Raw genomic sequence first — 53,090 nt, 5'->3', positions numbered from 1 at the left:
CAATCTGCTTCTTCTTCACCGAAGCGCACGACTACGTTGGGGTGAGCTACCCCAACTCTACCTCCGCTACGCTGCGCGTCTAGTAGTAACGATCCATGATCATCTGCTTACCTGAGATCCTTGTTGAACGCAGTAGAATTATGAATTTGCACTAGCGTAGCGTTCCCGTTCCCAACACTATGTTCATCTGAGATATGGGTGTTAGGGTAAGAACATTAGTGTGGCCTTTTCGGTGGCCTCATGCAATATTCTTCTTATCAGATAACCCCTACAATGAATTATTCCTTTTGTTATCTCGCAGTAATCCAATATTCCTTCATTTATGGACGGAATAAAGAAATATAGTGAGTTGCATTTTACTAGCAACTTATATAACGGGAGCAGAATACTCTCATACACCTAAATTTTATTGGAACGTCGTCAATGCTGACACCAGCGGGCAAGGGGTATGTGGTGTTGACACCAGCAGGCAAGGGGTATTTGGTGCTGACACCAGCGGGCCTTATACGTGGTTGTTTCCCGAAACCATTTCTTTCTCGATCTTATCTCACTCTCTGTCTTCCAAATCATCAAAAATTACTATGGGTTTCTTCCTCCTGAACGTTTCAGGTTAACCGGCTTAAACCACCATGTGATCTTCCAAGGATTCCTGTACTTAATTACCTATTTGCACTTGCAAATGTCATAGCATGGACCATCACGGCCTCTCTTACAGTATAAAACACACACACGAACCTTCGGTTGTAACCGCAGTTCATACGGATACACCTCGCCGGCAAGCCTATTCCGATAGTGCTCACGCTCCACCTGCATGGTTCCGAGCTCGATGGAGAACAGCCATGTCTCCTCTGCTGGTGCCAGCACCACATACCCCTTGTCCGCTGTGACGATCTTTGCGCCTCGGCTGAAGAAGCTCTCCTTGTACCATTGGAGCCCAAGGGTGGCCTCAGCTCAGGCAGGTGCAGGCTCCGCACAAGCACCCAATCGCTGCCACCGTTGTTGGGCTCTTCCTTGACAAACACCCTGAGATCGTCGCCGATCAGGCTGACGACACGCACCAAGTCGTCGGCGCCGTCGTCGATGAACCGGAAGGTCGATCTGTGGTACGATCCCCGGACGTTCTCCGGTAGACGGAAGTGTGAGAGCGCTTCGGTGCCCTCACTTGCAGCGAGCACGGAGCCGTCGTCCTCGATGGCCCAGAAGATGTATCCCTTCGAGCGCCCAGCGTAGTGCGCGGACTCGGCGCCCCGGATGTGGATGCCGCCCGGCATCGCGTGGCGCGACGTGCTCCATCCGTGTCGCCATCGTCGGCGCCATGATGATCGAGCAGGAGGTGCCGCAGCCGTCGACGAGCTCCCAAGGGCGGCCGCTGTGCAGGAAATCGAGGGTGAAGTGGCGGGCGTCGATCGACGGCGAGGCGGGGATGAACACCACACGGCGGCGGCGCCTCTGTGCCTGCGATGATGACCTCGGCCCCGGCGACAAAGATGGGTCGGCGACGTGGTAGTGGCCCAGGATGGTAAGGAAATGATGGTGGTTCCAATCACGGTACTTGGTGCCGCGGGTGGAGGCGATGCGGGGCCAACTCGTGCACACGGCCGCCGCGCGGAGATAGGACACATGTGAGTCCAGGCGGCGGAAGATGAGCTTGAGAAGGTGATCGGGGATGTCGTTCACGGTGGTCGGCAACTTTGTCGCCGGCGTCCGTTCCTTGGTCTGCTGCATTGGCTCCTTCGCCGTTTCGGATTTAATTTGGGATGAGTTAACTCTACACAGGTGTGTTGCGTTGCGTGGAGAACTTGGTCTTCCGAATTTATTTGGGCAAAATTATTGCAGATGCTTGAGTGGAGCGCCCTCCAAGTAGGTGTTTGTCAACGCTCGGTGATTCGATGGATCGTGGTATCCACGTAAACTCAAGCTGTATTACATCGTCCAAATGATCAACTCTCTTCACAACTATATTCATTTTAATTTGCAAATAAATTATGTATTACAGTTTCTCTGTTCTCTACCAAATTTCTATAGTGACTGAGAAATAAATATTTAGAATTTAAAAATACTCTCTCTTTTCCAAATTATTAGTCTAGATACATAGTTTTGGTTACGTATCTAGATATATATTATATCTAGGTGCATAGTAAAATTTACCTATCTAGAAAAATCAAAATGATTAATAATTTAGGACGGTGAGAGTATGATATTTAACTGGGACACCTTTTATAAAAATTATAAGAAACTTATTTCTGTTTTCCTCGCAATCTGTCAAACCGATCTGCACTTAGCCACTAGACCTCACGTGTGGCCAGAACGTACTAGTGAAACAAACCCAAGAGACAGCATCTCGTGGCGCCCTCATGAGATGCTGCACTTGACGATCAAGATGCCTCGTGAATTGATTCAGGAAAATGCCTATAGGCATTAGCATATCCTTAATTGCTTCCCACCATATGGTTGATCCATCTGCATTGGTGAATTTGTAATTCCCAAAGCCTAGCTCTGCTAACAAGCAAAACATAGCTGTACATCTCTCATTCATTATCTCCGTCCTTGGGACTGTCCTACTATTTAGCACCAGAACGCCTGGTGCTACCAAGCCGTATATCTAGCTATTAGCTTTTGGCATGACTGTCACTGCAAGACTCACCACTATCTATTACCTGCTAGACTTATATTCAAATGGACGAGTGACTATTCATTTTATCCATTGGTCATCTTCTCGTCACTAGTTTTCGTCGCTTTTGAATTTTCTATGGTGATCAATATTTTCTCTCTCCGCAAAGGCTACCATGAGGCTTAATCAACATTCGGCCATTAGAGAAAAGAAGTAGTACTGAACGAATCCCCATCCGCCACTTACTATGTCTTTGGGTTTAGGATGAGATGGCTCCGTTGACGATGGGTGTGGAAAGAACTCATCATGTGTCTCCAAACCGATGTATCTTGTACTTTGGGGGATGTTTTCAAAGACCTTGACAAATATCTAGTATGTGGCATTGTGGCACAAGTCGTTACAAAAAGAATGTTAGTTATTGTGGGGATGATAAGCACCGTCCTACCATTGGGAATAAAAGGAAGAGAAATGGTGGAAAAAAGGTGGTGCTCCACATGTCCAAGATGACATTTCATTAGGCATTAATGACAAGCAAAGAAAAATTCTTACCTTGGTTATGTGGTATCTTCCGATTAGCGATTGCTTGAGGTGTTTGTTCTCAAGCTAAGGACACAGAACCGATGTGCTGGTTGAAATCTAATAAATGGAAGAAAGGCGATGGAAAGCTGCAACATCCAGCCAATGCTCGCCACCGGATAAATTTCGATAAGCAGTATCCGAACTTCGGAGATGATCCAATAAATGTATGTTTTGTATTGAGTACAGATGTAATGAATTGGTTTGGTGAAAGAGTCAGCTCTCGTTGCACGTGGCTAGTGATCTTTATGATATACAATTTTCCTACGTGGCTGTGTTAGAAAGGATAGTACCTTTTGCTATGCATCCTTGTATAGGGACCAAAGTAAGCTGGTATTGATAAAGATATTTTCCTTGAGCCTTTGATGTAAGAGATGGAAACATTAGGGCGGAGGCAACGCCATGACTACCACATCTGCCTCCTCCATCCGTGCCATCTCAATCATGGTAAGATGGTAGCTTCCGTGCGGACACCACGACCAAGTAGCCCCCATGGTTGGTGAAAAGAATCGGTGCTTGTAGTCTAAGAGGGGAGGAGGTGAATTAGGCAAACTAAAAACCTAGGCCTATGGCTCAAACTAGTTTGCACAAAATATAATCTAGAACATGCTATCGAGATGTGCAACTATGGTTTCTCTAGTGCGAAACTCTCATCCCAAAATAAGTTTTGCAACCTATAGTCAATCCTAACAAGATACTACATTAAGAAAGTAAAGGCACACAAGTTGCTAGTATGAAATGCGGAAACGTAAAGGAGGGGATGAGAGGAAGCAAACTCTTAACACAATAATATATCCTGTGGTATCGGTAGGCACTAAACCACCCATAATCCATGTTGTGGAAGTGAGAGTATTGCTTCCCGATCACCAAGTCTCTTCCGGGACTCTCCTTGACTTGCCACAAAGGCTCGGCCACTAAGGCTCACGCTAAATCCTCCAGTCACCTTGATGCCGTCTTCACTACGGAGCTTTCCACGATGGAGGGGTCTTCTCGTCTGCCGCACAAAGCTGTCGTTACCGCTCCACACCAAGCCGGAGGGTCGAAGACTTGCCAACGAGCCACAAAGACACCAAGGGGCCGGCATACTGAGGTACAAGCTTGAGGTTCACTCAAGAACCATCACAATATCACAACACCTTGCTCTCACACTCTTTCTAGAGCTAGCCTAACACTAAACCTCACAAAGCTTGTGCTAAATCTAAGGATTTGATCAATGAGCTCTTTGGTTGTCTTGGAGAATTTCAGCAGAGTTTCTGTAGCTTCTCACAAACTCCAGCAGTCTCAAATGACCTAGGGTGAGACCTTATATAGTCTAGAGATCCACTCCTAGCCATTGCATGCTTTTCTGCTAAAAAGCCTAAAGCATCAATTTAACCTATCACTCTGAATCTGCATGCGAGCTGTTGAACGTCTCTCTGCGACGCCTAAGCTTACTTGCATCAATGCACCGACGCACCGCCGGTTGAACCGGTGCTGATGATTTTTACTGAAGTAGCCATCTCCAACTCCAAAAACCATTCTGCAACATTGAAGTACCAATGCACTGATGCCTTGATTTTCACCGTCGGTTCAACTGGTGCCTCTGTGTTTCTTCACTTGATCGTCATTGCAGCTGATAGATGCACTGATGCATACTGTCAGTTAAACCGGTGCTACTGACTATATCATAGTAGCAATTCTCCAATGCACCGATGAGTTCATTGTCCAGACCGTCGGTTTAATCGGTCGACTAATTCTTGCTGCTCCTTGTCCAAAACGTCAGTCATTTGGACACCCTATATATATTCTATCTTATTTTTCACTTCAACTTGGACACCTTGATAGCAATTTGGATACCTTGACTATGGATTGGACTTCATCCATAGGACTAGAAGTCGTACAAATTTGGAACTCACTTACTTATTAGTCCATTGACTGTGGTGTCACACAATCACCAAAATCATAATTATGGTCTAATGGGGTTATGTTTCTTACAGTCGGCTCTAGGGTTGGAGAGGGAGTCAGTTCCCCGGTCGCATGCTTCTTGTTGAGGAGACGAGAGGGACGGGGAGTAGCGATGGAGGCACACAAAGCAGCGAGTTGCGGCGGCGGCGGTGAAGAGAGGAGAGGAAGGAGAAAGGAACTATGGAGGCGGTCAGGCTAGGGCTGCAGGTGTGAAGGGGTTTATGAAATATTGCTGGACGTGTTTTGGAAAAAATAAAGTAATTCAAGAATTTCTCTTCATCATGTACAAATAAAATTTACATTAGCATTCTACATGAAAATAACTGAACGCGTTTTCTGTGGGGTATGGATAAAGTGGACTGCCGGTTGATTATGGAAAAATCAAATAGCCTATTTGAGAAACATACAGGGGACACTGGGTGACGCGCAGGAGGCGCCGATGGGCACTTTCATTCTTTGGAGTTGTGCAGCAGATATATGTATTATTTGCTAGTTCTACCAAGGGATGGAGTGTTTTGCTTGAACATGTCAAAGCAATACTCTTTGGGAGAGTTGAATTAAAATGTCAAAGCAATCAGATATCAAGCACCTGATCTAAGGTCAAGGATAGGAGTGAAGATAGTGACACTGAAGCCATGGATAGGAGTGATGCAATTTTTTCCTGATATCCTTAGCATCTTTGAGTCAGACTTGGTATGGTTATTTGGCATGATATTTTGTTTGTTGTAAATACTGTCAGCGAGAAGCTACAATCACCATCCATGTGCATTGATTCGTCCTTACAATAGGTAGAAAGTTTGGGGAGTTTTGACACCTATAGAAATGAAGGGTTTGCTTCAAGACTATGATCATTACCATTGAAATTGCATCTGAAATGGGTGTAGAGCTAACATTTCCAGTAAAGCATCGTGCTCTTAGGAAAAAACAATTTGATGAAATGACTACAATGAAGCAATTTTCCAAGCTGACAAGGACTTTGAAGTTAATTACTTTTTTTACGGTCGATAGTGCAATCACTTCATCAAAAAGTAGATTTGAGGAACTCCAATCATTTAAAGGTATATTTGGGTTTTTAATGTGTTCAACAACCTTGAAGTCACTGGATTGTGTTGAACTAAAAGTGTGTTGGCCTAAATTTGCAGAAACATTCTGTCTAGATGGTTCATCTGATGTTGAGATAAATGATCTAATTTCTGAGTTAAAAGTTATACGGTTTACTTTGCCAGATAGATCAGTATCTGCTATGGAGATTTTTGAATTTGTCCACGAAGCGGGTACGCCCCGGCTCCTCCGCATAGACCCTGAGCTCGTCGCCGATCAGGCAGACGAGTCGCACAACCTGCGGGTACACTACCTCCCAGTCGTCGTCGACGAACCGGTTGTTAGAACGGTTCTGCGGACCCCGGACCTGTCCCGGGACACGTAAGCTCCCGAAGATGCCACCGCTCGTTCTGGCGGGGAGAACGGTGCCTTCGTCGTCGATGCTCCAGCAGATTAACCCCGCGGAGCGCCCAGCATACATGGCGGACTCGGCGCCATGGATGTGACGGTAGGAGCTCGCCTTGTTGTGCAGTCCCAGACTCTCCTGTATCGGTGGGAGTAGATGCAGGCTGTGATGGAACCAACGTCTTGTGCCATCCCGTCCGAGCGATCGTAGACGACGCAGATCACCTTCAAGTCCGACTCTGATATGCTCACCCGATTAGAGTCCTCGTATATTTTATTTAGTTCAAACTGAAAGTTCTGTCACGTTAAGACCAGGATAAAACATGACATGATCCCTCCTCTCCTGCCAGGTCTGGCGGCGCAGGCCTGTTACCCCACGCTTTGGGGGGCAGAGTTAGCGGGATGGGACCTCTTCGGGCCTTTGCTCTGAATGTTGGTGTCATCCGTACCTAAATTTGGATTTGGATCTGTTCTCAGCGCGGGTATAATGAGATGGGAAGGGTTACGTTGGTGTCATCCGTGCCTTGCCGAAGCCCCTCACTCCCAATTTTGTTGATCAGCGACGACTATGTTTGTGTGCACGAGGAGAGATCTTTAATCATCACCTCTTGCCAAGATATATACGGCAGTATTATTCATCCAGAATTCCTCTAGAATAATACACATATGTCCAGTTTGATGATGCGCCTACGTATGCTGGCGGCTCTATTCGTTCATCTAGGGGCTTTGGAGAAGAATTCCTGTTTAATACTTCAATATATGAGATAAAACTAATTAATTATTATACTCTTTTAAATGGTGCAGTGTCTACACAAAGTTCGTATATACCAGATTATTACGCTTCTATCTCCATTGTAGTGAAAGGTGAAAGAATGGTGAAAGGGCATCTAGCCTAATTAATGGTTGGAGCACCTAAGTAGCACCCAGTAGGTATGGAGATTGGATTCAATTCCTCATGGGGTTCGTTTAAAAAAATCCCTCGCCGGCAAAGTCGTGGTGCGAGGACTTCCTAGGCCGGGAGAAGGTTGCTTATTCCTAATGAAAAGCGTGGAGTGCTCTTAACCCACCAGTTTAGTTTTTATTAAAAAGAACATAAAGTCTTGAAATTTCTTTTTTAGATAAAGAAATATTTTAATATTCCAGCCTCTATACCACAGTATGAAATATACGGCCATTATTACAAAAGGAGAACCATATATGGAAGAAAAAACAATAAATTTAGTAAATAGCTTATTATAAATAAAGCCTATTACTAAATTGCATCCCATTTTTTGCGAAGATCTCCATAGCCATGGACTCCAAAGCCTGACAAGTCTCTGATATAGTATTCTTGTCCTCCTCCTTCTGAAGCAAAGCCCAAAATCTTATCCAGTATGTCGCCCTAAAAAGGATCTACAAATAAGGTTGTGGGTTCACTTTATCAAAAATGATATCATTTCTGCTTAGCCTCATGGCCCAACAAACAACACTTACGCCTATAAGTATTAAATTCTTTTCCTTCCACACAATCCCTTGTAACCAAGTCCCAAACATATGAATGACATTGTTAGGTTTTTGTAAACCAAAGGTAGTATGAATTATTCTCCAAATTAATCTAGTCATATGACACTCAAAAAAGAGATGTTGTATAGTTTCATTATTACTACAATAGCAACATTTCTCATTCACGTGCCAATTTCATCTAACTAGATTATCTTTGGTTAGAATAACCCCTCGGTGAAGGTACCATAGAAAGACTTTTACTTTTAAGGGGAGTTTTAGTTTCCACAAAGGTTTGTTAATTGGAATGACTCCCCCATTTAGGATCTCTCTATACATTGATTAAACAGAGAAGATTCCATTTTTTTGCAGGGACCATGAACATGTCAGGTTGATCCACAAGTTGAACACCTGATATCTTTGTTACAAACTTATACCAATTCACAAGATTGTTTTTCCCTTAGAACCCTCCTAAAAGAAACATTAAGAGGAGTCGAAGACTATTGTTTCCTAGCCATCTTCCTAGAATCTAATTTGTTCCCCATTTTGATATTTAAATGTTCCACGGCTAAAGAAATCATTTTTGACCTGCATTGACCCAAACTAGAAATGTGAATCCCCTGATTTTTTTAACGTGTGCAAACATTTTGGAGCCTAGGTATTTCCTTTTAAGCATTTGTTGCCAATTCCGTTTTTATTAATAAGCTTGAAAAGCCATTTACTTAAGAGACTTCTATTCTGCACTTCTAAATCCAAAATTCCTAGACCTCCTTGATTCTCTCGGTCTACACATAATATTCTATTTTGTTAATAAGTATTTTCTTTTGTGTCCATCCCCTTGCCAAAAGAACTTTTTTGGGGATTGTAAAAGGGAGATCATGTACATAGAAAGACTGCTTAGAACTGAGTTGATTAGAACTGAGTTGATTAGGGTTAGTCTGCCTCCATAGGAGAGCATCTTGCTTTTCCATGTACTCAGTTTGCTTTCAAATCTTTCTTCTATTAGTTTCCAATATTTGTTGAGTAGTCTAGTATGGTGCATTGGGATACCAAGTATCAAAAAGGGACCTCCCCAACAGGACACCCAAAAACATTCATGTATTCTTGTTGGGCCTCCTTCGCCTCTCCATAGCAGAATAATTCACTCTTATGGAAATTTATCTTAAGACTAGAAAGACGCTCAAAAGATGTAAGCATGAGTTTCATATTCTTAGCCTCTTCGAAGTTATGTTCCATAAAAAGAATTGTATTATGTGATATTGGAGTATGAAAAGACCATCATCAACAAGATGTGGAATTGAGCCTGAGATTTGCCCATCCTATTTTGCTCTTTCTATCAAAGTTGCCAACATATCCGCAACTAGATTAAAGAGTAATGGGGATAGTGGGTCTCCTTTTCTCAAACCTTTCTTTGTTTTGAAGAATCTTCCAACATCATCATTTACCTTAACGCCCACACTACCTTTTCAAATGAACGGCTCAATCCACTTACACCATTTTCCTGTAAAACCTTTCATTCTTAAGGTTTTTTGAAGGAAAGACCAATTAACCTTGTCATATGCCTTCTAAAAATCAAGCTATAGAATAACCCCATTCATTTTTTTCTTATGAAGTTCATGTAAGGTCTCATGCAAAATGACCACACCTCTTCCAAAATGTATCTTCCAAGCATGAAAGCAGATTGAATAGGCCGGACTATCTTGTTCGTGATGCCCGTCAATCTATTAGCTATGACCTTTGTGAAGATTTAAAACTAACATTAAGAAGGCATATTGGTCTATAATTTTGAATTTGTGTTGCATCTAACTTTATTTTGGATGGGAATGTTATGATTCCAAAGTTGAGGCAGTGGAGGGGCAAAATACCTTTACGGAAGTCAACAAATAATGCTATTAGATCATCCTTGATGACCTCCCAAAATGCTTGGTAAAATTCAGCTGGAAAGCCATCTGGGCTTGGCGCTTTGTTGTGTTCCATTTGGGAAATAGCCTCTTTAACCTCATTATAGGAGAACTCGGTGGTTAAAATTTCATTTTCATTTTGTGATACTTGTGATATGTTATCCCTTCGACTTTCATCTAGAATTAAAAGACTAGTCTTAGAAGGTCCGAACAACCCATGATAATAATAAGTGATATATTTTTTTAACTCCTCATCTCCTTTAATAATTCTTCCCTCTTCTTCCAACTGGAAAATCCTTGTTTTTCTATATTTTTCGTTGGCTATTAGTTGAAAGTATTTTGTATTGCTATCTCCATGCAAGAGATTTGTGGTTTTTTATCTTTGGTACCATTTTATCTCCTCTTCTCTAAGAAGTTGGATCAACCTTGTTTTGAGCAATTGTTTGAGATCTATCTCCCAAGGTTGTAGAATTTCTTTATCTGCTTTTTTTGTCTAACAAATCTAACTTTGTAGTAAGCTGCTTTTTTCTTTTTTATAATGACAAATTTTAGTTTTAGCCCAACCTCTTAAGAATTGACAAAATCTCCTGATCTTATTTTGCCATGTTTCCATTGAGGTTTTGCCTTTTCTTTGTTCCATCCGGACCTTAGCCACCTCTTCATAAAAATCATCCCTAGTCAACTAACTCAATTCAAATATGAACATAGGTTGTACTGCACTTAGAGAATGAACTCCAAAGGATAAAAGTAGTAGTGTTTAGTCTGACGAGATTTCTCTTATTAGAGCTTGGACTATGGCATGAGGAAATTTTAATTCCCAATCCGTAGAAACCAAGACCCTATCCAACCTTTCGAAAGTAGATTCAGGTAGTGAATTAGCCGATGTGAATTGCCGACCTGTTAGCTCTATCTCTTTTAAATCCAGATTGTTTATAACAGCGTTGAAGAGGAAAGATCATTTATCGTTATAGTGATCATTATTTTTTTCAGTAGGACTTCTGATAATGTTAAAATCCCCTCCAACCAGAAGGGGCAAGGAATCATTTTGGCAACATTGGACCAGTTCAGTTAAAAAGCTCTCTTTTTCTCAGGTTGAGCAGCTCCACAAACTGCAATTAGGTTCCACTAAAAGCCTGCTTTATTCCTTAAACGAAATTTAATATAGAAATTCCCTTGGGAGATGAACCTATGTCAAAAATTGTTGGATTGATTCCCAAAAGGATTCCACCAGAATGTCCCTTGGGTCCCGTCCAACTCCATGGGAATTGTTTTCCCCCACAAATATTGTTGAGTTCTATATCTGTGTATTCAGATCTACGAGTTTCTAAAAACGCAATGAAGTCAAGTTGTTGTTCCTTTGTTATATCCGATAAAAACCGAAATTTAGCCAAGTCTTGAAAACATCTGCTATTCCAGGAAATGTCTTTCATTTTTCACTAATACATGCACATGACTAATCCAAATAGTTACAGAATATATGGTCAAAGTTAGTAAGCTTTGACTCGACGCTTCATACCTTTATGACCATGTATAATGCAATAATGTTCCAAGATCAGGAGTCGCTGTACGACGTACTTGCATGTCCATGCCGGCGCCTCCATGCACACGGAACACCTGCCTTCCTATATGGTTTAATTTGTGTGACTTCGAGAGTCATGACCGACATGAACCAAAGAGTTTCAATGTTTGCTTCCGTTTTGCTCCTGTGAGCTTCTTAAATCTTTCAAACGGACTTTTTTTCAGGGAAATTCAAACGGGCCTTCCGGTTACAAAAGAAAAGGAGTGGCCCTTTCCAAGCCCGGGGGGACTTTTTTAACCTTGTCAACCTGGGCACCTGGTACACATAATTAAACTGGTTTAGTCCGAGACCGAGAATTCCGATCAAACGAAGCCTAAATAAAATATAACGTTGTTGGCGCCAAAAATCGCACAGCCGATGATAATCCTCGCGCACAACACTCTGGCCTGGGAGATCTGCTTAGCTCCAAAGCAGGTTCTGAATCTTGAGGTTCGTGGCGTGCTAGTTAGTTTGATCCTGCAACTAACAAGATAGATAAAAAGAGTCGATCAGCTGATAGGCTGATGTAACAATATCAGCCGATGTCGATAGGATTTTAAACAATCGGCTATTCGTTTGATGTAGGTCCTGACAGATAAATAATGATATGAACCAATCGGCCGATATTGATAAAAGAATATTAAATTCAGGCTCGATGATTACAACATAAATCGGCTGTGAATCTGACGTAAAAATAACTTATCGGCTAGTTTCCCGATAAAAGTCATTGGCCAGCAGTCCGATGAGGATGGAGTGATTACTGAACATCCACCTTATCGCAAAAGAACCACCAAGCCAATAACAATTAATCTACTGTCACCACAAATCATATCGGACCTAATCGAGATAGCGTTGGCAGCAGAGTGATAAAACTAAAGGCTATAAACCGATGAATCTAATTACGACAAGACATAGGTCCAATAAAAGCTTTAAATAAGGCCAAGGCAAGAAACTATCGGCTAGTAAGAACAAATCTGATGCTTTCAATAATGAAATCAATCTTCTGCTAGCAGCTAACGAACAGATTCAATAGATATAAGCCGATAGATCTAAACAAGGCTAAGATAATTGTGGTTCTATCAGATCTAGCAAGAGACCGAACGATGCAGTCTTACCAGACTTGATAGGAATCGATAACTGGTAGGCAAATATATAAACCGAACGAGAGCAATCAAGAGATCAAAACAATGCAGCCTTAAACAACTCCAATATAGCCGATACAATTACTAGCACCGGCGAAACTTAGGACTTACCCCTTCGTCGGAGATCGAAGCGATGCAGGCCCGCGTCAGGTGCCAAGTTCCGCCGGTGATCAAAACCTTGGAAAAGAGGGTGGCGATGCGTCCAAAGTTGTGTTGTATTGATTGAGAGATAAATTACAATAACCCTAGATGTGCATATTTATACCCATGGGTGTATATACTAATCCTCGTTAGACACGACATAAACTCTCCTAAAGATAAAAGGAAAATTAAATGACTTCGCCTAATTAATAGATAAATCTAAACTGACATGATGTGGTTTTCACGATTCATTCTTTAACTCGGTCTCTTTTGGATAACTTCTATTGGTTGATTGACTCTTTCCTTGACCAAATTATGTAAGAATCTTACCAAATTTTAATATCAACAGACATATTGACCTCTGCCTTTGCCAAGTCCATTGGCGCGGGCCTATCACCCTATGCTTCGGGGGGCAAGAGTTTGACATGCGGCGCGGTTGCTGCGATAGAGCTCCATGCCGAGATGAGCAGCCAGGGCACCTGTGCCTGCCTAATCCTCACACATGAGGATGAACCCGGGCACTCATTTGAAGTGTTTGTGCCCCCCCCCCCCCCCCATCTCTTGTTGAACTCTTTTTTCTTCCTTGGGCATTCCATAATGATCTCTTAAAGTTTATTCCTTTGGATTTTGGATTTCTGTATTAATCTTACATCTCCTTAGGCCGTCCAAGATGATCTGTTAAAGTTTATTCCTTTGGATTTCTATATTAATCTTACATCACGATTATTGCGCCCAATGTAGCGAATTTCCAAGAGGATTTCAGAGCAGACAAGGTTCTTTTCGGCACATCTTCCAAGCATTAATCTGCCTGTGCAAGGAACCAAGCGTAGCTCAGCTGATAAGGCTTCTTATGGTGGAACCTACCCATCCGGATTCGAGTACTCGACTCGGCATAAGCTCGTATTTTTCTAGATTTATTTTAGAATTTAACTAACGTTATTCTTTCAGTGGTGAGTGACGTGCTCATCAACAACGAAACTTCATCAATATTAAGGATCTACCAGCTTAGTCCCTCGGAGATGCTCATACGAGTAGGGTTGCGTGCATGTATTCGTAGGGATGAGTGTGTGTATCTAAGCTTCTGCATCTGTACTGTATTTCAGAAAAAAATTATCTACCTCTGCACCTATATGAAGCATACAAGAAAACAAATTAGTGTTTGCTCATCAACTAGAAACAATGTAATCTAGTGATCGATATGTTAAAGAAGACATAAATGATCGGTTAGTCACAACAACACAATATATAACCTTTAGTACCGGATGGTGTTTTAGCCCGGTACTAAAATAGCTCCGGGGGATTTTAAATTTGGACCCAGTACTAAAATGGCACCGTGGCACCTTTAGTACCGGCTAAAGAGTGACCAGTACTAACCTTGTGCGATTAAATGTTGTTTTTCTAGCTGTGTAACTATCAGTTTGGGATTCCCAACCGGGAGAAATCAACTCAACACTTTTAAAGAACTATATAGTTTTCTACTCCCTCCATCATGAAATGTAAAGCATTTTGCTTTGTCCTAAGTCAAAATAGTCTAAATTTGACAAACTTTATAGAAAAGAGTAATAATATTTTGAAAGACAAATGAGAATAAGTAGATATATTATGAAATATATTTTCATAATTTACATTATGAAATATATACATTATGAGAATAACCATTTACATTATGAAAGACAAGCTTGTTGCCTGATCACCATCATCTCCTCCTTGATCAGCAGAACGACCTGGGCTGGTTGTAAAGACTTCCATGCGAAGATGTGTCTGTTAAGCTCTTTCCACAAATTCCAGGCTGTGTAGATGAGGATAGTGCTCCGCAGTTTGCCCCTTTTCTCCTTCCTGGTCTGTTGCTGTAGCGATGAATGCCACCGTTCGTCATGCTCAATCCCAGGCAAAGGACTGTTACAGTACAGCGACACCACCTTGCTAGCACAAGCCATCCGGCTGTGGCCTTGCTTCTAAGGTCGCTGGAGGGTTGTACACGTATTAATTAATTAAGACTCATTGTTGCTGCTATGAGTTGAATCCTCATTAGCCACGTCGCCATAATACACGTCATCCAATCACTCACACTGCAACCACCGAACAAGGGAAGGTGAGCTGACTGGCGACGTTGTACAATACCGGCCTGAAACAAGCATGAGCAGTTTAGGAAGATAAATTTATGTTCTGCATGTCCCGTAACACAAGATGTCACGGCTTCTTGTTTTTTAAGTTTCAACCACATGCTTCTTGTTTTTTACTGACATGGCTCGTGTTACTTTTATGAAACCATGAAAGCACTCACAAGGGGCACAACATGGCTCTTGTTTTTGACTAAAATCACGAGTCGTCAGTCTGTTAAGAGTCCCAATGCATGGCTGTTGCCGGGTGCAGACAAACGTGGCACTCTAGTCCGCGAAGAGAATCTGAAAAGGCACCGATGCCACCTCCGGGCTCCAGTTGGCGACGACACCAATGCAACCACCACCAGAATACTTCTAATTTCTTGTCAGTGTTACAACGTTTGGCGACGTCGTCAGGACAGAGGCACTATAAGTGCATAATCACATCAATCCATCTGTACTACTACATTACTTCTGTACAAGGTGCAGGTCTCGTTTGGTGAAGCCTCTGCACGGCTCTGTCCGTTCTACCGGCGCCTTTCTCAACTGGCAACAACCAGCAAGAACCGATGATTGGAGTATTGGATTGATGGATTCGCAACCAAACAATACCCGGGAGAACCAGAAAATTTCCGACATCAATGAGACGAGAGTCTGGGTGGCATCCTCTTCATTTCTTTGTTCCCCAAAATGGAAGGGTTATCCTACAGAGATGAATGCATGGTGTTGTCGTGGAGTTCCAGCCCCAATACTCAATGGATTTTCCACCTGAAGTCATCAGCCCCAAATCCTCTGTTCAGCATGAGATCTTGATTGTTGATCTCGAAACAAACAGTCAGGATACATCAGTGACTTTCTTTATAATCTTTTAGGGTAGCCGAGACAGTGCCACATTGTTATTGTTATCATCACCTACCCAACTGGAGTGTTGCCAGTACGTCCAAACAGCTCGAACGATGCATCAGTATGGACTGGAGTGAGGGATATACCAGCATGACGTGGATCTCGTGTCTCAATTGGCCCTTTTATTCTGACGTGTACCAATGTCCACTATAAATCGAGGTTGATTTGTCCCCGAACCTGTGAGCTAAACCAGTCTCTTGTTCTCGCGTGATGATGGTGAAAGTGTCAGCTTCGTTTCATCCGTGTCTCTCTCTGTCTTCTCGCGCCCATGGCGGTCGGTCATCCATGTCTGCCGGGGCAAGAGCCTCGCTTGTAACATCTATAAGCTCCAATTCAAAGGTCACGCTCAGCTTCTCTCTCACTCACTGTCCTTATGGTTCTTCACAGTGGCGTCATGCACTCATCGCATTCCTCTTCTTCCTTCAGAAGAAGCCTTTGTCCGGAGACCTCCTGGAGCATCTTTCGTCGAGGATGGATGAAGCCTCACAGACCCTGAAGGATGTGCTGCAGAGATTCCTGGATGCGCTGGTTGATTCAACCTTCAAATTTACTGATCAACCTCTGGATCCCTCCGAGGTACTGTACTTCATTCAATAGACCTCCTAGCACCATTCTTCTGGGAAAAAAAAACAATGGAATCCTCATCTTCTTTTGCAAAAATAGCTGAGTATTTTGGGGCGAGTTTGCAGAGCAATTTTGCACCAGTTGATGAAATCGATGAAGCCATAGAGATACACCAGATTGAAGGAGCGATACCAGAAGATTTCCCTGAGGGTGTGTACATCAGAAATGGTGACAGATTCAGTCTTTACTTGTTACTCTATCAGTCCATAAGGAGGGGAGTTGATTGCAAACCATATCCTGAATGGTGAACAATTCTAACATAGGTTCCAATCCACTATTTGGTGCTCTGCATTCCACGGCCTCAATCTTCGGACAATCCAGAGAGATATGGGTTGAGGGTGAGGGCATGCTCCATGCCCTCTACTTCACCAAAAACAGTTCAGGCTCTTGGTCGGTCTCCTATGTCAATCGCTATGTGCAATCCGAGACGCTCAAGCTAGAAAGAACCCGGCAGAAACCATGCTTCCTCCCAGCAATTGAGGGTGACTCTGCAGCCATCATCGCCGCCTACATTTTCAATTTTGTAAGCAACACTTTGCTACCTTGAATTACACGCGCAGTAATACTATGTATCTGACACTCTGAGATGAGTGAACATGAACAACAGTTGAGGTTTGGCAAGGTAAACAAGGACATCAGCAACACCAACGTGTTTGAGCATGCCGGCAGGGTGTTTGCTGTTGCGGAGAACCATCTACCCCAGGAGATCTGCATACAAAACCTCGACACTCGCAATACCTGGGACATAGGTGGCGAATGGGATCGAGCCTTCACAGCTCATCCAAAGGTATGGACAACTGTTTATCTGTACCCTGCAGAAACTAAATCAGTTGGTATCAGTGATTGAAGCAGACATAGGGCAAGAGTAAAGAACTATCACTAGTCACTAGAAGTAATTGTACTGCTGTCTCTAGCACGTGTATCACGCTTTATCTTCACAAAAAGAAAAACAAGATAGCGACTCATCTTCCATACAGAAACAATATTCAGCAGTTACATGTTATGCAAAGTCATATGTACCTGTCATCCTTTGTGAAGTGTGTTGATTGTGTAGCTCATACATCTAAACAAAGAATAAGACAATGACATATCTTTCATGTCAAGCAAAGAATCATGTGCCTGTGCATTCTAAAAAGAATCATCAGGTGTTGCAATGTGAATCCTGGGTTTCCCCAATTTAATTATTTTTTGGAATACTTTATTCAATATAACGCAGCAGAAAAAGAGGAAGTATTTTTACATGAGGGTAGATGTAACAGCCTATGATGAATAACTGCAAACCAGAACATATTGCATCTCTGCAGTCAATACATAACGAGACCCAATGAATTCGTTCATATTCACATGACCTTAGGTAGCTCCTGGATCAGGGGAGCTTGTTACCTTCGGAACAGATGCAAAGAGGCCATTCCTAGTAATTGGAGTTGTCTCAGGTATTTCATTGTACTAGTTTGCAATTTTATACCTTCTCTATGCCAAGGTTGATATCAAAATAAGGCCCCAATTCAAGTTCTACTTGACTGCAGCTGATGGAACCAAACTAAAGCATAGGGTGGACCCCAAGCTGGACAGATGTACACTTTGTCATGATATAGGAGTTACTCTAAAGTACGTTCATCCAAATGTCATTTTCTCCCAATAACTTTTTACTGATGAAAATGCGGAGTGAACTGCATTTCTAAAATTTCACTTTGTTGCTGATTATGCTACAATAGACTAGTAGAACTCAAGTAGCAATTATGAATTTTAGTCTCCTGATGTAGGTACAACATAATAATGGATGTACCACTTACCATCAACTTCAGTAGACTGATTAAAGGTGGTCAGTAAGTAATCTTCACAAACTTTCTTGTTAAAAGATATATTTGGATTAAATTGCAAACCATAATACTCAAAATCTTGGCACAGGTTGATTAAGTTTGAGAAGGAAAGCTACGCAAGAATAGGAGTTATGCCCCGTTATGGTGATGCAGATTCAGTTATCTGGTTCAATGTCGAACCATTCTGTATGTTCCATCTTATCAACTGCTTTGAAGAGGGTGATGAGGTATAACAATGCTTAGAGTGGTTATCCTGGCCCCATAGCTGTAATTGTATTGATCAAACATTTGTTTACTGCGAATCACCTGCATTACAGCTCATATCTCTTTGCTACTAGGTTGTGGTACAGGGTCTTCGTTCACCAGACTCCTTAATACCAGGCCCAAGACTGGCATTGAACAAGCATGACTCTAAAATATCTGAGCCTGCAGAAGATGACAGGTCAATGAAACAAGGAACTAGAAATGAATTTTTATTTAGGTTATATCAATGGAGATTAAACTTGAGAACAAAGACTGTCTCAGGGGGCTATTTAACTGGAACAGAGGATTCCTTGGAGTTCCCAATGATCAATAACCTGTACACAGGCTTACGACATAGTTATGCCTATGCACAAGTAGTGGATTCTTTAAGTTCTTATGGAAACAGTGAGAAAGGTATTGCTGAAAAAACAGAATTTTCTATAGCCAACTTAGAATCTAGGTAGGAAAGGAAATAAGTGACATCTCAAGGTTGTCTTAAGTCAACGATTCTAGACTTTGGTTGAGAAATACATTTTATGTGTTGGATTTGGATGTTTCAAAAAGGCATATGTAGATTTGTCGCATAATGTAGTTCCATAAAAAGTGACACAGCTTCACTGATTACATTCTAATTTTGCAGTTAACCCAAAGTATGGAGGTTTTGCAAAATTAATCCTTGATAAGAGAAAGAATACAGAGGTAAGAACAAATCTGTTTGCTGGATTAAGCCAAGTACTCATTCTTCAGTATTCTCAAACTTAAGTATGACAAAACAACAGATACCTGGATCGAGTTTCATAAGGATGCAGTATCATTGGCTTGGTAAAGATCAATTCTGCTCTGGAGCAGCATTTGTACCGAGAGTTGGTGGGTCACATGAAGATGATGGGTGGATAATTTCATTCATACACAATGAAAAAAATAATACATCACAGGCAGGTTTTATTGTTTCTTACACATCAACCTTCCATCATAAAAGTGATGCAGGAAATCAGCATTGGAATCTTTATGTTTTTACGTTGCAGGTGCATATTATTGATGCTCAAAGATTTGAAGATGCTCCTGTTGCAAAAATAACAATTCCACGAAGAGTACCTTATGGATTTCATGGAAGTTTCATCAATAGATAATCAATCATGTGATGGAACTCTATGGATACTAAAGAAAAACAAACTATGCAGCTTAGAATCTAGTCCCTGAATCAGGCATAAATTTGTGTGTATCACAGTTTCCGCACTTGAGATGTTAGTGCATGGTCTCATCCCTGTAGTTGAACAGTTGTACATTTTTACAATGTGAATATTGCATGTGAGATATGACCTGCAATATTGTACATCTACATTGGACACTTGTTGCACAAGTAAAACAAACTGTATTCAGCTAACATGAGCATTTGTTTTGCAGTTATAGCTGCTTAATATAACCAATTTCCCTTGAGAATTAGCATGATTATTCTGTCAGTAGCTTGAAAGATTATGTACTAAATATCTAATTTAATGCAACTGAACATGCAGAACAATACCAGGTTCTGCTGAAAACATGAATTATTGCTCCAAAAAGTAAAACCTTTTGAAAAATGGAAGCTACTTCAGGTATCTGATCCTGGAGCCTGCACAAGACTACACACAGGTATAACATTTTGAACTATGAAGAAATTTCAGCATCACATAGTGTTATGGGCTAACACCAACTGGAGTACTGGACATTCATCTGCAGGACCAGCTAAGCAAATTATTTGTATCTCAAACCTTGGATTAGTTAAATTGATCTTCAATTATCTCTAAGTTAGGATTGAGTTTGTTAATTAAGGGATTAAATTGATTACTACAAGTTTATTAGCGGCATCCTTATCTCCACGCCAAATAAGCTTTTACACTGTGCATCCTTAGTTGGTGTAGAGGCTAGAAATTACCCCCAAGAAAATATTTGCAATTGAAAACTCATTATTATGATTAAATTTGGCAAGGCTAAGTAATTTCTTCTGACCATATTTAGCAATGGGTTGAGGGTCAAATTGTCAGCACAGGTCAAATGCAGAGCTGCCGATTGGACTCACGACGAACTCACATTGGAGTATGATTGTGACAGAGGAAGGACTCTGCAATGAACTTCTGAACTATAAATAGAAGGGGCCAAAATTACAATGCAGAACTGGTCCTTGATGGCTTCTAGGAATTTTGGGTGTGCCCGAGCACACCAGGCAACCCCGCTGGCTCTGCTACTGGGTTAAAGGGATAAAGAATTGAATGAAAATATCCAAGTTATTCATTTACACAACTTGGTATTGGCAAACAGGTCAGTAAACCACAAAATGCAGAAAGATATTTCAAAGGCACCTTTGAAGCTACCAAAACATTATTGCAAATTCGCACCATCAAATGAGTACATCCTGAAACAGAATGCTTTGCAAGGTTACCTCTCCTCAAAAGATTTCAATACTTAAATTAGTTGACCATGAAGGAACTTTTACAACTACAGCCCCCAACTGCACTTGGATTTGCTGATACCTACACACGCACAAAGAAATAGCATTACTAAGAACTTGGATTTGCAGATACCTACACACGCACAAAGAAAATAGCATTACTAAGAATGGTCTAATGAACTTTTAATGGCAGTAATTTAGAACATTCCAAAAACTGGTAAGATTGCCCCTTTAATGTGGCAATGATTTCAAAAACCGCAACAGGTCAACTACTGCTGGGAAGCAGAAATCCTGCTAGGTACCAAAAATAACCATCCCATAGAAGATAAAATGACATTCTGAATTCTTCCTTTTCTTTTAGAATCAACTTGCAGGTAACATATATCTTAAGCAGACAATTGTTGAAACTTTGAAAGATAAATGACAGAAAAACATAAATAGTTTACTTCTTCAACTAAATAGTGCAATCTACAGTAGTGTACGACATAATATTCAAGACAAATCCACCATAAGTTCAAAAGGGTGCCTTGAAATCCTTTCTTAAACATAATAGGTATTTAGAAAACTTTTCAACTAACAGGTCTCCAATTTAAGGAAATTATTGAGACCCTCTGGATGTTCTAATGAAACATAAATCTTTATAACTTGAATATAAGAGCTAGCGAAGTTTAAAACTAACAAGGCATGCTGCACGAATAAGTTCCTCAGCATAATCCACGGCTGCACCTTTCACAAACTCATATGAGACACTGTCAACCACCAATTTAGCACCATTTTCTCAAAACCCTGAAATGGAATCAAGAAAAAAGAATGAGATGTGCTATGGTATCATGATAAAATTTACAAGAAGTTAGGCTTCATGTTTTACATGAAAGCAATGCAGATATGGCTTGCCTTATATTTACGTAATTCTCAAAAGAAGCAAACAAAAAAGAAAGGACAAAGACAAGAGGGGAAAAAATAGCCAACTAACCTATCGTCTGGATTTCTTGTTATCAAGTAAAAAGGCGTATTGGAACCCCGAACAACCACCAGCTTCAACACATAGTCTCAATATTTAGCTTCATTGGATGGTTCTTGAGCATGCAACTCTTTCAGTCTCCACAAGCAACAAATCACCCAAACATACATTAAGCATGACAACTAACTGAAAAAATATGCATATGGAGCAAGAAACAGTATCACAACTGACATATTTTTTCTCTTGTCGACCTATAACTATTTGATCTTTTCATTTGAACTAAATATTATTTCCTCCTTTTTAATCCCTTAATGGCAACATTACTGGAACTGAATTTAGTATTCTTACTAGATAGGTTAGCCAAAGAAGTAATTTTTTGATAGTGACATGTAGAAAATCCTCTTCCTATACATTCCCTTTTATTTACAGGTTCAAAAGGAGTAGCGCTAGTCCTAAATTACTAGTCTTAGTCATTGCAACAAAGAAATTTCTTAGCTGCTACAGTACATAAGTTTAAGAATCTTAGAGGCTGCACCCTGTAGGAGCATGCACATACTAAAACACGTGGATGCACAAGCTACATTTTCTTTCTTTCGCAAATTTGCGGACTGCCTTGAATGACAACCATGTCGCAAACCTCAAAAAAACCGCCCCCAAATGGATGCAGTAGATTCTATTTTCAGCGAAACATGCAGTAGTTAATGGAGGAAGAAAGTGAACATCGGGGAGCAACCTACTCGGATGCAGTTCTGTCATGATGACGGCCTCCGACTCCGCCGACGATGTCGTCTTAGCGCGGCGGTGGCAGCGGAGGAGGAGGCGAGAAGGCGGTGATTGGCGCGGATGCGGCCGTTAAGCAGCAGCGCGAGGCAGCGGAGGAGCGGGTGCCCCGCCGACGGCATCTACGTCCGTAGTAGCTGGGGTTCCATCACCGTGTGGCACCGCCAGGGAGTCGCCTGGATTGGCGTGGGCCGGCGGCGAGCTCCGGGGGAAAGGGAGGGCCGGAGAGACGTGAGGCGGTGTCAGAATATCGGGACGGTGGGACCCACGCGCAGCCCGTGTACTTCTGATTTCGGACAATTCTGAGTGAATTTATTTTTACTTTTTTTATTTTTTCTTGTTACGAGGAGCAAGAGTTAAGGGGTATTTGATTTCCATCTTACTCTGCCATACCTATCATGTGGCGAGTCACCAAACAGCGACCACAAGTCTTCTTCGCAGACCCACGCGTCGGTGACCTACGATCTATTTCTAAAATCGCATAGCTAGGCATGGCAGACCATGGCTGTTAATCAAACAATCCCTAATTCCTATATATTTCCTAGGTAAATTCATTCTGGACCGCCAACGCACTAAATTCTCCATACTTCCCCAGATGAGAATTTAGAAATACAAAGCTATATAGATTTGCTAAGTTTAGTTTGTATATTAATCGTACATTTAACTCTATCGCATTTGAAAAGTTTAGTTTAGCCATAGATAAGTTTCCATCGTGCTTGTTCACTATGTAATAAATATGAAAAGAAACTACGAAAAATCTCCTTTTCATTAATCATTCCAAGAAAAAAAAACAAGTATTTTTACATAAATGGCAGAAACATATTTGTTCATGCCGAGTAACGTCATCTTCCATACGGCTAGCGCGTATTGATCTTTTATATTACACGGTGATCCTTACTCTTTGATTTGTTTCATGGTCCGGCAAATTACTTGCCAGGTTTATGCCCTCACAAATTGTCTGCCAGATTGGTCGTTAGACTGACCACTGAAATATTGTACAATTGTTTACTGTGTAACATAACTCGCAAGATACCCTCCTTAGTCGATTGAATTTGAAAAGTTCCTTTGCAAAAGAGAAGGATAAAGTATCAGCACTTCCCAAAAGGAAAAAGGAACAAAGTAGCAGCACTCCCAGTGGCACATGACTGCATGAGTTTCCTTAATCTATCCATAATGTAGGCAGCTTATCTGTGACAAGTGACAAACTGTAACCAAGTTTCCATATATGGATTACTTATGAACGCCTGCCTTTTCCTAATGACAGAAAAAAAAAAGCACCGCCATAGACAGTACATCTGCAGCATAGACCATATACTTCCTATGTAATCCTAACAAGGGACAACGGTTCACGACATCTCTAAAATCACATTATATCAAAATTTGACATTCTTGTTCCTTGATCATTGATCGATACTAGAAACGAAACCATTTATGTACAATCGACGGCCAGCAGGGAGTTAATTCCGCCTTTGTCCAACTTTCTCTTGTTCTACTCTATGGAAAGCACATCTGACTGCTAGGTGCTTGTTGAGAATTTGGCTTGCAGCATCTTTTGACTTCAGTGGTTTGCCTTTGCCTCATGATGGGGGGAAGAATCTGTTGAGGTTGAATGGCAGGGTATAGAACTCTTCATTCCTACTGTCACCTCTGAACGTCCTGAATCGTGCCCACCATGGCATTCCTCGGTCCCTAGCTGCATCTCTGACGTCGAGTGTGTTGTCAAGGAGTACTGACACGAAGAGAGCGACGGTCGGCGGGGACGAGAAGATGGTGTTAATGTAGTCATTGAACTGCAACAAAAAAAGAACATGTTAAGACAATTTTGTCTCTTTTTTTGCACTGTACAATACAAGATCAGATATAATTCGTTAGGGAAGGTCATTTTAAGATGGAAACTTTAATTCTATGATAGGAAAAGTACGAACCCATCCAGCCTTTGTGTGCGCTGGGCCTTGTCGAGAACTCGTGGAATACCGAGAAAAGTACTCTGGTATAGATAAACCAAGGAAGAGTGAAACACCGATAATGAAGAGGTTGCGCATTGAGTTCATATTGGTGAACTGCATAAAGGAGAGCCCCACAGCAGCTGATGACACAACAAACGAGAAAACTTGGTTATACTGTTCGAAGTAGATAGTTACAACAGGGTATTTCACTTTGTCTGATATGATGCTTACCGACAATTCCAAACATAACGCAGTAAATGGCGGCAAATATTGTGAAGGGAATGGAGGCAAAAAGTGCTCCAAATTTACCTGCACTCAAGATATGTTCAGAATCATAAAAACCATGTAATGCAGCTTAATGTCATTTTCGAGGGACAAATGTTACCTAGCATGGAGAAGAAGATCATGAAACCAGCAGAAATTTGAATCACTCTTCTGCTACCGACCCTTGTTGATCCAAGGAGACCAACATTCTCACTGTGTTGCAGGCAGATATTCAGAGTATGGCGTTAGGCATGGAGTTAAAGAACAATCACAGAATGAAGAATTATGTACCAGTAAGGTGATGCACTTACACGGAAACAGTAGAACCAGTCCCAGTGCCAAATAGGCCATCTAATAGGGTGCCAATGCCCTGGATGTATCAGCATAGGAAAACATTAGTTATTCAACAATTTTACCACTGCAGTTAAATATCAGACATCTTTTCTTGTCTGGGTAGATTACTGCAATCCATGAAATACAGGTAGTAGATGGACTAAAGTTTTTCCTTCAACTAATAAAAGGAGGATTTATTATTTCCCACTTCATAGATATAGACCGAGTTCTATTGAGGCCAGGATAATATCACTAACCTGCCACCCGATGCCTCTGCTCAGGACATATGCTGGTGGGGGTGTTGCACTAGCCAACCGGGCAGCAGCTTTGAATGCTCCTGTTGTCTGCAACCCTCAAATATTGTCGACCAAGTCAGATAGATACTCAAATAAGCCTAATATTGACATTATGGCAAATTACTACAAGGCATGATAGAGAAAACACTTTTAAAAAAATTGTTACAAATGGTTTTAGTGTGTCATGATACCTCGATTAAAGAGACTAACACCGCAGCCATCATACCGAAAGCATGGTCTGCACTGAATGTTGGTGCGCCCCATTGTAACGGATACGGAATGCTTATCCTAACGAAAATGCAGGGGAAAGTCACACGAGGAATGTAAAATATGGATGTTATAATGAATGAATATACACAAAAGAAATCTACAAACCATTGTGATGAAGAGATGAGGTTGGCAAGGTCTGTTCGGCAGTTGATCTGGGTGACAAGTGCCGTGTGCTTGTATGCACCACTTGCTGTGAGGATGTGGGCATATACCCAGACAAGAACGATGCACATCAGCATCGAGAACCTCTCCAAAAAAGGAACTTGCCGAACATGCACGTGCTTTAGATACTGGGAAAGCGCAACAAATAGGATAAGCATTGGAAGACCAATCTCCACGCATTTCCCAACCTGCAAATATTTTTCTTGAATTAGCTTACTGAGATTTTGTTTACCATAGCAGTAGAATGCCAGCTCGTGGCTAATAGCGGAATCCCACCTATTATAGATGGATAATTGATTTATTATTTCCAATTGTGAAATGTAGAAATTTAAGTGTACTGACAAAACTGACTACAAAAGGATTTCTCAACGGCACTAAATATTACTCTAAAACCGTACTGAGATTACATATTTGGTAGCAGACACAATGTAAAATGGATAAAAATATAACCTCAGATCTACTCATACTTCAATTATAGTAAAGAACTAATATCTTATCACCTAAGCAGTAAGGTAAGGAATAATATAATGGTAAGGAATATTTTTCAGTATGATGACCTCAAGGGATCAAAGTGGCTGGCATTATTGTATTTGTATGCATAACAAAAGTAAGACCACTAGAGCTTTTACCACTGGGAATCCTCTCTCGAAAAGGCCAAGCCCCACCAATGCAATGACGGGAACCATCCCAAGTGGGCTAAAGAATCTGCAACATGCACATCAAAGCGTTACATTCTTATTCCTGCCGTCAATCTGAAGGTAGCAGCCATTCCCATCACTTTCCATATTTTTTATTCTCCCATTGAATATCATATTAGCATATTGTACTTTTTCCTAAAGTGATGCGCGCAATTCAAACAGACAGACGCATAAAGTGGATGGATAGCCAAAGGACCCAGGCTAGATTGTAAAGAATCAACAGATAATGATCCACGTATTGACTATGTGGCCCACTATTCCAAGACATGTCAACATATCGTGCTAAAGTTGAAACATTTATACCAAAGGGCCCCTCAGCTTCATCATATGAATCTTAACAAATTATTCTTCAGAAATTCGGATATGTCAAGGAAATAATTTGTGTACTGGATATGGAAATTGATAAATAATTACATCATGCATCAACTGAGGCAAAAGGGAGAATTCCATGTACCTAGAACATATTGCCCACAACTGGCTATATCCAAGAATTATCTGAATGCTTGAGGATACAATCAGTGAACCTTGTATGGCCCTCATTGTCTGCAGAAATCTCTGCAAACAAGGAAAAAGGATTAGCTTTGGGTACATACAAACATGAAATTTTCAGCAGTGCAGTGGCCTAAAGATATCAACCTTTTTTCCATTTTAACATGAACTTCTGTTTTTTGAGATACAGAAAAAACGTAGGAAGATAATTGCATACTTACAGTATGGCCGTCAGCTATTTGCGCGAGCGAGGGGTCGCGGATTATGGAGAGGATTGGAACCACATATGCATATGAACCTCCCATGATTGTAGGAAGGCGAGTGCCAAATAGCGTCTGGAGCAGCGTCTTGATTCCAGTCACAAACAGCAGAGTTTGTACCACCTTGGCCTTATCATGCTTTTAAAAGGAAAAACGAAACAAACATTTCTATAGTCACAATCGATTCTTCCGTGGAAGTAAGGATGATATGACTTGCCACTAGCAATTCCACATCTTTCAGTAATCTGTTTAAGTTCTAAATTTAGTAACCACTAAGAAAATAATTCTGAAACTTGAGACTGCCAACGTATACACTGAACATCACTGCGACAAAGAAAAACATTCAAGGGCTGAAGTCTCACATCATTTCCACCCATGAGCGGAACCAACATTGTAGGGATCATGACAACAGTGCCTAGGGACAGTATATAGTGCTGGAACCCCAAAGCAATCCCTTCTCCTGCAACCGCCACAGCACATTCAGAACTAGCAATATCTACACTACACATTCAGAATCAGAACTGCAACACGACACATACCCCAGGAAGGATTGGAGTCGATGCAGTACTCGAACCCCTGGAGCTGGTCCATGGGCATATGATGGACCATGTCCTCCGGCTTCACCTCGGCCATCTCCTGATTTCTAACCGATTGGGCTCAAGAATTTGTCAGAGCAAGTGGCAGTTGGAAGCTTTGTCAGCAGAAGTGATCAAGAAAAGCGGCCCTGAGCTCTCCTAGATCTGAACCTGAAGCACAAGCAATGATCTTGGTGATCAATTATGGACAGAGAAAAAGGATAATCAAAAGCAGCAGGCACCATCATACCTTGAGACCAATCTGGACAGAGCGAAGAGACCCCCTGAGAGCAGAATAGCGGCACTAGACGAGCGCACTAGGCCCAAAGGAACCACTGCAAGACCCGGAGCAATGTTAATGCGGTAGATAAACGCCGATACCAGCAACGATCCTCTCTGGGCTGGGGAGACAAATGTCAGAGCGGAGGTGGTCAGAGCTCGGCGAGGACGGCGACGACGGAGCTGCGACTGCGACACAGTAAAGCACGTACGCAGGCGAACAAGCAAAGAGGGAGGAGGATGGAGGCACCGGTGAAGTAACTGGTGATGTTGATGCGGCCGGGGATGGGGGAGGATGTGTCAAAGCAGCAAAGGCGAAAGGTGCCAAAGGGGAAAAAGATGAAAAGAGGCAGAGGCGGCAGCGCCGTAGCAGCAGAGGCCATGAAAAGGCGCGACGCGAGTGCGAGAGATGAGTGGGCGCGCAACCGCTGTTCCCCTGGCCTCAGATGCTATGCTCCCAGCTTCAGCTAGATTAACGGCTTCTCTCTCTGGATTAGGACTAAGCAGGATGAAGGAATGTGCGACAGACATGGTTGGGATCTTTTCTTTTTTTGATCGTGGGATCTTTTTCTTGAAACAAAGACATGTGGGGTTAGAGAGAAGGTCACGTTCTCTCTCTAACGTTGAGATTGGAGCTGCAGATGTGGGCGAACGGGGGTGCTGGCGATGGAATTGGGCCGTTGGAATTTGTTTCTTTGTGGAGAGACAGAGTGCAGGAGGACTAGAACGGGAAGAATGACTGAATGCATGCCCTGGGAGAGTGCATGCGCAGCAGTAATTCGGGTGGGTGGATGACGCTACGCCGTGCCCTTTTGTCGCTCTGCATTTAGTTTCACCGCCAGACCGTATCTCGCAAAGAATCTTGCTGCTGAATGGCCGCAGCACCCTGCCGACACGTCCGAGACTAGTAGTCCTTTGATTTCAATGTTTATTGTTACTTTTCCTCTCTCGGAACGGTGAACGGCATGTTTAGGCCCCCTTTAACAAACAAAAAACTGAGGAAGTTTAAAGAATTTGGATTCTATAGGATTTTTTCATAAGAAGTGCTTTGGAACAAAGGATTGAATTTCTACCCAGCCAATGAAATTCCTATAGAATGACTTGTTTCATAGCAATTTTGGAAAAATTCTACCAAAAGGTTGGACCTTATCCAAACTTTCCTTTGTGTTACACTCTCTTATCCAATTCCTGCGTTTTTCCTGAGCATCACCAAACAGCCATTCCTGCGGATTTCATGTGTTTCTTCATTCCATAGGATTGAAGTTACAATAACATTCAATTCCTATATTTTTTCTATTTCTGTGTTTTGAAAAATCCTACATTCCAGAGCACCCTTAGACTTTAAACTTGCCTCCGCATGTTTTGGGTAAATTTGATATTTTGCTTCTACTGAATATAAAGTATTCTGAATTTCAAAGCAAGGCAAAGTGAGATAAAAAAATAAAATAAAATAAAATAGCTAACCGACCCACTACTATCAATTTGTTCTTCTGGTTTGGATTTCGAGTTATGGTTTGGAACTTCAAGGTGGAATCTATGGGCAAGCGAGTCTGAAAGGAGTCCCAAGCATCGCCCTTCAGATAGCTCCGGTGGAAACCCTACCCACCAGCCGCGGGCACTCTCCTCCTCCTTTTCCTATCCTTGCCACCGCCCGAGCGCGCTACATCAAATCGGGGGCCACCAGGAAGGCGGTGCTAGGCTCTCTTCCTCTTCGCCCATCTTCTCTCCCTCCCATCGAGGGCCCTTAGTACCGACAGTCGGCCGACCTCGTGGTGGCAGCTGGTTCCACCCGAGCCGATTTCAACATTCCCCGTAGCTAGATATAATCGCTCGTGGCCTGCTTCAGGAGTAGCGGTGGTTGGCCTATGGTTGATGCGGCTGTGAGCATGTGGGCTATGGTCGACAACAATGGCTGCGAGTGATCCTTTCATCAGGACCACCTCGGCGTGGAGTCACTGTTAGGGTTCTGCAGCGGTGAACAGCGAGCGACTACAACATGCAGCAATAGTTCTTTTGCGGAGGCGGTGTCGGTGTTTTACCGATTGCCCAGCGAGGGGTATGCCCAAGGTGGTAGAATTTAGGTGGGGCAGCACCAAGATCAGGAATTCGAAGGTGCAAGCAACATAAGATTTAGACAGGTTCGGGCCGCAATACGCGTAATACCCTACGTCCTGTTGGGTTGTATTGCCTTGGATTGTTATCCGTGGTTGTGTTGTTATCCTCTGGAGGGGTCTCTGTCCTCCCTTATATATCCAGGAGAGCAGGGTTAAGAGTCCTAGCCTGATACTAATCTAGGAATCATACCCAGATATAACTCAGGTAGATTCCTTCTATATCGGCTAGTCCGTCTTACAAACAGAGATAGAGATATAGGCCGTGCCTTATCCCTTATCCTAATCAAACTACGCCACGTGAGCAGTCCCGTAGCCCCGGGTCTGACAAGCCCCCGAGCTCTTCGTAGCTAAGAACTGCAGGCTCTTCGAGTACTCTGAAACAATCCTCGACTTCTTCCGAAGCTTCACCTCGAAGCCTTGTTTCGAGTTCTGCCTTGGCTGCATCGAAACTATGAGGTGCTCAAGCCCCGAATTTCTTCTTTTGTGTGGCGTAGCCCCCGAGCCTTAATTACATCGCAGATTAAGGCCAAGGGTGACGTGAAATTTGAACCTTCCTTGTTTGATCTTCAAAATAATCTTGAAAAATTGAGTAACCGATGCCACGTACCCCACAGCCTCCGAGCCTTGTCTCCCAATCCCCAAATTAGGTGATAAGGATCCAATAGTCGTGGCATATGGTGACAGTGATCTTTATAGAAGGGATGGTACGTTTAACAGAAATTGGGTATGTTTATTAAAAAACCCCTTTTTCCAGAATATCTATCCCTAGAAAAATGGTTAATTAAACAACACACCAGCAAAAACTGCCAAACGACCCCTCACCTTCCGTATATTCCGTGAAGAAACTCTTCGTATTCCACACAGCGCACTACTTGACAGTCGCTGGCTATTTATCCCCACAGTCAATTAGGGTCTTTCATAGCGCCGCCAAGTCATAGATCCACCAAGAGCCAAAAAACCCCAAATAGATCTACTATTGCCCTTTCGCCTTCCGCCACCAGCCTAGCCGAGAATCCCAGCCCCCCGCTTGGTAGCCTCCGAACCCGCATCCAACGAGCTGTTCGTGGCATCCAGATTAGCAATGGGGCAGAAAAAATCCGGCCGGAAGGGGGAGAAGGAGGCGCCGCCAACCTCGAGCGACTGGACCCCCAATAAGTGCTCCGAGAACTCGTTGTTGCGCCTTGTGTCAGAGGGTCTCCTTCAAGAGCAAAGTCTTGTTCATTGGCGTTCCCCCCTTGGAGATCGTTTCCCCATAGAAAATGTTGACAAAATCGTCACATTTTACCATTTCGTTGAACGGGGATTGGCCTTCCCCACTTCTTCTTTCTTCCGTGGCCTTCTTTATTTTTACGGCCTTGAGCTTCAGCATCTGCATCCCAACTCGATTTGTCATATATCGATCTTTGTTCATTTCTGCGAGGCCTTCCTTGGAATCGAACCCCATTTCGACCTCTTCCGCTTCTTGTTCCGCATAAAGCCTCAACCTAGCTCCGACAACCCATCTGTTGTTGGAGGCGCCGGCATTCAATTAAGACAAAATGCCGGTGATAGGTACCTGTCTTACAAATTTCCTTCGAACATTCCCGGTTGGAAAAGCCAATGGTTCTACATCGAGAACCATCCCCCTCAGCTCCTAGAAAAATCTGGTAAACCTCCTATTCTTCGCTCTGAATGGTCCAAGGAGCCCCCCACGTCAGCCATGGATCAAGTCGATGAGCTGTTAGCCCTGATAGCAGCTCACAAGGAACTAGGCGTGACAGGGGCATCCGTTTTGTATTCTTTCTTCAAACGCCACATCCAACCAATCCAACAACGCGAAAAACTCGGGTTCGAGTACTGGGAAACTGAGGACCCATCTCGTCTGTGCGCAGAGGAGCTCCCTGATGCTATTGCACTCACCCGAGTCCGGCGAGTATTGTTGGATGTAGATGCAGTGCCATACGTGCCAACGCTGTACTCAGCACAAAACCCACCAAACCCGGTAAGTCTTCAACCTCTTCGGCTTCTTCGACTTCAATAGATTGGTGTTGATCTTGAATAATTGAACATAGGATCAGACGGCTCTGTATCGGAGTTACCCTCCGCAACCCGACATCCCACGTCCGTACCACCTGCTTCCCAGCGCCGCTGTCGCCGGAAAGAAGGCGCAGGTCGAGAAACAACTCGAAGATGAGGCGGGTGAAGACACCAACTCCTCCAGTGATACCGTGGAGTTAGCCTAGACCCTGCCAAGCATACCATGCACTCGACAAGTAACACGGAAGCGTAGGCAATCGACAGCCGACATACCCGGGTATGTAGCCTCAAAATTGAGTAGTTTGTATATATAGAGAAATGCTTACTAATGATATACAGATCATCTTCGGCCGCCTCTGCCACCAAACGGGCGAAGGAAACCCCCACAAGCAGGGAAGACGTTCCAGTGGGAACCATAGGGACCACTGGAACAAACCCATCGACTACTGCCAGAGACACCGTCACCATTGCCATGGCTGGTAGCGCGCCAGAGCCTCAAGCGCCCTCGGCCAGTGCCACCCCGCCCCCGGCAAAGGTGACCGGGAGTGATAAGCCGCGGGTAGTACTGCGGAGGATGCTCCCCGTGAAGACCTCGGGACGGTAAGTACTCCCAATTGCCGTGTACATCGAGTTCTTTTAATGGAAAGTTCTGCATCCGATCTTGCATTCCAGGTACCGCTCCACTGTTATACTTAGAGATTACCGAATGGTTGCGGGGCTAAACCAAGCACGAACCAGGGATGCTGCTCCAGCCCCCGAGCCCAGCATAGAACAACCCGAGGCTGAAGACACCTCGGCGCCAACACTCGGAGAAAAAGACGCCGCTGTCCTTAACATTCCGCCCCCCAAGCCCCCGCAAGCCGAGGCCGGACCAAGCGGCGAAAAGCAAGTCGAGGACGCCCAGGATACCGTGGCGGAAGACCCGGGTAAGCAAACCATCTCTGCTGCCACTTAATGATGCAACTGAGATATGTACTCAACAAATCTGGCCAAACATGCAGAAAATCCCCAACCAGCCTCTGGCGACGCGGCCGGCCCTTCTCGGGAATGTCCACCATACATTAACTCAAAAGGAGAGATGGACCCTGCCCTGACTGAAGACCCCTTGCTCTCAAGGAACAACTTGGAGTGGCTTGCCGAGACTTGGGATGACTTGTACAACTACCTCCATGTAAGTCTGAACTAGCCTTTCGGCCACTGTCTTGTAACCGAATTAATGTTGCTCAGAATATGCATTGTGCCTTGTTGAATAGGCCTTGGCCAAGCTCTCCAGCAAGAAGTCATATGCACTCAAAGAGGCTGGTGCCCGATTCAGAAAGATTCACAAGGCAGAGGGACGCCTCAATGAAGAACTCGCCGAGAAGACCAGGCTCCAGGAGCAAGTAAAGGAACTGAAGATGAACAATTTCAAGCTCCAGGAAGAAGTCGAAAGCATGAAGAAGCACAACATGGATCTCCAAGAGAGTCTCAAGGAGGAGAAGAAGTCGCATCAAGGCAAGTCTTCTATTCGATCTAGCAATTTGCTTGTTGCCAGTAGTTTATCCTGAAACCTGCTTCATACCGCAGAAACCAAGAAACTCTTAGCTTTTAAAGAAGAGTTACTTACTGACGTGAAGAATATCATGTATCGCTGCACAGATGATGTCGAAAGACTACAGAAGGTGATCGACGACTCAGATAAGTAGCTCGTCGAATGCCTTCAACAAGTCAAGATGCTAGGCGAAGAACGCGAGCACTTGGAGGCAGCAGCCCGACAAGTACTCGAAGCAGTGGATCCAGAAGGCGATGCATCAGCCACCGGATCAACCTTGGTGGAAAGATTACGCGAAGCTTCACAAAAACTTATCAGCACCGTCACTGATACCACCTTGGAGTACATTAGCCATACATTAGGACTTTTTAAATCCTTCTGGACTGAAGCTCAATTAGAAGTACTCGCCGACGGGAAAGCTGAAGACTGCTCTGAAGAGCAATTTCTGAAGTACCGTCTGTCGGTATTTAACCGGCTGCCCACCGAGGGATATACCCAAGGTGGTAAGTTTTGGGTGAGGATACGCCGAGATCAGGAACTCGAAGGTGCAAGGAATACAAGACTTTTAGACAGGTTCAGGCCGCACGGAGCGTAACACCCTACGTCCTGTATGGTGGTTTGTATTTCCTTTGGTGTAGAATGACCTAATGATCTCTCGTTTTTGAGGGGGGGTCCCTGACCTCCCTTATATATCCGAGAGGTCAGAGTTACAAAGATGCTAACCAACCTCCATCGAGGGATCATACCAGAACATATCTCGAGTAGATCCTCTCCGTGTTGGTTAGCTCTATCTCCTCTTTAAACGGGATAAACAAGAGATAAACAAAATGAATAAGAGATAAGACGGGCTTAATCTCTTAGACTATGTAATGTGCCCAGCCCGGTGGCCCCGGGTCTGACAAGCCCCCGAGCTCTTCGTAGCTGAGTACTGCAGGCTTATCGAGTACTTTTGAAGCAGTCTTCGACTTCTTCTGAGGCTTCGTCTTGAAGTCCTTCTTCGAATACTTGCTTGGCTGCATCGAAGCTATGAGGTGCTCATGCCCCGGATTTTCGTTATGGTGTGCGATTTAAAAATCGCACTCCATATGGAGTAGCCCCCGAGCCTTAGGTTGAATCGGAGAATCAGGCTGAGGGTCCCATTTGTCTATAACCCTACTTATCCTTCAAAAGATTTGAAAAATAAGTAGTCGATGCCACGTATCCCGCAGCCCCCGAGCCTTGAATCCAAATCCCACGGAATTTGGAGATAAGGATCCAACAACCGTGGCATGCAGGCTAAAAATGACAACTTGCAAAATTACCAAAACGATGATACAGATGATGGGTATTAGATTATTAATTCAAAAAATCGCTTTTTTTTCGGGCGAACAAACTCTGAAAAAAAAATGATTAAGCGAATATCCAAAACAAATAATCCATCAAACGACCCCTCAGATTCGGAATATTCTCAGAAGTGACTCCTGAACTTCAAAACAGTAACTTTTCCCCACCCCGCTGGTTATTTAACCCCGCGATAACGGTAGGAAAAAACCACGCTTTCAATCCGCATTCCTCCAAAAGCCACCGAAATCCCCAATCCAAGCCAAGCACCGCTGCCATCCCCCAAGGCAATTCTCCCGCTCCGACCTCCCCACCCCTCTCCCCGCAGCCCCCGAGCATCTCGTGGCCAGCACATCGGAGATGGCGTCCAAGAAGTCAGAGATCGAGGAAAGGAAGAAAGATGCGGAGCCATCAACCGCGGAGTGGACACACAGTAAGTGCTCCCTCAACAATCTGTACAAACTAGTTTCTGAGGGGTTGCTGCAAGAAAGGAACCTTGTCAACTGGCGCCCCTCTTACCGTGAACCTTTCCCCATGGAGAATGTCGACGAAATCGTCACATTCTTCCATTTTGCCGAACGGGGATTGGCCCTCCCCACTTGTTCCTTCTTTCGTGGCCTTCTTTATTACTACGGGCTTGAGCTCCATCACCTCAACCCTTATTCCATTTGCCATATTTCCATTTTCATCCACTTTTGCAAAGCATTTCTCGGAATCGAACCCCACTGGGATCTATTCCGCTTCCTCTTCCGCGTCAAACCCCAGCCTACCACGAAGAAACTTGCTGTAATAGGGGGCGCCGGCATCCAACTGCGACAGCAGGCCGGCGAAAAATACCTTTCGTACAGATTCCCCTCAAACCTTCCTGGGTGGAAAAACCAGTGGTTTTACATCGAAAACCATGCTCCCCATCTTCCAACGAAGTCGAACAGACCGCCTGTGGTGAGGGGGGAATGGAACCTTGAACCCTCCGGCATGGAGATGACCCAAGTCAGAGAGCTGCTGGAGACCATCGAGGCACAGAAGAAGAAGGGAGTGACCGGCGCCTCCGTCATGTTCTTATTTTTCAAACGCCGCGTCCAACCCATCCAGCAGTGCCATTGCCTGGGCTTCGACTACACAGGCCCCGCTAATCCTTCTCGCATGTGCGCAGAGGAGTTGCCAGATGAAGTCACGCTCCAGCGAGTTCAGCGGGTGTTGCTAGACGTGGACGCCGTGCCGTACGTGCCCACATTGTTCTCCGCACAAAATCTGCCCAAACCGGTAAGTATTCGACTTCTTTTCGCTGAAGATACCTCTTATTGTACCGTTACTTAACTGAAGAGCTTTCTGCACGGACACACAGAGCTGTACTGCAGCTATCCGCCGCAACCTGACCTCCCCCGACCATATTATCTCCTCCCTTCTGCTGCCGCTGCGGCCAAGAAGGCTCGCCTTGCTGCAGCTCAAGGCAGCAGCGAGTCCGCCGAATGCGTGGACTCGCAGGCAGGAGAAGGAGCCGAAGGAGGACCACGCCGGGACAACTCCTCCGACCAGAGCGTGGAGTTGACCGGCGCTCTACCACTGGTGCCAAAGGGCCATCGACAAGCGCGCAAACGCAAGGCGCAAGAAGTCGAGTCCTCCAGGTACTGAGTTGCTGTTTTGGTCGAGTTGCTAAGTATCAATGGAGCTGAATACTAACAGTATCCACTTGTAGTCTCCCTGCTCTGCCACCCGGGACCGAGCCCGAAAGGGTGGAAACAGGCCCATCCGCCATCGCTACAGTGACTATTGCCATGGCGGGGACCCCTCCATCGGCCGAACAAGCCTCGCCGCCAGCAACAGATATTCCTCGACGGGCCTGGCGGGTGAAGAAGGCCGCCAAAAAGAAGTCGACACTGTGAGTTTTCCTCCGGTCGCTTGAAGATCTTGCTCTTGCCAACTTGGATAACAATGTCTTCGATATTATCAGGGCTGCAAGCGCAGTACAACTTCAGATGGACCCAGGCACGGCTACTGCAGCCCCACAGCCATTGACCCGGGCTGATCCCTCCAGTGCGGAGCCTGCCCCGACTGCTGCAGCCTCCGAGCCCTCGGCGCCTGGAGGGCCAGTACCCACGGAGGTGGCCCCTGAGGCAGATGCGGCGCTTCCCGACTTGCCGCCTCCCGAGCCTCGACAAGACGGAGCCGGACCTGGTGGCGGAGAATAAGTCGTAACCCTTGATGCCGCTCCTACCGATGGCACAGGTACGAGCTTATCTGCCCGCGACTGGTTACCGAGGTCTGGGCACAATGTGTTGACTACATTGTATACTTGCAGGTGTCCAGCAACCGCCGCCCGGAGATATCGCCGGGTCCTCGGGGAATCCCCGTGAGATGCTGAGGGCCGGGCCAGGGTACAAGAACGTCATCACCAAAATCTGAAGACCTTCAAGAGCACCTTCAAGGAGTTATACGATTTTTCCATGGTAATACTTGGGTAATGTTCCAGCTGTGCACATTGGTGAGTTGTTTATGACTCAATCTCCGCCTTTTGCGCAGCATGTAATCACCAAGTCCCAGAAGAAGTCGGAGAAACTCAGCGCGGTTGTGAGTGATGCGCGAGAGTTAGCTGCCCTGGACAAGCGCGTCTTCGAGAAAATTACAAAGAATTGCTATCTACAGCGAGAACTGGACATGCTGAAGCAAGAAAGAACTCGAGAGACTTGGCTGCTCAAGAATGACCTGAAAAACCTCGAGAAGGCCAACTCCGAGCTCCAATAACAGCTCAAGGAGCAACAAGCAGAGTACCAGGAGCAGCTCAAGGCAGAGAAGAAAGCGCACCAAGGTAGGCCCTCGCTTCCCTCGAGTACTTTTCCTTAGTAACTCCCCTTAGATGCTGAAGTACCCGTACCGCAGAACTTAGGAAAATAACGAAACACAAAGAGGAGCTACTTACTGACGTGAAGAATATGCTGTATCATCGTACAGATGATGTCGAAAGGCTGCAGAAGGTGATAGGCGATACTGAACGTCAGTTCATCGACTGCCTTTAGCAAGTCAAGACGCTGGGCGAGAAGGACGAGCAGCTGCGCAAGGAGCTGGAGGACCTCCAGGGGGCCGCCTAGGAGCTGGTGGACATGGTGGATCCCCCAGAAGAAGGCGAAGCGGGCCCGCGGCCCCTGCTGGAGTGACTCCGCGAAGCCCCGAAGAAAGTACTCAAGTTCTTATCTGAGGCTCCAGTCGCATGCATGAGCAATGCCCTCGCGTATGTAAAGTCCTTCGTGCCAAACGCGCAGTTGGACATTTTTGCGCAAGGAATGGCGGCGGACTGCACGGATGAACGATTCGACGAGTACCTGCGAGAGGCCCAACCTGTAGCAGAAAAAATTGTACACAGTGTACTGCAGGATTAGGGTGTGAGAGACAAGTAATCATTCCCTTATGTAAACACTTCGCTTGAATCTCTACTTGTGTGCGTGCCTTAGCTGAATTGTGATCCAGGCTTACAAGGCTCAAGTAGTAGACGCTTCCCTGGGTGCAACGACCCAAAGGGTAGCTAATACTCGTCTAACAGATTAGCCATAACTCGATCGAGCAGGTCTAAACTTGTTAGGAAAGAACGCGAGCATCGTCGCGGGATTGCCGTGCGTAGGGCAGAAAAACAAGACTTCCCCGAGTGCGGCGACTCAGAGTGTAGTCGAAAGTCGCTCCTGCTGTGAGCGTGCTCCGTAAGCTAGATAGGACCCGGATGGACGGATCAAGCTTGCTAGGAGCAGGTGCGGGCGGCGCCGCGGGTTTGCCACTCTTTTTTGGCAGAAACAAGACTGTTCTGAGTGCAGCCACTCAGGATGTAGTCGAGATAGCTCTTTATGCGAGCCTTGCCAGCGTACTACTGTTAAACTAGTCGAGCGGATCGACTGTGTTGGAAAAAATGCGACTGCTGTCGCGTGCGACCATCCGAGGTTGCGGCGGAACTCGATATGCAGAGGAGTTAGCCGGAGCCGAGGGCTCCGTCCGGAATGGAAGTCGAAGGGAGATGATCGTGGCCGTAGCCCCTGCATCATTCGCGACGAGAAGTCGATTTGTATATATATGAGTTTGCACGTGACCCTGGCCATCGTGTAAGTAAGAAGGCATGTACAAACCGAGTCATGTGGCTCGTAGCCTCCAAATTGACACGGGGAGAAAAGATCTTCTGAGCCCCCGGGGATTCAGCGATCACCGGGCCTCGACTTAAGGGTAGAACTTGCGCAGGTTCTGAACGTTCCAGGAGTTCGGAACATCGCGACCCTCAGGAGATTGTAGTCGATAAGACCCTGGCCTTGTGACCTGCTTGACGACGAACGGGTCCTGCCACCTTGAGTTGAGCTTGTGTAGGCCAGATTCATCCTGAATACGACGCAAGACTAATTCGCCAACATTGAATGACCGCTCCCTGATGTTGCGATCATGATTTCACCGGATCCCCTGTAGGTATCGAGCCGACTGGACAAGGGCAGTGCAACGAGCTTCTTCCACGGAATCGAGCTCTAACTGCTGCGCCTCGTCCGCCTCGCCTTCATTGTACATTTCGACCCTTGGGGACTTCCACATGATATCAGCTGGTAGAATAGCTTCAGATCCATATACAAGGAAGAAAGGTGTTTGACCCGTGGCTTTGGACGGCTGAGTCCGAAGCCCCCAGATGACATGTTGTAGCTCATGCACCCATTTGCCTCCCTTCTTGCTGTTTTCATCATAAAGTCTCTTCTTGAGGCTGTCGACGATCAAGCCGTTCGCCCTTTCGACTTGTCCGTTGGCCCTTGGGTGTGCAACCGAGACATATTTAACTTCGATGCAAGCATTCTCGCAGAAGTCCCAGAACTAGTTTGCCGTGAAGTTTGACCCCAAGTCCGTGATGATGGAGTTGGGGAAGCCGAAACGATGCAGAATATCTGAGATGAAGTCGACGACCCGATCTGGCGTGAGTTTGGCTATCGGCTTGTACTCGATCCACTTAGTAAACTTGTCGATAGCCACCAGAACATGGGTAAAACCGCCTGGCGCCGTCATGAAGGGCCCGATCATATCAAGACTCCAACAGGCAAAAGGCCAGGATGGCGGTATGGTGATGAGGCTGTGGGCTGGAACATGCGTCTGCTTGCCGAAGAATTGACAATTTTGGCACCTGCGCACGAGATCCTCCACGTCGGTCACTGCGGTGGGCCACCAGAAACCGGCTCTGTATGCTTTCCCCTCCAGCGTTCTTGAAGCCGCATGGTTGCCGCAGACGCCGTCGTGGATCTCCCGCAGTATGTCGTAACCATCTTCCTTTGTGACGCACTTCATGAGAACTCCTGACCGAGCGCCTCGCCGATAGAGCTTGCCGTCGACAAGGACGAAACCCTTGCTTCTTCGTAAGATGCGTGCTGCTTCTGCGCTCCTGGCGTCGATTCCCACTGGTATCGTTGATCTCGAATGAAGTCGATAAAAGCCCCTCGCCAGTCCTCTTCCAGCACCATAACCTCTCGATCGGGTTGTTGGGGACCCACGTCGATGGCTACCTGCGGAGAAGACTTGATGGATGGCTGTTTGAGCTCCTGGATGAAGACTCCCGACGGGACCTGGGCATGCGTGGACCCCAGTTTGGACAGGGTGTCCGCGCCAACATTGTGCTCCCGCAATACATGATGAACCTCCAGGCCGGAGAATTTGCTTTCCAATTTGCACACTTCCTGTACATAAGCATCCATTGTCTCCTTGTTGCAGTCCCATTCCTTGTTGACCTGCTGAACAACAAGAAGAGAGTCCCCATATACAAGTAGGTCGCTTGATCCCTAGTGATATCGCCAAACGGAGCCCGTGAAGCAAAGCTTCATACTCGGCTTCATTGTTGGATACCGCCCACAGGATCTGAAGGACATATTTCAACTGTTCACCTCGTGGAGAAATAAGTAGAACACCAACGCCGCCGCCGTCGAGCTTGAGGGACCCATCAAAATACATGGTCCAGTGCTCTGGCTTGTCCATTGGGGTGGGAACTTGATTCTCTCTCCATTCAGCCATAAAGTCGACTAGAGCCTGTGACTTGATTGCAGTGCGTGGCTTGAAGTCTATTGACAAAGCCCCCAGCTCCACTGCCCACTTGGATATGCGCCCCGTGGCGTCTTGGTTATGAAGGATAACCACCAGCGGGAAGTCCGTGATCACAGTGATCTTGTACTCATCGAAGTAATGACGTAGCTTTCTTGATGTGATCAAGATTGCATACAAAAGCTTTTGAACAGTAGGATACCGTACCTTTGATTCGGAGCGGACCTCGCTGACGAAGTAGACAGGCCTCTGCACTCCAAACACATGGCCTTCCTCGCCTCGCTCGACTACAATAGCACTACTGACAACATGGGTTGACGCCGCGATGTAAAGTAGTAGATCCTCCCCGGGCAATGGTGCCGAGAGGATCGGAGGTGACTGAAGATGATGCTTCAGATCCTGCAATGCCCGCTCGGCCTCCTCCGTCCATTGGAACTTATCTTGGCGTTTCAGGAGCTTGAAAAAAGGTAGTCCTCTCTCCCCGAGCCGGGAGATGAACCTGTTCAGAGCCGCCATACAACCTGTTAACTTTTGCACATCCTTGATTGTGGCCGGAGCCTCCATATTAGTGATGGCCGTGATTTTTACGGGGTTGGCTTCAATGCCCCGATTGCTGACGATGAACCCGAGCAATTTCCCTGAAGGTACTCCAAAGACGCACTTGGTGGGATTGAGTTTCCACCGAAATCTGCGCAGACTGGTAAATGTTTCTTCCAAATCTGTGATCAAGTTATCGGAATCCCTGGTCTTGATGACCACGTCATCCCACATAGGCCTCAACATTCCGGTACAGCTGATCCGCGAAACACATCTGGATCGCACGCTGGTACATTGCTCCTGCGTTTTTCAACCCGAAGGATATTGTTTTGTAGGCGTAAGTCTCGTACGGGGTGATGAAAGCAGTCTTGATTTGGTCCTCCTCCTTGAGCGCAATCTGCTGAGTAACAATCAAGAAAACAAAGAAGGACACAACCAGCCATCGAATCGACAACTTGGTCAATGCACGGCAGCCCAAAATGATCTTTTGGGCAATGCTTGTTGAGATCAGTGTAGTCGACACACATTCTCCATTCATTGTTCTTTTTCTTTACAAGGACGGGATTCGCTACCCATTCTGGATGGATTACTTCTTTAATGAATCCAGCCGCGAGAAGTTTAGCGATCTCCTATTTAATGGCCTCACGCTTGTCATGGGCAAACCTCCGCAGGCGTTGCTTCTTAGGCGTAGCCTTCGGGTGTACATTCAAAGCATGCTCGATCAACTCCCTGGGCACCCCTGGCATATCCGCTGGTTTCCATGCGAATATGTCTCGGTTAGCCTGAAGAAAGCTGACGAGCGCGAGTTCCTATTTGTCACCCAAGCCCGCACCGATGACGGCGGTCTTAGATGAATCTCCCTCTTGAAGCTGGATCGTCTTGAGGGCCACATCATCAGTCGACTGGATGCTCGACTTGCTGGCCTTCTTGGAAGGAATCTCCAGCCCGGTCTGGGAGAGCTGCTGCGCGGCCGCGAGTACTTCTCCCGAAGCATCTGGCACGCGAGTAGTCGAAGCGTATTGGATCGCCTTCTGATTGCAGTCGTATGACTTCTTCAAGTCACCGCGGAGGGTGAGCACTCCACCGAGTCCTGGCATCTTAAGAAGCAGATAGACATAATGCGACACTGCTATGAACTTGGCAAGTGCTGGACGACCCAGTATTGCATGGTAAGAAGAGTCAAAAGTAGCCACTTCGAATTTGATGAACTCAGTACGATAATTCTCCCGCGTGCCGAAGGTGACTGGGAGGACCACCGTACCAAGCGGGTGCGCCGCATTACCTGGGACGATGCCGTAAAAGGGGAACTTGCTGGGAACCAGCATATCCTTGAAATCCAGGCCCATTTTCTTCAAAGTGCTGACGAAGATGAGATTGAGCCCGCTCCCGCCATCGATGAGGACCTTGGTAAGCTTGACCTCCGCCACCACAGGATCCAGGACCAAGGGGAACTTGCCGGGCTCGGAAAAGCTCATCCACTGGTCATCACGAGAGAACGAGATGGGGACCTCCGACCAACGGAGTGGTCGTGGTACCGCCGGCTCGATGGACAAAATCTCCCGGAGGAGCAGCTTCTGATCCCGCCTGGAACAAAAATCCTCGTCTCCCCCGAAGATGACGTTGACAACCTTTGACGCGTCTTGAAACTTCAGGTTGCACCCACGATCTTCTTGATCATCATCCTCGGGTTCTTTGTCAGCAGGCTTCTTGTTCTTCTTTCCGCCACCGGAGTTGCTGAACGTCCTCCGAAGGTGATAGCAGTCGATGGCAGCATGGCTGGCACCCGGATGCCATGGGCACTTCTTTTGCAGGAGCTTCTTAAACTCCTCCTGCGTTGTCGACTTCTTGCCCCACGAAGGACTATCGATAGCCGAGATGACTTCATCTGGCTTTCGTTTCCGAGGTGGCCCCAAAAAGTCCCGCTGGCCCTTGTCGCTGCGGTTGTCGTTTGGGCGCCGCAGATTGCTATCTTGACGCCACAGGAACCGCTCCCGCATCTTCTCCTCCTGTTCGGACCAATCGTGCATCATATCATGAAGGCCCGCAACAGTTTTCGGCCTGTTCCGCCCGAAATCCCTGTATATGCCCGGGTCGGTGATGCCGTTGTAGAAGCAATCGATGATGTCGTCCTCCGAGATGTTCGCGATGGTGGCGCGGACGTTGAAGAAGCGACGCGTGTAGGATCGCAGAACCTCGTTACGTTCTTGTTTGCACTGGGCAAGATCGTGTCGAGTACCTGCACGGGTAATCGCTCCCTGGAAATTGTTGATGAAGACCTTCTTAAGTTGTTCCCAGGAGTCGATGGAGTTGCTGCCGAGGCTCTCCAGCCAAGTGAGCGGTGCAGGGTCCAAAGCCATCGGGAAGTAGACGACTTTGGTGATGTTTGAACCCCCTGCGACCTCAATGGCCGTGGAGTAGCAACGGAGCCACTGCTGAGGGGCTTGCTTGCCGTCGTACTTGGTGATGCCAATCGGCTTGAAGCCCTCTGGGTACTTGTAGCTGCTGAAACAAGCAGAAAAAGCAGGGAATCAATCACTACAGTCAGTACCTTCAGTCTCGACTTCTTCACGGACCTTGCACCTGGAGGAGATCATGGTCTGCGCGTCGCGACCTTCATTGATGTGCTGGTGCAGGTCCTCCGAAGGAAGTCGATGATTGGCCTGTCGCGGGTGACCCCCTTGTGGTGGCTGTTGCCTCCCGCCAGGGGCCTCGCTCCCACGCACATTGTCGTTGCTGATCTGGTGTCGAGGACGGCCGCCAGCCGTTCGGCTGTGAGCCTGACTTCGACTCTCGCCCACGCGCTCCTCCCAGATGGTAGGCGCCGGGTTGTGTTGATCCAGCTGGATCCAAGCCCTCTGTGCGTAGAGGAGTGCTTCATGTAACTCCGGATCGTGGTTGCGCTCGAGGATGGCCGTCACCCTGGCGATGTTGGCCACCGGAGTCCGGAAACCCCATTCGCTGATGACGGCGAACTCAGGGTCAAGCTCGCGATGCATAGATCGCCTACGCTCGTTGGCCCTCCTCCGCCGGATTGTGCGGCCCTATTCCTGGCCCTCCGCGCCTCACGATCGGCGTCGTTCTCGTCACCGGCGTTGCCCGTGATCTCATCTTTGGAGATCGCTTCAAATTTGTCAATGGGAAAGTCCCCACCATCCTCGCCTTCTTCGGCCATTAGCACCTGGCGGGAGGAAAGCTCATGAGAACTTTCGTCGACTAGTTCAGTCGACCCCTCCGCCGCGGTGGCCAATGGCCTGCCCTCTTGGAAGGGCAATGGCTCGAGGTGAGCCACAAGCCGACCCTCTGCCTCGAGTAGATTGGAGAGCATCATGCCCCTCCAATGCACAATGCGCTCCTTCGGCAAGGAGGTGATCATCAAATCACCGGGACCAGAACAACCCGAAGCCCCCCGACACGCGGTGGCTTCAGGATTTCCATCCTGGAGCAGCAAGTCCAGATCCTTCTCCAACATGGAGAGGGATCCAGATACGTTGGCCTCCTGAAGATCAGTGGCCAATTTGCATGGACCGAGTTGAGATCGACCATGCAGATCCCTAGATTGGAACAAGTCCAAACCAGGGGAAGTTGTCACAACACCAGAAGAAGTCGAGCTTGGAGCAGATTCCATCTTGATTTGTGCTGTAGAAGTATGGAGCGGCAAGTTGTTGAGTTCGTCGACGAACTTGTCGAGGCCGCTGCGGGGATCCGCAGCGAAGGTTTTTGGCATCATGTCGACGAAGAATCGCTGAAAGTTGCCCGCACCATCTGCGATGCAAACCCACGAGCCAAAGACGAATGTCGTGCCCTGAGAGGGAACTGACTTGATGAAATTGAAAGATGCCATCGAGCTCACCGGTGGATCTTCGACGCGCTCCACTACCTGGCGCGCCAGCTGTCGGTATTTAATCGGCTGCCCACCGAGGGATATACCCAAGGTGGTAAGTTTTGGGTGAGGAGACGCCAAGATCAGGAACTCGAAGGTGCAAGGAACACAAGACTTTTAGACAGGTTCGGGCCGCATGGAGCGTAACACCCTACGTCCTGTATGGTGGTTTGTATTCCCTTTGATGTAGAATGACCTAATGATCTCTCGTTTTTGAGGGGGGTCCCTGACCTCCCTTATATATCCGAGAGGTTAGAGTTACAAAGATGCTAACCAACCTCCGTCGAGGGATCATACCAGAACATATCTCGAGTAGATCCTCTCCGTGTTGGTTAGCTCTATCTCCTATTTAAACAGGATAAACAAGAGATAAACAAAATGAATAAGAGATAAGACGGGCTTAATCTCTTAGACTATGTAATGTGCCCAGCCCGGTGGCCCCGGGTCTGACACCGTCGAGACGCCAAGTCAGTGGCGGAAAAGATTGTGATGAGCATGGAACAAGACTAGTCTTGTAACAATACTCTTTTATGTGTAATATAACTGTCTTCTTGGCAATGGCATTGCGTAGATGTAGGGAATGCCCTCCCAAGTGCAGCGACTCTGGGAGTAGATGAACCAACGCATTTAGAGAAGACACCAAATAAACTGTGAGGAGCCCGAGCGAACGAGCCTCAACACTATTTGGACATTGTGATCATCATCACGAGGACTATCATGCCGCACGCAAGTAGTCGAGACTATCCCCGAGTATAGAGGCTCGGGAAGTAGTCGAAGGGTGCTCCTCAAATGAGCTTTTCGAACGGGTAAACTTGTGACCGCTCGAAAGGGTCGAACCAGCTTGTGGAAGACGAATATAATTACAAAGATGATAACGTTTTATGGAGAAAACTTGAGCACAAATCGTGACCGAAGCCTCCGATTGTATCACAAACAACGCGTTCCAACTTCGTGACACGTAGCCCCCCAGAGAAGGAACAAATATTCACCAAGTATATCCACCTAAGATAGAAACTCAGGGGAAAAAGCGACGTAGATTTTGAATATTCCACGAATTGGGGACGTCCTAGCCATCAGGGTGTTGTAGTCGATACGACCCTGGCCTTGCGACTTGCTTGACAATATATGGCCCTTCCCATCTGGAATTGAGTTTATGTAGTCCTGACTCGTCTTGTACGCGGCGAAGGACCATATCTCCTATGTTAAATGACCGTTTCTTGATGTTGCGATCATGATAACGCCGGATCCCTTGTAGATATCGAGCTGACTGAACGAGAGCCGCGCAGCGAGCCTCTTCGACAGAATCCAACTCGAGCTGCCTGGCTTCATCCGCCTCGCCTTCATCATACATCTCCACTCTAGGAGACTTCCACATAATATCCGCAGGCAGAATAGCTTCCGAACCATAGACCAAGAAAAACGGTGTTTGCCCTGTGGCTTTGGACGGCTGAGTCCGAAGCCCCCAGACGACATGCGGTAACTCTTGGATCCATCTTCCACCTTTCTTGCTATTCTCGTTGTAAAGTCTTTTCCTGAGGCCGTCGATTATCAATCCGTTTGCCCGCTCGACTTGACCATTGGCCCTTGGATGAGCAACAGAAACATATTTGACCTCGATGCACGAATGCTCACAGAACTCCCAAAACTGATTGGCCGTGAAGTTTGAGCCCAAGTCAGTGATAATGGTGTTCGGGAAACCAAAGCGATGCAATATATCCGAGATAAAATCCACGACCCTATTTGGTGTTAACTTAGCGATAGGCTTGTACTTGATCCACTTGGTGAACTTGTCGATGGCCATCAGAACGTGTGTAAAGCCACCTGGTGCCGCCGTAAATGGCCCGATCATGTCCAGACTCCAACACGCGAACGGCCAAGATGGCGGTATGGTGAGGAGCTGACGGGATGGAACATGTGACTGCTTGCCAAAGAATTGGCACTTTTGACACCGTCGTACCAAGTCTTCAGCATCTGAAACTGCCATGGGCCACCAAAAACCGGCTCGGTATGCCTTGCCCACTAGCGTTCTTGAGGCCGCATGATTACCGCAGACTCCTTCATGTATTTCCTGTAATATGTCAGACCCGTCTTCTGTCGTGACACATTTCATAAGAACCCCTGAACGAGAACCCCGCCGGTAGAGTTTATGGTCAATTAAAACAAAACCCTTGCTTCTACGCATGACCCGAGCTGCCTCTGCACTGGAAGCACTGACACCGGCTGGGAGTCGATGGTCTCGGATGAAGTCGATAAAAACTATTCTCCAGTCCTCCCCCAGCATTAAGACTTCCTGACCTAACTTGGAAAGGTCAGAGTTGGTGGTAAGCTGCGGAGAAGGACAAACGGAGGGGTGGTGAAGCTCTTGATCGAAAACTCCTGCTGGAACTTGTGCACGGGTGGAACCAAGCTTGGATAATATGTCGGCGCCCACATTATTGTCCCGTGTCACATGATGTCTCTCTAGGCCAGAGAACTTGCTTTCCAGCTTGTGTACTTCTTGAACATACGCATCCATGGTTTCCTTGTTGCAGTCCCACTCTTTGTTGATTTGTTGAACCACCAGGAGGGAATCGCCGTAAACGAATAGGCGCTTAATCCCCAGTGATATCGCCAAACGAAGCCCGTGAAGCAGGGCTTTGTACTCGGCTTCATTATTTGATACCTCCCAAAGGATCTGAAGTACATATTTGAGCTGTTCGCCTCTTGGCGAGATAAACAGAACTCCGGCGCCTCCGCCATCGAAATTGAGAGACCCATCAAAATACATGGTCCAATGCTCTGGCTTGCCGGCTGGAGTTGGGATTTGGTTCTCTCTCCATTCAGCCAAGAAGTCGACCAAAGCTTGGGAGTTGACTGCAGTGCGTGGCTTGAAGTCCAGTGACAAAGCCCCCAGTTCCACTGCCCACTTTGATATACGGCCCGTGGCGTCATGATTATGCAGGATGTCCGCCAGCGGAAAATCCGTAATCACCGTGATATGGTATTCGTCGAAATAGTGGCGTAACTTCCTTGACGTAATCAATATGGCATAGAGAAGCTTTTGGACAGCCGGGTAGCATACCTTTGACTCGGAGAGAACCTCACTGACGAAGTAGACAGGCCGCTACACACCAAAGGCATGGCCCTCTTCGCTGCGTTCCATGACAATGGCGCTGCTGACAACATTGGTAGTCGCCGCAATGTATAACAAAAGGTTTTCGCCTGGTAAAGGTGCCGTGAGAATGGGAGGCGACTGCAGGTGTTGCTTCAGCTCTTGCAAAGCTCGATCGGCTTCATCAGTCCATCGAAATTTATCCTGACGCTTTAGAAGCCTGAAGAAAGGTAGTCCTCTCTCCCCAAGTCGCGAGATGAACCTATTCAGAGCGGCCATACATCCTGTTAACTTCTGCACATCCTTGACTGTAGCCGGGGCCCCCATGTCAGTGATGGCTGTGATCTTTTCCAGGTTAGCTTCGATGCCCCGGTTGCTCACAATGAACCTAAGTAGTTTTCCAGAAGGTACGCCAAAAATGCATTTTGTTGGATTGAGCTTCCATCGAAATCGCCGAAGACTGTTGAACGTCTCTTCCAAGTCAGAAATCAAACCGTCAGGACTTCTGGTCTTGACAACCACGTCATCCACATAGGCTTCAACGTTTCGATGGAGCTGATCAGTGAAACACATCTGGATTGCGCGTTGATAGGTGGCCCCGGTGTTCTTCAACCCAAACGACATAGTCTTGTAAGCATAAGTCCCGAACGGGGTGATGAACGCAGTCTTTATTTGGTCTTCTTCCTTGAGTACAATCTGGTGATACCCTGAGTAGCAGTCAAGAAAGCACAGGAGCACGCAACCCGCTGTTGAGTCGACTAGTTGGTCAATGCGCGGTAGCCCAAAGTGATCCTTCAGACAATGCTTGTTGAGATTGGTGTAGTCGACACACATCCTCCATTCTTTATTCTTTTTCAAAACAAGTACAGGATTAGCTACCCACTCGGAATGGATTACCTCTTTAATAAATCCAGCCACGAGGAGTTTAGCTATCTCTTTCTTAATAGCTTCTCTCTTATCTTGAGAGAATCTACGGAGGCGCTGCCTCCTGGGAACAGCTTGTGCATTTACATTAAGACTATGCTCGATCAGCTCCCTGGGCACCCCTGGCATATCCGCAGGTTTCCATGTGAATATGTCTCGGTTAGCCCGAAGGAAACTGATGAGCGCGAATTCCTATTTGTCACCCAAGTCGGCGCCAATGATGGCTGTCTTGGATGCCTCACCTTCTTGGAGCTGGATCGTCTTCAAGGCCACATCGTTAGCCGACTTGATGCTCGACTGGCTCGTCTTCTTCGTTGGTATTTCCAGCCCTTCCTGTGAGAAATGCTGCGCAGCCGCGAGTACTTCATCTGAAGCATCTGGCACACGCGACATTGAAGCGTACTGGATAGCCTTCTGGTTGCAATCATATGACTTCTTTAAATCACCCCGGAGGGTGAGTACTCCACCGCGTCCTGGCATCTTGAGAAGCAAATAGACATAGTGCGGCACTGCCATGAACTTGGCAAGGGCCAGACGACCCAGGATGGCATGGTATGATGATTCGAAGTTTGCCACCTCGAATTTGATGAACTCGGTACGGTAGTTCTCCCTCGTGCCAAAGGTGACTGGGAGGACTACCGTACCCAGTGGATGAGCCGCGTTGCCTGGGACAATACCATAGAAAGGTGCCTTACTTGGAGTGAGCATGCCCGTTAAGTCAAGACCCATCTTCTTCAAAGTATTGGCGAAGATAAGGTTGAGGCCACTCCCGCCGTCGATGAGGACTTTAGTGAGCCGAACCTCCGCCACGACGGGATCTAGGACCAGGGGAAACTTGCCTGGCTCAGAAAAGCTAGTCCACTGGTCCTCCCTTGAGAATGAGATGGGGACCTCCGACCTCTGTTGTGGGCGTGGTACCGCCGGCTCGACAGACATAATCTCGCGGAGAAGCAGCTTTTGCTCCCTCCTGGAGCCAAATTCATCGTCACCCCCGAAGATCACGTTAATGGTCTTGGAGGCATCTTGGAATTTCGCACTTTGCGACTTATCCCCTTGATCCTCGTTGTCGGGTTCCTTACCCTTCGACTTGTTCTTTTTATCGTCGACTTGGTTGCTGAATGTCTTACGGAGGTGGTAGCAATCAATCACCGCGTGGGCGCCCCCCGGGTGCCACGGACACTTGTTTTGGAGGAGCTTCTCGAACTGCTCCTGGGTTGTCGGCTTCCTGCCCCGCTGAGGACGGTCGAGAGCTGCGACAGTATCATCTGGCTTTCGCTTTCGGGATGGGCCCGAATAGTCCCGTTGGCTCTTGTCAACGCGATTGTCGTTGGTGCGGTTCGAGTTGTTGTCGATGCGTCGTGGGAACCGCTCCCGCATCTTCTCCTCCTGCTCTGACCAATCGTGCATCATATCCCTAAGGCTTGCAACGGTTTTGGGCCGATTGCGCCCGAAATCCCTATAGATGCCTGGGTCGGTGATGCCATTGTAAAAGCAGTCGATGATGTCCTCTTCGGAGATATTGGCGATGGTAGCTCGAATATCGAAGAAGCGATGCGTGTATGACCGTAAGAGCTCGTACGCTGCTGTTTGCATTAAGCTAGGTCATGTCGAGTACCAGCACGAGTTATAGCCCCTTGGAAGTTGTCGATGAAGATTTTTTTGAGAGCCTCCCAAGAATCAATAGAGTCATTGCTGAGGCTTTCCAGCCATGTCAACGGTGCAGGGCTTAAGGCCATCGGGAAGTAGACGACCTTGGTAGTATTGGTGCCCCCTGCAACTTCAATAGCAGTAGAATAGCATCGCAACCATTGTTGGGGTGCCTGCCTACCGTCATATTTGGTAATCCCGATAGGCTTGAAACCTTCAGGATACCTATAGTTATTGAACCGCGCCGTGAACGTGGGAAAGCGATCACTGTAGTCGGTGCCATCTTGATCAGCACCGTCCCAGTCCTTGCGCCTCGAAATAATCACCGAGCGAGCATCGTGCCCCTCGTGGATCTTCTGGCGCAGGTCTCCGACAGGTTGCCGCGGGTTGCCCCCTGGCAGTGGCTGCTGCCGTCCGCCAGTGGCATGACTCCCGTGACCGTTGGCGTTATTGTTCCTTGGAGGACGAGGGCGCCCTCCCGTAGTACGGCTATTAGCCTGACTACGACTTTCACCCACACGCTCCTTGCCAGCAGCCGATGATGGCTGCTGTTGATCAAGTTGGATCCATGCACGCTGCGCGTAGAGAAGAGCTTGACGCAGAGCCGGATCATTGCTGCGCTCGAGTATGGCAGTAACCCTGGCTATGTTAGCCACAGGAGTTCTGAAGCCACGCTCGCTAGCAGCCGCAAAATTGGGGTCCAAATCACGCTGTGCAGCACGCACGCGCTCGTTGACCCTCGGACGTCGAGCAATGCGCGCCCTGTTCCTAGCTCTCCGGGCATCACGGGCGACATCATCCTCGTCTCCGGCATTGGCTGTATCCTCATCCTCAGATATAATGACCTCGAGGTCGAGGCGGGCATCGTCGTCTTCCTCTGCCATCATGACCTGACGAGCCATGAGCTCTCAGAACTTGCATCGACTATTTCGGTCGGTTCCTCCTCGATGGTGGCGAGTGGATTGCCCTCTTGATAAGGTAAAGCCCCCAGATGCGCCACTAATCGATCTTCGTAGTCGAGTAGTTTGGAAAGACCAAAACCTTCCCAATGTACAGAGCGTCCTTTCGGTGTAGACTTGATCACCAAATTGGCTCCGCCAAAGAGACCCAAAACCTCCCGACTAGCGGTGGTTCTGAGCTGCGAGGGCTGGGATAGAGAAACCGGACTGCTCATCAATAACGGAAACGACTCGGGCCTGGTCGCGACGATCCTATCTGGAGTCGTGTCAAGGGCGATCTCCTCCGCGCCTTCATCGAAATAATCCCAAATTGACAGCTCACGGGAACTGTCAGCAAGATCAGCACGCCCGCCGGTGGCGACGGGCTCCATGGCCGTCGTGGTCTCGACAATGAATGGCGAAAGCTGCCCGCGCAGTTGGCAACGCAGGCCCAAGAGCCGAAGATGAAAGACATGCCTTCCGGGACCACGATGCTGGAAAACTTGAAGTCGCCATCGAGTTCGCCGGTGGATCTTTGATGCGCACCCCTACCTGGCGCGCCAGCTGTCGATGTTTTACCAATTGCCCACCGAGGGGTATGCCTAAGGTGGTAGAATTTAGGTAGGGCAGCACCAAGATCAGGAACTCGAAGGTGCAAGCAACACAAGATTTAGACAGGTTCGGGCCGCAATACGCGTAATACCCTACGTCCTGTTGGGTTGTATTGCCTTGGATTGTTATCCGTGGTTGTGTTGTTATCCTCTGGAGGGGTCCCTGTCCTCCCTTATATATCCGGAAGAGCAGGGTTAAGAGTCCTAGCCTGATACTAAC

The 53,090-nt window shown here is 46.3% G+C and overlaps 2 protein-coding genes and 2 pseudogenes across 3 annotated transcripts; 1 reads left to right on the top strand and 3 right to left on the bottom strand.

Moving 5' to 3' along the window:
• Positions 1-379: 379 nt before the first annotated feature.
• Positions 380-1,927, bottom strand: LOC112882744 (annotated as a pseudogene).
• A 13,279-nt stretch (positions 1,928-15,206) lies between these two features.
• LOC112881007 lies at positions 15,207-22,933 on the bottom strand (annotated as a pseudogene).
• LOC112881008 (carotenoid 9,10(9',10')-cleavage dioxygenase-like) lies at positions 16,072-19,930 on the top strand. The gene is made up of 13 exons (XM_025945724.1): positions 16,072-16,077; positions 16,191-16,379; positions 16,493-16,595; positions 16,691-16,950; positions 17,035-17,214; positions 17,782-17,860; positions 17,954-18,035; positions 18,191-18,253; positions 18,336-18,474; positions 18,586-18,904; positions 19,131-19,189; positions 19,270-19,425; positions 19,516-19,930. Exons 1-13 carry the CDS (start codon positions 16,072-16,074, stop codon positions 19,618-19,620), a joined length of 1,740 nt encoding a protein of 579 aa, XP_025801509.1. The 3' UTR covers positions 19,621-19,930.
• A 926-nt stretch (positions 22,934-23,859) lies between the features above and the next one.
• Positions 23,860-28,688, bottom strand: LOC112883306 (nucleobase-ascorbate transporter 2-like). 2 transcript variants are annotated; one of them, XM_025948590.1, is made up of 14 exons: positions 28,200-28,677; positions 27,914-28,120; positions 27,737-27,834; positions 27,336-27,512; positions 27,080-27,180; positions 26,557-26,632; positions 25,871-26,115; positions 25,687-25,783; positions 25,457-25,543; positions 25,178-25,236; positions 24,988-25,079; positions 24,834-24,911; positions 24,582-24,742; positions 24,104-24,446 (listed from the first exon to the last, which is right to left on the bottom strand). In XM_025948590.1, the coding sequence occupies exons 2-14, from the start codon at positions 28,005-28,007 to the stop codon at positions 24,234-24,236; spliced, it is 1,578 nt and encodes a 525-aa protein (XP_025804375.1). In that variant the 5' UTR covers positions 28,008-28,120; positions 28,200-28,677; the 3' UTR covers positions 24,104-24,233. The 2 variants fall into 2 exon arrangements, with proteins under 2 accessions (XP_025804374.1, XP_025804375.1); XM_025948589.1 differs by having other exon boundaries at positions 23,860-24,446; positions 25,687-26,115; positions 28,200-28,688.
• Between the last annotated feature and the right edge of the window lie 24,402 nt (positions 28,689-53,090).

This window comes from Panicum hallii, chromosome 2 (genome assembly GCF_002211085.1).
Source record: "Panicum hallii strain FIL2 chromosome 2, PHallii_v3.1, whole genome shotgun sequence".
Classification (NCBI taxonomy): Eukaryota; Viridiplantae; Streptophyta; class Magnoliopsida; order Poales; family Poaceae; genus Panicum; species Panicum hallii.
This window is presented reverse-complemented; position numbering and strand designations above follow the sequence as displayed.

Excerpts from the sequence above, each read along its gene's own strand:
- LOC112883306 (XM_025948589.1), bottom strand. The coding sequence starts at position 28,007 with ATGGCCGAGGTGAAGCCGGAGGACATGGTCCATCATATGCCCATGGAC. Across the intron at positions 26,116-26,556 it reads TCGAGAGAGGATTCCCAGTG|GTTGGGAAATGCGTGGAGAT; the intron begins GTAAAAGCTCTA and ends AAATATTTGCAG. Across the intron at positions 25,544-25,686 it reads TGTTAGTCTCTTTAATCGAG|ACAACAGGAGCATTCAAAGC; the intron begins GTATCATGACAC and ends TGAGGGTTGCAG.
- LOC112881008 (XM_025945724.1), top strand. Across the intron at positions 18,475-18,585 it reads GCTTTGAAGAGGGTGATGAG|GTTGTGGTACAGGGTCTTCG; the intron begins GTATAACAATGC and ends CTTTGCTACTAG. Across the intron at positions 19,426-19,515 it reads AAAAAAATAATACATCACAG|GTGCATATTATTGATGCTCA; the intron begins GCAGGTTTTATT and ends TTTACGTTGCAG.